The sequence below is a fragment of the Tachyglossus aculeatus genome, chromosome 22, assembly GCF_015852505.1.
Source record: "Tachyglossus aculeatus isolate mTacAcu1 chromosome 22, mTacAcu1.pri, whole genome shotgun sequence".
Lineage (NCBI taxonomy): Eukaryota > Metazoa > Chordata > Mammalia > Monotremata > Tachyglossidae > Tachyglossus > Tachyglossus aculeatus.
This window is the reverse complement of record NC_052087.1, coordinates 30,917,284-30,989,372: the sequence shown is the minus strand read 5'-3', so window position 1 is coordinate 30,989,372 and position 72,089 is coordinate 30,917,284. Positions and strand designations below refer to the sequence as shown.

Below are 72,089 nucleotides of genomic sequence, written 5' to 3'. Positions count from 1 at the left end.
CAGGTGAGAAAGAATGATGTGGAAAGACAATATTACAGCATGTGGTGATGGTGATACAAATGAGCAGTTTCCCCTGACAAATCCAGGTTGAGACGTGACAAATAATGATTTTGGTAGCTTCAGAAATCAGGAAAATCCCCGAAGGTTGGACTCAGTTCCATGGCTGACAACTTCTTCAGAAGAGCAAGAGTGGGAAGAGGAGGACGATTTTAGCACATAAGCAAACAGATTGGGTTTTGAGAATGGTAAGCACATTTAGAAGAACTAACATGTCAAAAAGATGATGGACATTTTAAGCCCTACTTAAAAATTCTGGGTTCTTTTCAACACTGCTTATGAGGAGTCAGGACTTGTCAGAGACCCAAGTTGGGGGAACCTGAAAGTCCAGCCCCAAAGAGTTGTGCAGCTGGATAATACCACAGCTGAAAATCCACCAGTCCCCTTCCCTTCCCTCAGTACCTATGTTCAAGGTCATGAATGGAAATGATAATTTTTATTTTAAAACCAACAAACAATTTTTCATGAACAAACCACAAAAGTGGCATTTGTCGCATTCTAGATTAATGACCCCATCCTATCTGATAGTAACTTCCACCAGGAATCAACCCCACCATCGCAGAATCATAAAGGTCTACAGGCAGAAGAAATACTGGAGAAGAATTGTAGAAGAACAACCTGGAGAAGCAGCGTGGCTCAGTGGAAAGAGCACGGGCTTTGGAGTCAGAGGTCATGGGTTCAAATCTCAGCTCCGCCAATTTTCAGCTGTGTAACTTTGGGCAAGTCACTTCACTTCTCTGGGCCTCAGTGACCTCATCTGGAAAATGGGGATTAAGACTGCAAGCCCCTCTGGGACAATCTGATCACCTGGCAACCTCCGCAGCACTTAGAACAGTGCTTTGCACATAGTAAGTGCTTAATAAATGCAATTATTATTATTACCAAAAATTATTTCACATCCATCTCAACCCACATCCAACAGATGCCCAAAGTGAAAGGTAGTTTTACCTGGAAAACATCGGCCCCATTTCCCACCTACACAGGTTAGTCCAGATAAGCCTAGCGATCTCACAAACTGTCCCTTTGAAGATGTCCCAGGAGGTCATTCCTGGGTCAAAACATTTGGAGAAAGAATTGGAGCATAGAACCCACATGACAGGTAACACTTCTTTCCATGGCATATTCATTCCAAATCCACTCAAACATTGGCAAAAGTTAAGTCAAACCAGTTTCACTTGGAACCATCAGTTTCATTTGGATTCACCATTCTATGCAAAGGTTTCTAAGTCATGGTCTTTCTACCACTTCAGGAAACCATTATTTATGTTTAATTTTGAATCTGTTCGATGACATTTTTTAATGATAAAGTTACTGGTGGAAACATACATGCAGGAGCACCAAAAGGGCCCCTTCTCTAACCCCTTCTTCAATCTGTTCCCTTCCTGAAGCTCCCTCCCCCTTTCAAACACACCAAGGCACACCTCTTCCCATCTTCAAAATCTTCCTAATAACTCCCCAGGAATCAATTTTCGGCTCCATAACTTTCCCATCTCAGTTTTCACCTCTGCAGTCCTCAGAGTGTAGATCAAAGAGTTTAACAAGGAAGTAACGATCGTATAAAAGACTAACACATATTTATCCACAGAGAAGGTGGTCTGGGGCTGGGTGTATATGAATATACAGGGACCAAAGCATAAGGTGGCCACAAGAATGTGGGAGCTGCAGGTGGAGAGGGCTTTATGTCTTCCTTCAACCCCCTTAGACCTCAGAGAGTACAAGATGACCACATAGGATGCCATAAGCACTACAAAACACGAGGTACAGATGACCGCACTGTTGGAAATGAACAGCAGGTTCACCAAGTGAGTGTCAGAGCAGGCGAGTTTCATCAAGTGTTGCACATCACAGAAATAATGATTGATCACATTGGGACCACAGAATGATAGGATCAGGGTAAGGAAAAGCTGGGAGGAAGAATGCAAGAAAGCCCCTACCCAGACTAAGTCCACCAGAATGCCACACAGATGCTGATTCATGATGGTGGTGTAGAGGAGGGGCTTGCAGATGGCCATGTACCAGTCATAGGCCATCAGAATGAGGAACAGGATTCCCATGCAGCCAAAGAAATAAACTGCAAAGAGTTGTGTTATGCAGCCCCCAAAAGTGATGGCCTTCTTGTCTGAAAGAGAGTCTACAATCAGTTTGGGGGCCATGCTAGAGAATAGACAGGCATCTGAAAATGACAAATAGGTCAGGAAATAATACATAGGGGATTCAAGAGTCGGGCTAGTCTTGATGGTCACCACAATGAGGAAGTTTCCAAACAGGGTAGCCAAGTAAAATATCAAGAAAACAGCAAAGATGACCTTCTGCTTCTCTGGATCCTGGGTCGGTCCCAATAGAACAAATTCTGTAACATTGTTTGGGATAGCCATGAGGTCAGTGTCCACGGAGCACTCCTGGTGAAAACTGGTGTTCCTACAAAAAGTAAGAAACAAATTCTCATGAGCTCTACCTTGTGGCTGAGGCAGGATTTTATTCCAGCAAACAGGGACTGGTTCTCCACTATCCCGGAGAGATGGTGAACCTGAAGAGAACAGCATGGTCATGACTTTGAAAAGTGAAAGTGTTTCCTTGAGAATGTTTTTATTTTCATTCCAATCTGACTTTTCCACTGGAGAGTGTTTGGAGATAATAATAATAATGATAATGTTGGTATCTGTTAAGCACTCATTATGGGCCAAGCACTGTTCTAAGTGCTGGGGTGGATACAAGGTAATCAGGTATGTCATCATCATCATCATCAATTGTATTTATTCAGTGCTTACTGTGTGCAGAGCACTGTACTAAGCGCTTGGGAAGTACAAGTTGACAACATATAGAGACAGTCCCTACCCAACAGTGGGCTCACAGTCTAAAAGGGGGAGACAGAGAACAAAACCAAACATACTAACAAAATAAAATTAATGTCCCACCTAGGGATCACAGTCTTCATCCCCATTTTACAGATGAGGTAACCCAGGGAAGTGAAGTGACTAGCCCAAGCTCACACAGCTAACAAGGGGTGGAGCTGGGATCAGAACCCATGATCTCCGACTCCCAAGTCTGGGCTCTTTCCACTGAGCCAAGACTTACCTGAGACATAAATCTAGTTATAGACATGACTAAATCCGCAGGCCACGGGTACAATCTCTTCTACACCTGCAGATCTGTTCCTTGGCAAATTGATTCATGTTCTTCTCTCAGTTCACACCATTCTTGAGACTTTATTCATGCCTCCCCCCCCCCCCATTTCAATTTATGACTAATGAGCATGGCTTAATGGTTAGAGCTTGGGCCTGGGCATTAGAAGGACCTAGGCGTTAATCCCAGTTCTGCCAAGTATCTGCTGTGTGACCTTGGTCAAGTCATTCAACTTCTCTGTGTCTCAGTTACCTCATCTATAAACTGGGGATGAAGACTGTGAGCCCCATATGGGACATGGACTGTGTCCAACCTAATTAGCTTGTATCTACCCCAGCACTTACTATAGTGCCTGGCATTCCGTAAGCACTTAAATATCATTTGAAAAAAACAGTAAGAAGGGTCTAACCCTGGCTTCACCACATACCTGCTGTATGACCTTGGGCAAGTCATTTAACTTCTCTTTGCCTCAGTTCCCTTATCTGCAAAATGAGGACTTAATACCTGTTCTCTCTCCTATTTAGACTCTGAGCCTCATGTGGGACCTGATTAGCTTATATCTACCTCAGCACTTAGTACAGTACTTAGCACACAGTAAGCATTTAACAAATACCACAGTTGTTATTATCATTATTATTGTTACTATCATCATTATTTTTAAGGCCACCTGTCTACTTGCTTTGTTTTATTGTTTGTCTCCCCCTTCTAGACTGTGAGCCCGTTGTTGGGTAGGGACCGTCTCTTTATGTTGCCAACTTGTACTACCCAAGCGCTTAGTGCAGTGCTCTGCACACAGTAAGTGCTCAATAAATATGATCGAATTAATGAATGAAGGCAGAAGAATGGATGAGATGAATGACCTGCAGAGATTTTTCATATTTTGATTCTATAACTCTACAACTTATTCTTCAGTAGTATAGCTACTGAACACATTTTGATCATTCATTCATTCATTCATTCAATTGTATTTATTGAGCACTTACTGTGTGCAGAGTGCTGCACTAAGCTCTTGAGAAGTACAGGTTGGCAACATATAGAGACGGTCCCTCCCCAATAGTGGGCTCACAGTCTAGAAGGGGGAGACAGACAACAAAATTAAACATATTAACAAGATAAAATAAACAGAATAAATATGTACAAATAAAATAAATGAACAGACTAATAAATACATACAAACACATATACATATATACAGGTGCTGTGGGGAGGGGAAGGAGGTAAGTCAGGGGGATGGGGAGTGGGAGGAGGGGGAGAGGAAGGACAGGGCTCAGTCTGGGAAGGCCTCCTGCAGGAGGTGAGCTCTCAGTAGGGCTTTGAGCTCTCAGTAGGGCTTTGAGCTCTCAGTAGGGCTTTGATCAATTTGCATTTGTATAATTATATCATTATCTGAATTGGTATTTCCCCACCCATTCTGCTTGGGAACTTCTCTTAATTTCCCAGATTGCCATTCATCACCCAAACTGTTTACAGTACCTGTACTGAAAGAGCCCAAAAAGAACCGAAGGAGAAGAGCTTATCAAAACTGAGTTCAGAAAGAGTTTCAAATGTGCTCTACTTATAAAATGAAAAGAAACAAAAAAATAGACAACCTGGAAAACTGACTTAGGGAAGTAAGATCAGATCAGCAATATCCCTAATGTAGAATTCTGTTTCCATTATTAACACCAAAGGAGGCTTAGAAATATAGTGTTAAGATTGCCTTCCTTGGCATCCATCCTTACGGTTACATTTCCCTCTAATGAAAACATATCATGGATCCATTAATGATTGTTCTAATCAATCAATAGAACTTTATTTAGTGAGTACTTACTTTGTAGAGAGTCTGTACTGAGCACTTGGGAGAGTGCAATCGAGTTAGTAGACACAATCTCTGCCCTCAAGGAGTTTGCAATCTATTGGGGGAGACTGACACTAAAATAAATTACAAGTGGGGGAAGCAAACCTCTCAGGGTCACACCTTGAGAGTTTCCAGTACTCTACCTGTCTCGACCATGGGAGCGAGAGTCCAGCAGAGGTACATCCATTCCATTTCTAGTCTAGACAGTGGCTAGCGATTGGAAGGCAAACTGCTACAAGTCAAAACTCACCTGTGCTGGGCAGCAGTGACATGGGAGACAGTCGAGGGTGGAGACCCAGGTTTAAAGCGAGGAAGGAGGCAATGGTAAACTGCTTCCATATTTTTACCAAGAAAACTTTATGGATACACTATCAGAATGATGGCAGATGGAGGTGGGGTGTTCTGGGAGAGATGTGTCCATGGCGTTGCTATGGGTCAGACATGAATCGGCAGCATAAGACAGCAACAACAGGGGGAAGCCACACAGCTTGAAGACATGCATGTGATTGGTCAGATACACAAGAAGGAATATCCAAGTGCTTGGGTAAATGTGGAAGTGCTGAAGTGGCTGTTGGTGGAGAAGTAGGTTGAGGAGGTGAGAGATTCATCAGGGAAGGCCTCCTGGAGGAGAGATTTCAGATCTTTGAAGATGGGAAGAGCAGTGACATGCAGTATACGAAAGGGGAGTGAGTTCTAGCCAAAAGGGAGATCATTAGCAAAATATCAGCAGTGAGAAGCATGCACAATCTTAATCCTTCTTGAGCTTTCAAATACTCTGACTTTCCCTCTAATAATAATGATGGCATTTGTTAAGTGCTTGTTAACTGTTCTAAGTGCTGGAGAAGATAGAAGTTGATCAGATCAAATACAGTCCCTGTCCCACATGGAGCTCACAGTCTAAGTATGTGGGAGGAAAGGTTTGACTCCTCAAATTACAGATAAGGAAACTGAGGCACAGAAAAGTTAAGTGAGTTGACCGAGGTCAAACAGCAGAGCTGAGATTAGAACCCAGGTCCTCTGTCTCCCAGGACTGTGCTCTTTCCACTAGGTCACGTTGCTCCTCTGCTTCTCTAATAACGAGTAAACTCCTATCACCCATCATTTTTCTGGAACTTTCTGATTGCTTTTGGTACTTTCTGCCTGCACAACATTCCTTTAGTAACAAATTCCATATCCTTACAGCTGTTCTGTGCAGTTTCTCTTTTAAGAGCAATGGATCATGCCTAAAATATTCTTCCACTGTTTCAATTCCACCATGCTCTCTACAGTTTAAAACCTCTGAATGATACAAAATGGGATTATAGATAAGAGTTCCAAATCTTACCTTAGACTCTGTCCTCGCCAGTCTCCATGCACAAGAAACCCATGCAAGAAATATTCAGCAGTCAGACAAATAAAAATTCAGGATGGTTTCCCAATTCTTGGTGTGAAATAATAGAGAGAAGAAAAGAAAATTTCTGCTCTGAGAAGCAGCATGGCCTAGAGGAAAGAGCTCCAGGCCTGAGAGCCAAAAGGGTCCTGGGTTTAATTTTGATTCCACCAGTTGTCTGCTCTGTGACTTTGGGCAAGTCACACAACTCCTCTGTACCTCAGTTTCAATCAATCAACTCTATTCATTTGTTCATTGTATTCAATTGCATTTATTGAGCACTTACTGTGTGCACAGCACTGTACTAAGAACTTGGAAAATATAAATGAGCAATGAAGTACAGTATAGCAAGCACTGTATTAAACACTTGGGAGAGTACAATACAACAGAATTAACAGACATGTTCCCTAACCATAACAAGCTCATCTATTAAATGGGGATTCAATACCTGTGCTCTCTCCTACATAAACTATCTGAGCCTCATGTGGGATTGGTACTGTGTCATTGGTACTGTGTCTGATTTGATTCTCTTCTATCTCTTCTAGTGCTTAATACAATGTTTGGCACATAGAAAGTACTTAACAAATACCACCGGTATTATTGTTATTCTTATTGGTGGTGGTGGCAAAAAGCCCTCTCAGTAACTAGTCCTTTGCCACCTTGGAGAGGCTTGTAGATGGTGACATAGCGATCATAACCCATGGCCACCAGGATGAATATCTCGGCACTGCCGAAGAAGTGAGCACCAAAGAGCTGGACCATGCAGGAGTTGTAGGAGATAGTTTTTCTTTCTACCAATAGGTCCGCTATCATCTTAGGAGCAATTGTGGAGGTGAAGCAGAGGTCCATGATGGACAAGGAACTGAGGAAAACATACATAGGCTGCTGACTGAGATGGTTACTTCTAATGGTGATAAGGATAAGAAGATTGCCCAACAAGATGGCTAGGTAACAGAGTAAGAACAGCACAAAACAAGTTACCTTCCCCTCTTGGCATGGGAACAGAACCCTGAAGACAAACTCAGTGATGTTGTTTGAATTCTCCATCAGGACGACCAAGGTGATGAGTATAGAGCAGATGGATTTTTACCTGAATCAACCAAATTGAGAAATATCAAGTATTACTAATTTTGAAGCACTAGCTCAGAACACAGGTACTCGCTCTGAACAGAAATGGAGGGACTTATGTACTATTAAGAATTCATTAAAATATAATGATAATGATGATCATGATGATTGTGAAGGTAGTGAGGAAGGCACTGGGAAGTTTCCAGTGCTATTCTAAACATTAGCATAGACACGAGGTAATCAAATCAGACACAGCCCAGATTTGTACTAAGCACTTAGTACAGTGCTCTGTACACAGTAAGGGCTCAATAAATATGATTGAATGAATGAATGAATTTGGGCAAGTCCCTTAGCTTCTCGGTGCCTCAATTTCTTCAATTGCACAATGGGGATAGAATACCTATACCCACTTCCTCTTAGACCGTAAGCCTCCAGGGGATACAGGTATTTTATCCCCATTGTACAGATGAAGAAACTGAGGCACTGAGAAGTTAGGAAACTTGCCCAGGGTCTCACAGCCAGCAAATGGCAGAAATAGGACTAAAAGCCAGAGTCCTGGACTCCTTCTACTAATTAATACCTCATCCCTTAATATGTGCTGAGATCATTTCTCTAAGTGTAAACATCCTGGAAAAGCCATTGGATCCCCCACAATTCATGAAGTACAAACACTCATTGCTTAGAACCTTCAAATTTACTATAAATATTTCAAGATATAAATTGGAGTTTATAACATTTCTCATCCCCACTATCACTAAGTATTTTCAGGATGCATTTTTTCACCAGGTAATTATACTGTAGAGGCAAGTTAAACTGTTCTTGGTAGTTATACAGAGTTTCTCCTAGGATTTTCACATATGAGGAGATCTGAGAGGCAGGTTGGATGCCAGGGCCAAAAATTAAAAAGAGAGATGCATAAGCAGTCATAAAGACAGAAAAATACAGAGACAGAGATAAAGGAGGCATGACAGGAGAGAGTTGACCTGATAAACTTAAGTTCATCCTCAAAAGAGTCCAATTAGTAAGACTCTTCAAGTTGAGCCTCACATTAATACAAAAAAAAAAAACTTCTTCAACAAGTGAAGAGCTATGGGTAGAACATTCCAAGATGATCTGGGAAACAGAGTAAAGTATGGACTGGAGGAAAGAGAGAATGGAGCCTGGGAGATCCATGAGGAAGCTGGTACAGTAGCTATGTCAGCAGAAGACAAGTGCCTAGACCAGTGCAGTGGCCATTTGGGTGAAGAGGAAGAGGCCGGATCTGGGAATGCTGTAATAGTAAAACCAAAGCATTTGGCAGCAGCCTGAATATTGGGGTTGAAAGAGAGGGAGGAGTTGAAGATATTACTTGTGTTGCATTATTCCCACATAGAGAATTCATCCAAAAACATGATTTCAGCTACTACCTGGTAGCTCCAAACTATCTCTGTACCCCTGACCTCCCATACACTAGCCAATACCCCATCTCCTCCTGCCTCCACATCATATTCATTTGTCCAAGTCTAAAATTGAATTTCTCAGCTTCCCTTCTAATCCTCTTCTCTTCCAAACTGCCCATCTACAATCAATCAATCAATCAGAGGTATTTACTGAAACTTAGTGTGGGTGAAAAAACTGTACTAAACATTTAGGAAAATACAACAGAGTTGGTGAGCAGGATACTTGACCTCGAGGAGTTAACAGTACAGTACGGGAAACAGACATTCAAATAAACTACAGGTAGGGGGTGCAACAGAATATAAGGATATGTGCAATAAGTGTGGGGGTGAAGATTGGATGAGGATCAAAGTGCTTAAACCTCCATTGACAACATGACTCTCCTCCCTGGATCTAAAAGTAACGCTTGGTGCCTTCTTCAGTTTCAGCCCTTATACCATGTTGTTTCCCAGGTTGTCTTCCTCTTTACTGTAAGCTCACTGTAGACAGGGAACATGTCTTCCAACTCTCTTACATTTTATACACCCAAAAACAGGAAGTGGCCAATAAATACCATTGATTGATTGATTGATTGAGCTTTCTAAAGCAGAGCACTTTTCCCCTCTCCTCAAAACCCTCCAATGTTTGCCCACTTCTCCTTGCATCAGACAATAAACTCCTACCATTGGTGATCTCCATTTTACACATTGGCCCTTGTAACTTGTTACACTACAGAGTTTTTTGTTTCATTTTCTTATTTATGGTATTTGTTAAGTACTTAACATATGCCATGCACTGTAATAAGCACTGGGGGAGATACAAGTTAATTCATTCATTCATTCAATCGCATTTATTGAGCACTTACTGTGTGCAGAGCACTGTACTAAGTGCTTGGGAAGTACAATTTGGCAACATATAGAGATGGTCCCTAGCCAACAGTGGGCTTACAGTCTAGAAGGGGGAGACAGTGAACAAAACAAAACATATTAACAGAATAAAATATATAGAATAAATGTGTACAAGTAAAATAAATAAATAGAGTAATAAAGACGTATAAACATATATACATACATACAGGAAGGGAAGGAGGTAATGCGGGTGGGTTGGAGAGGGGGAGGAGGGGGAGAGGAAGGGGGGCTCAGTTTGGAAAGGCCTCCTGGAGGAGGTGAACTCTCAGTAGAGCCTTGAAGGGAGGAAGAGAGTTAGCATGGCGGATGTGGGGAGGGAGGGCATTACAGGCCAGAGGGATGACGTGAGCCGGGGGTCGACGGCAGGACAGGCGAGAACAAGGCACGGTGTGGAGATTAGTAGCAGAGGAGCGGAGGGTGCGGGCTGGGTTTAGAAGTACAGAAGAGAGGTGAGGTAGGAGGGGGCGAGGTGATGGAGAGCCTTGAAGCCGAGGGTGAGGAGTTTCTGCCTGATGCATAGGTTGATTGGTAGCCACTGGAGATTTTTGAGGAGGGGAGTAACATGCCCAGAGCGTTTCTGGACAAAGACAATCCAGGTAGCGGCATGAAGTATGGATTGAAGTGGGGAGAGACAGGAGGATGGGAAATCGGAGAGGAGGCTGATACAGGAAACCAGACGGGATAGGATGAGAGCTTGAATGTGCAGGGTAGTGGTTAATCAGGTTGGACACAGTCCATGTCCCACATGGGGCTCACAGTCTTAATTCACATTTTACAGAAGAGATAACTGAGACAAAGGGAAGTGAAGTGATTTACCCAAGGTCACAAAGCAGACAAGTGGTGGAGCTAGGATTAGAAGCCAGGTTCTCTCACTTCCAGGTCCGCACTCTAACAAAGCTAGCTGCTAGTCAATTGGTACTCTTTGCTCATCTAGAATCCTCACCCTTCTCTAGTTTATCAATCAGTAGTGTTTATTGAAAACCCCTAACTCTTGCTGTCCCTGTCCCCATAGCTTGAAACTTCTATCCTCCACAAATCCTTCAGTACTCCACAATCTGCATGTTAATAGCCTGCCTAAAATCCCACCTTCTCCAAAACATAAACCTCACAGCCAACTCTAACACTTTTGCATTTATTTCTAAACCATTCTCAGCATGATAGAAATCTTCTAACCCATCTTCAGCATTTTAATGTGATATTCAAACATTTTGCTTTGATTCCGTAGTTTGTAAATATCATTATGCCTGTTTCCCTTAGAGGGGTGGCAGTTCCTGTGGACAAGGAATGTGTCTTCTGCTCCTGTCATACTTAAAGTGCTTAGCACTGTACATTGTTCTCAGCAGGGTCTCAGTAAACACCATTACTACTACAACTACTATCGCTACTACTACTACTCCTGAGACACAGATATTTCAGAAAACTTACAGTTTTTGAATCTGCCAACTCTAACTCATTTACTTGGTTTCCCCAACTCTGTCCTGAAGGCAGGTTAAATCTTCTATTTCAGCATGAAAAACAGCACCAGAAAAAATGTCTGGACATTATATCCATATTCATCACAGACAAATGTTTGTCATGCACTTACCTCTTCACTCCCAAAGCAGCAATAGCTACTAAGAACAGCAGTCGGTAGGCCTCAGAACCCACAGACTTTGGAATTTCTGAGAAAGCCTGCACTAAATGGATAGAGAGGAATATTTAAGTATTCCTTTAAGGGATCTTGGGAGTTATGTCCGAGGGTATTTCACACCTGTTTCTTCAGAAAAGTTGGATAAAGCATTGTACCACGTATCACTTGGATATTGTATGGAACTAATCTTTGATTCACTGGGGATCTTAACTCAGCTTTTCAGCTTTCCTTACTCATTCTTCCTGTCTACTTCACATGCAAATTAGTGATAATAGTATTTAAGTTCTCACTGTGTACTGAACTACTGTACAGTACTGAACTAAGTGCTGGGAGAGGTAGTAATTAGACCAGGTTCCTGTCCCTTTTGGGGCTCATAAAGCACCAATTGTATGCATCATGTTGTTTCATTAAACTTTCATAGACATTCCTTGATAAAAACATTAATATAACATTAATAATAATACCTGTGAGGTGTGTTTAAACACTTACCATGTGCCAGGTACTGTGGTAAGCACTTGCGTAGATTCAAGGTAATCATTCTCCTGAGGTATTTTCAACTTTAATACTAATCTCAGTAAGTATAATTTGGAATGCAATGACATATATTGATGATTATTAATTTGGAAATTACAAGTAATTTTTTAAGGTAAAAGTCTCTTAGAAAGAATCTTTCTAGCCAGTCTTCCCATTTCAAAGATGAGAAAATGGAATTACAGAGAAGTTGAATGACATACAAAGGGTAAAACAGTGGAGGTCTGTTCAATTTGGAATTAAAATGCAGGTTTCTGGCCCCAGAGACCATGTTGTCACTATGCTCAGTACCTGTTCTCCAAAAAAAGTGGTTTGCTAATCTTGAGCCTCACTTCACTTCAGTGGGTGGCCCCTCATTCTAATATTCAGTCACTGGTATTTTGTGAGTGCTCCCTCTGTGAAGAATACTGTCTTAAGCTCTTGGAAGAATACAATAGAGAAGCAGCATGGCTTAGTGGAAAGAGCACGGGCTTGGGAGACATAGGTCATGGGCTCCAATCCTGCCTCCTCTGCCTGTTAGCTGTGTGACTTTGGAAAGTCACTTCACTTCACTATGTCTCAGTTACCTGATCTATAAAATGGGATTTAAGATTGGGAGCTGCACATGGGACTACCTAATTACCTTGAATCTACTCCAGTGTTTAGAACAGTGCTTGGCACATAGTAAGCACTTAACAAATGCCACTACCATTACTACTAGTAGTAGTAGTAGTAGTAGTAGTAGCACTCAGAACAGTGCTTTGCACATAGTAAGTGCTTAATAAATGCCATTATTATTATTATTATTATTATTATTATTATTATTATTATTATAGTATTAGGTATGAACCCTGCCCTCAAATTGCTGACATTCTACTGGAGGAGACTAAAATAAATCACGGTAGGGGGAAATAATGTAGTGTGTTGGGATTTTTTACTGTTCAAGCCTGTCATGATATGGGTGGAGCATCAGGCCTCACCAGTGATGATTCAATGACAGCATTTCATGCTAACTTTCATGGGGTTGGGCATGATTCAAAAAAAATCTAAAACATCAGCCCTTTACTTATGCTGCTGCTTGCTTTGTGTATAGTTACTTTAAACTGAGCAAACCATCCCTGACATTACATATCAAAATAATTGACGGACAGTTTCTCAGCTGTGCCCCACTGCACCACACTGGTCAATCAATAGCATGTGCTGAGCCCCTGTGTGACCTGTGTTTCCTGTTGTTTCATCTTTCTCCCAACTTTCCAGTCTAATGAATTGGAAACCTCAGGAAGATTGCAGGACTAAGCTATCCCACCGAGAGTCCTCCAGACCACTGGGACCAACGGTGGACCAACTGGTTCTCAACGGTGGACCAACTGGTTCTCTTGACATGACCCTGGGTTACCGTTCTGGCAACTCCAGAAATGATTCAGCCTCAAGACAAGACAGCAGGTGCCCTAAGAGAGCCCTTGTTTAACTGAGGGGCTACAAGCTGTGATGGGAAGATCTCCTTTTGGTACAGTGCCATATCATCTTAGGGAACCCTGCAATTGTCCTCGCAGGGACAATAGAGCAGCAGTTAAAACCATTAAAATTCCTTCAGAAACAAAAAGCATGTGACCTACAGATTGTAGAGAGTGGACAGGTTTGGTTTTTTTAGTGCTTATGTGTGCCAGAGACTGTATTAAGCATTTGCATATAAACAATATAATCTGGATGGACACACTCTGTGTCCCTCATGGGGCTCACAATCTGCATCCCCATTTTACAGAAGAGGTAACTGAGGCCGAGAGAAATTAAGTGATTTGCCCAAGGTCCCACAGCAGACAAGTGGTGGATTCAGAATTAGGACCCAGGTCCTACTGACTTAAAGGCTGGTGCTCTAGCCATTAGGCCATGCTGCTTTGGTGTGACCAAACAGATTAGGGATGCTGAAGGATATTCTAGCCTGTGAGCCCACTGTGGGCAGGGACTGTCTCTGTTGCTGAATTGTACTTGCCAAGTGCTTAATACAGTGCTCTGCACACAGTAAGCACTCAATAAACAGGATTGAATGAGGGAGCGTGCAATAGGAATCAGAAGCAAGAAAACATTTATTTCCCTCCAGAAATCACCCTCCTGCTCCACACCATTCTGATGGCACTTTTCATCTCTGTATTTCTCAACATGCAAATGAGAGGGTTGAACATGGGGACCATTATGGTGTAAAACACAGCAAGCACTTTGTCCTCCATGAAGGTGGTGGCTGGATGTACATATGGGAACTGCAGGTGGACTGGGCCTTGCACCAACTGTGAGGGGAGCATGTTCTTAGGGAAACTAGTATGACTATGTAAGGAATAAGCAACACCACAAAGGTGAGCATGGCGATCATTCCTGTGTTAACCACCACCAAGAGGCCTACAACATAGGTGTCAATGCAGGTGAGATTTAGCAGGGGGTTCACATCACAAAAATAGTGATTGATCTGATTGGGCCTACAGAAGGGCAACTGGAGGGTGAGGAGTAACTGAGCCATCGAATGCATGAATGCCACGACACAGGCAAGAAGCAGCATGACATTACTCACCTGTGAGTGTATAATTACTTTAAACTGAGCAAACCATGAGGTTTTTGAGGAGCGAGATGTGTGCAGTACAACATTTGACAAAAATGATCTGAGCAGCAGAGTGAATAGTGAACTCGAGAGGGGAGACATTGGAGAGTGATCAGCAAGGAGGCTGATGCATCAATGCAGGGGGCTATGACAAGTGCCAGGACTAACATGGAGATCATTTCAACGGAGAGAATGGGCTGGATCTTGGAAATATTGTAGATGGAAAAATACAATAGGAGTTGATGACAGACTGAATATCAAGGTTGAAAGGGAGGAGTCAAAGGTGGAATAATGATCATCCATAAATATTTAGTAGAGTAGTTTACTAATAGAACAGTAATAGAAACCACAATTTTAAATTCACATATTTCTGTACATTTTATGAGTTGCCGATTGTCAGCTGTGTGACTTTGGGCAAGTCACTTAACTTCTCTGTGCCTCAGTTACCTCATCTGTAAAATGGGGATCAAGACTGTGAGCCCCCCAAGGGACAACCTGATTGCCTTGTAACCTACCCAGTGCTTAGAACAGTGCTTGGCACATAGTAAGCGCTTAATAAATGCCATTATTATTATTATTATTATTATTATTATCTAGGAATTATAGGAATGTTGCAATGATTCCAGAACCGCAGAAACAGAGAACAGAAAAGATAAAAGAAGCTAAATAATTCATTTAAGAAGCAGGATTCAGATCAAGTGACCTACATAGCAAAAGTGAATGCTCTAACCAAGGCCACACTGCTTCTTACATCAATTGTCACCCCTTTTCTTTGTTACGAATATTTGAAAGATGCTCTCTTCCAAAGAAGTTCTCTTTCATATTCTAATCCCATCATCGAAGGTTCAGGGGACAGCATGTGAACTCTCTCTAGATGTTTTTTTGCACTGAACAATGGCAGGGTGCTCTATCTGAATGCTTGTAAAAGTGTAAGTGAAATTCCAGCATTGGGTTAGTTTGTCATTTTTATATTCCCCTTAGGAATAATAAAAATAATACTAGTGGCATTTGTTAAGCACTTGCTATGTGCAAAGAACTGTTCTAAGTGCTGGGGTGTTACAAGGTAATCAGGTTGTCCCACGGGGGGCTCACAGTCTTCATCCCCATTTTACAGATGAGGTAACTGAGGCATAGAGAAGTGAAGTGACTTGCCCGAAGTCACACAGCTGACAAGTGGTGGAGCCACGATTAGAACCCATAACCTCTGACCCCCAAGCCCGGGCTCTTTGCACTGAACCACACTGCTTCTCCAACTCTCACAATGCTATGGATGCTTTCATAGTCATGCATGTAACTTAAGTTGGTATCTATAAACAGTATTATTCTGCATCCATAGTAATAGCTGCTTACAATAGCCAGTTGGAAAGATAATATACATAACCTAAATACTATATACCATTTAACTCTATATGGGAATGATAGTGTTTGTCTTTGTTTGTCATAAGAAAATGGCCTAGTTGAAAGAGCATGGGCTTAAGAGTCACAGAGCCTGGATACTTATCTCAGTTCCACCCTTGTCTGCTGTTTGGTCTTGGGCACATCACTTATCTTCTCTGTGCCTTAGTTCTTTTATTTGCAAAATGGGGACACAGCAAGTTCACCCAGCAGAGTCACACACTACTGGTGGGTGGGCTATCCAGAATACATATTTTTGCTTGTTGAGTTTTTGCAGCTGATTGAATCATGACTGGGACATGTTCACTTGTTCTTTAGAGGAGACAGCATGGTATCACCAAGATCACCTAGTGGAAAGGGCATGGGGTGGAGAATCAGGAGTTCTGGGTTCTAGTTCTGTTACTGTCCTGATGTGTGTCCTTGAGTAAATCACCTAATCTCTCTGTGTCTCAGATTCCTCATCTATAAATTAACTGCCTTTCAGACTGTTAGACCCATCAGAGACAGTCTGTTCACTTTGTAATGAATTAGGTGCTCAACACATAAAATGTAATTAATTCATACCTTATTTAATCAATGTCATAAATCAGGTCACTTCATTTTCTTTATTTTCCATTTTTCCTTCCACTTGTCATTCTCCTCATATCACTGTTGTCTTGCACAGCACTGTGTGCTCTTTGTTGGTTAGAACACTAGAGGTCCCTTGGCCTAAAATGATTTTAAGGCCAAATAATGAGAACCAAATGGAGAAAATAAAAAGAAATTGAATACCTATTGTGGTCCCTTTGCATCCCCTTTGAATATGCTGTTACATGACGCTGTGGTAGTGGGGCAGTTCTGAGGATGTTTGCTGCATTTATTCTCTTTGTGCTTTTACCTTAGGGGTATGGGGAGTGCTAGAAGATGGTGAGGATGGAAAGAGGGAGGAAGAGGGGTATTGCTAGAGAAGCAGTGTGATGTAGTGGATAGAGTACAGACCTTAGAGTCAGAAGAACTTGGGTTCTCATCCCAGTCCCCCTAAATTCTGCTGTGTGAGCTTGGGTAGCTCAACTCACTTCTTTGTGCCTGTTTCCTCATCTGTAAATGGGGATTAAGACTGTGAGCACCATGTGGGACAGAGACTGTGTCCAACCCAATCTCCTCATATCCACCCCAGCACTTAGTACAGTACCTGGCACATAGTAAGTGAGGAACAAATAACACAGTTATCACTATTGCTAAGGATGGGCAGGACTTTGTAAGCTGAATTGAACTCTAGGCACCTTACAGATCACTGAAGCCCAATTAGACCTTCAGAATGCAAACATGTGGCTTAGTATTTCATTTTTGCAAAACCAGTTTCCTACTCCACAACTTCTTCATGGCATTCTTCACCACTGCATTCCTCAGAGTGTAGATCAGAGGGTTTAACATGGGGGTGATGATGGTATAAAATATGGCAACCATTTTATCTCCTGAAAAAGTGGTGTCCGGTCTCATGTACATAAAAGTACAGGGACCAAAGAAGATGATGACCACAGCCATGTGAGAACCGCAGGTAGAGAGAGCTTTTCGCCGTCCTTCTTTGCTCTGATGTCTCAGGGACCACAATATGACAGCATAAGAGAAGAGCAAGATAAGAAAGCTCCCCAGAGTTATTGTCCCACTATTGGCTGTGTCTACAACACCAGCGACGTAGGCGTTGGCACAGGCGAGTTTCAGCATGGGATGGACATCACAAAAATAGTGATCGATCACATTGGGTCCACAGAAGGGCAGTGGGACAACCAGGGACAACTGAACTATGGAGTGGATGAGGCCCGCGACCCATGTGCCCACAAGCATTTTATTGCACACAGACCGGTTCATGATGTTCAGGTAATGGAGGGGTTTGCAGATGGCCACGTAACGGTCATAGGCCATCACTGTAAGGAGGAAGATCTCGGTGGAACCAAAGAAATGGACACCAAAAAGTTGCATCAAACACCCCTCATAGGAGATGGTTTTCCTCTCTGAGATCAGGTCTCTGATCATCTTGGGGGCCGTGACGGAGGAGTAGCAAAGATCTATCAGAGACAGATAGGTGAGGAAGAAGTACATGGGTGACCGGTAGAGTTTTCCGAAACAGATGGTCAGCATGATGAGGATGTTTCCCAGAAGGATGATGGTATAGAAGAGGAAAAATATCACAAAACATGCCTTCTGCACTTCTACGTTCTGTGAAAATCCCAAGAGCTCAAATTCTGTGACATTGTTTATCTTTCCCATGGATTTATTAAATGGCAAAGTGCATAGGAGGCGATTAATTTCCCTAGAATGGTACAATAGAAATGACATCATTGATTGCATTGTAGATGGACTCACCGTTCCTGAGGGAAAAAAACCACAGTTGTCAAGGGGATGGTATCCTGAATCTTTTTAGTACATATTTTTCAGTTTCATTTACTAAAGAGTTACCATGATCAAAAGTTGCCTCCTGTTTAGAAAGGTCATCTTTGTACCTCTTCCATACTGTCAGGGAATCTGAGCCAAAGCCTCGGGCAGGAAAACTAGGAGAGGTAGTCAGAAGGACCTGGCTTCTAATCCTGGCTCTTTCACTTGTCTGCTGTGACCTTGGGGAAATCACTTTGCTTTTCTGGGCCTCAATTACCTCGTTTGTAAAATGGGGATTAAGTATCTGTTTTCCCCCCTATTTAGACTGTGAACCCCATATGGGATAGGGATTGTGTCTAATCTGATCTTGCCCATCATTTAGTGCAGAGCTTGGTACATAGTAAGTGCTTAACAAATACCAAATTATTATTAAAAGTTATAATTGATTATATACTAAAATATCAATCAATGTTACAACAGTATATATTTTGTATAATACAAATATTAGTAGTACATCAATGCATCAACATGGTATATTATAATGTTATGATGTTAATTAAGAAAAAATACTTTTTTAATTGCCATTAACAATTATTATTACTGTTATTTTTCCTTGAGCCAGGTCACATAGTTGGCAAGGGGCAGAACCTGGATTCAAACCCAGGCCATTTCTAGTAGGCCAACCTACTCAAATTCATTTTTTTGTGCCCTTGTTTCCTCAACTGTAAATGAGGGATTCCTCTTCCCCCTCTAAGCCTGAAAGCCCCATAAGGGACAAGAACTGTGTCTGATCTGATCATCTTGCATCTACCTCAGCACCTCAACTAGTCTTTGGCACATAGTAAGCACTTAATATATCCCACAATTATTATTATTAATATTATTATTAGAGGGGTGAACCTAATCCCTCTGTGCAAGAGCAGCTGTGTATGTGCCTGATGCTTTCCTGTGTCAATGGGGCCCACAGTTGTTCAGAGAACCCAGAGCCTTCTTCCTCGGAACACGAAGCGAACAGAGCCCAACAGTAAGCAGGGTGGGTTCAGGACTGCAGCCTGATCCTCTGGCAGTATTAAGAGAGAAAAAAGAAGGTTTTTCTACTTAATGCATACAGGAGAGAATGAGCTCTTTTAAACACAAAGGACCAAATAGCCCTTCTGCATCATTTGATAGAATTGTTGTTTTGATAGAAAAACATTAATGGTCATGTTGATCAAGAAAATGAAGATATTTGAAATTGAATATTCATTTATTCAATTGCATTTATTGAGCACTTACTGTGTGCAGAGCACTGTACTAAGAGATTGGGAAATACAAGTTGGCAACATATAGAGACAGTCCCTACCCAACAATGGGCTCACAGTCTACCAAGATAAATTAATTTTTCTATTGTACAACTGTACTCTTTCTATACTGTACTCTCCCAAGTGCTTAGTACAGTGTTTTGCATGTAGTAAGAACTAAATAAATTCGATTGAATGAATACAATGGGATATTATTATTATATTATTGTGTCAGTTAAAATCCATTCTAAGCATTGGGATAGATATGAGTTAATCAGATTAGATTCAGTCCCTGCCCCACATGGGGCTCACAGTCTAAGTACAAGAGAAAACAGCTGTTGAATCCCCATTTAACATGTGAGGATACAGAGGCACCGAGAATTTAAGTGACTTGCCCATTGTCAAACAACAGGCTATTGATGGAACCGGGATTAGAGCACAGGTCCCCTGGCTCCCAGGAACATGCCCTTTCCGCTAAGCCATGCTGTTTTCCCATCCAATGCTGATGCCACTGAAAATGGGAGAGCATTTAATCCCATATTGTCTCATAATCAGGAAACCTGGAGAAAATCACTACTGCTGCACTGTCTTGTTATAATTCTAGGATAAAGGAATGTAAATTATATCTCAAGTGAGTCAGGTACTCATGGCTTGAAGATATTAGCAAAAAAAGTTCCCTATATAGAATATTAACAAAAGAATCATAGTTTAGAAAGGTTAAAATCATGGTTCAGATTGTAAATCCCTAAACAAATACCATCAAAGCCAAACCCTTTTGATAAATTAGCTGTAGGATATTCACCACTATTAATTTTCCAAGTGGAGGTCACTTCTTTTCCTCTCATTTAAACTCTGCAGTGGCTACTTTAACCCTTTCTTTCTCATTTGATAGTGAGGGTAAATTTCCCTGAAAATAACTAGAAAAGAAAATGGAATTTAACCTCTTTTCAATCTACTTTGACCTCATCAATCTAGACTTTTGACTGAATTAGATTCCTGTTTTTGTTGTTATTTGGTGCTTCCAATGATGATTTCTAAGCTGGTGAATAGAAACTCCTGGGTCTATTGATTCTTCAAAGTTGTCTTTCCCTTGAGAGATTCAAACAATGGTGGTGAATCCACAAGAGGTAAGACCCTGAGACCTCTCAATAGCCTGTAATAACCTCCTCAGAAGCCTGCTGCTCAGTCTGATGGCAATGAATCCATTGAAAATGAACCTTCTTGCAAATGTAGCCTTGGATTCTGCCTCATAATCAACCCATCAGCGCTATTTCAGACTTGCTTTGACTGGCTTTATGGTCAGAAATTACTCATTCATTCATTCATTCATTCATTCAGTTGTATTTATTGAGCACCTACTATGTGCAGAGCACTGTACTAAGTGCTTGGAAAATACAAATCTGCAACATATAGAGATGATCCCTACCCAAAATTGGGCTCACAGTCTAGAAGGGGGAGACAGACAACAAAACAAAACAAGTAGACAGGTGTCAATACCATCAGAATAGATAAATAGAATTATAGCTATACACACATCATTAATAAAATAAATAGAGAAATAAATATGTACAAATATACACAAGTGCTGTGTGGAGGGGAACGGTGTAGGGCAGAGGGAGGGAGTGGGAGTGATGGGGCGGGGAGGAGGAGTAGAGGAAAAGGGAGGGCTCAGTCTGGGAAAAGGGTCCCGTCGCCCTCTCTCCAATTCAAATGTTTTAAAAAATCATTTGTGAAGCTGCAAAGAGTCAGGCAGCTGGGTCAGGATAGGCTTTCCCAAGGTTAGATGACCCTGGAAAAGCAGAAGAGCTCCTAGCATATCCCTGAGGGAGAGGCCAGTGTACCAGGAATGCCCTCTCCTTTAATCTCCGAGGCATAGAGAGATAAAACATCATGTTAGAACTCAATACATTTTTTTCCACGGTATTTAGAAAGTGATTATTCTGTGTCAGGCACTTTTCTAAGTGCTGGGGATAGATACAATGTAATCAGGTTTGACACAGTCCATGTCCCTCAATAGTGCTCACAGTCTTAATCCCCATTTACAGATGAGGTAACTGAGGCACAGAGAAGTGAAGTGACTTGCCCACCCAGCAGATAAGTGGTGGAGCTGGGTCTAGAACCCAGCTCCTTCTGACTCCTGGGGCCCATTCCCCATCCTCTAGCCCAAGCTGCTTCTCGACAAAGAGGCCTTCCTTGTTTATATTCAGAAATGCACTTTGCAGCTTTGCGAGTTCTGGCATTCAGTAAGAGAGACTCCCGGGCTTATTTTAAAGCTTCAGACAGACCCCTATCTTCAACATCTGCTTTTCTTGGGTTTTGTTTCCACAAGCGTGCATGCATTTCACTAAATTCACACACTTCAGGGAACTGCAACAGTGGAAATCCAGGTTCACAGCAGGGGGCAGTTAATTAACAGTGCAGAGGACAGAGCCGAGAGTGCTGGAACTGAGACTCCTCTGGGAACAGCACATGGACCAGGCTAATATTCGGGGAAAACCCACCCCCTTTAATACAACCAATCCTTTCAGGACAGACCAAAAAATTCCATTTGGCAAAAGACGGAATTAAAACCCTTGTCAGGCTAGAAAGGGCCAGATATCAGGCTCTGTTCTGAGCAAGGTATGAAGAGCCCAGATTTATTTCCAGTGCTTGGGTCAAGCTTCACTCAGCTTTCTAATGGACCATTCTCAGAGAGAATCTTAAAGAGCAGAGGAGGTCCTCTGGAAGATGGTAATCAGTACAACAGGAAATTCACCTCTTCTGTGGTCTGGAGGACAGAGCAGAGCGGTTGGGAAACTGCAGATCTATTAAATGGATGACATCTGTGATGCTGAGCCCTGGGTTCTAATCCTTACTTTGTGACCGGATTGGGTGCAGTATGAGCATTTTGCAATGGCAAAAAATCAGTGATTTGGAAGCAAGTGGGAACTCCCTTCCTAAGACTGTCTAGGCATAAATGAAAGTGCTTTGTAAAGTGTTATGTGTTCATGCTATCTGCACAGCAGGGTGGGCTGCCAGGATCATTCTCCATAGAAAGTCAGAGTAGTTCGTGAGTCGCATCTCAAATTACCCCAGCTATGACTTTGTCAGATCAGATCAAGCTGAGTTCTGACCACCACAGAAGACCATGCTAATCTATCAGGATTCAGGCTGAAGGTAGTTGAGCAAAGCTCACACTTATAAATGACAGACTCCTAGGTTAGGCAGACAACAAATTCTGATAACTTTAAGAAGCAAGTAACTCAGTTCCTGCCACACTGCAGACTAACCTAACTTTGGACATGTTCCCTAGCCTCCCCCATTATGATAGTTGAGGTGTTTATTAAGCCTTACTAAGTGGCAAGCACTGTGCTAAGCTCTGGGGTAGAGACAGGATCACTGGATCAGACACAGACCCTGTCCAACCGCTGGGCTCAAAATCTACTCTTCTGGCTACTAAAACTGGGAAAAGACAGCTTTCTGATGTTGAGAAGATTCATTTGATAATGTCTGTAAAGTGCTTTGAGCTCCTTGGAGAAAACTGCTATATAAGTGGCTATTATTGCATCCTGCTGAGGCTGCAGGGTTGCAGTGTAAAGGAAGGAGAACAATATTGCTTCATGGGTTCTTATTAAGAATTTAAATAACCCTTTTAAAGCCATGAAATACCTCACAACCATTCTAACTAGCAGCTTGTGAAGCAGGTCTTATTAGCCTCATAACTTGGATGAGGAAACTGAGGCAGAGATGTTGAGGGTAGTGGAGGGCAGAGAACTCAATTAAACTCAAGGAGATGTTCTTTCTCTTGAAAGAAGAGGAGTTCAGGGGATAAAATCCTGAGACTCCCTTAGCCCCGCAAGGTGTTCTGCAGGGCGCTCTGGTGTGCGGACTCTTCAACTGAGAATTTAGATGCGTGAAAGAGACAGACAATTGGAAAGAAAGGTAAAATCTCAATTCAAGCTTCTGTTGCCTTTTCTGGCTTTGAAAAATATTGGGCAATTCCCTAGCCCTCCCCCAGATTGAGTAACTTCCAAATCTGGCTAGATCTATCCCTGTGCCATCAGTAAGCACTGAAAGCCAAGAGGTGTGGGAGAAAGGTGTCAATATAAAATTCTCCAATGAAACCCCCATCCTTAGAAGATAGCTAACCTTAATGGGGTTCTGTTCTTGAGTTTCCTATAATGCAGAAGAAAAGTGAGGAAACTGGTTTTTATCAAGAATGGGCCAGGTAAAAGCAGAGACAGGTTAAAAGTAACAGCAGGATGATAGAGTAAACTTGGCTTCTAATCCGGTTCCGAAGCACTGGTGATCTTCTGAGACTCGGAAGACAACCCGTTCTTACAATCCCTCATCTGTAATAATAACAATAGCAAATTGGCATGGGAGTCAGAGGGTCATGGGTTCTAATTCAGGCTCTGCCACTTCATTCAATCATATTTATTGAGCACTCACTGTGTTCAGAGCACTGTACTAAGCACCACTTGTCTGCTGTGTGACCTTGGGCAGGTCACTTAACTTCTCTGGGTCTTGGTTCCTTCATCTGTAAAAGTGGGGATTATGACTGTGAGCCCTACGTGGGACGGGACTGTGTCCAGTCCCGTTTATCTTGTATCTACCCCAGTGCTTGGAACAGTGTTAGGCACATAGTGAGTGCTTAACAAATACCATAGTTATTATTATTTTCCTTCAGAGAAGTAGGAAAGGAAGGAAGAAAAAGCCAAGTGGTAGAAGGTGGGTATGGGAGCAGCCTAAAAGCCTGGGAAAGACTTACTCCTTGGGCCTGGATCTCTAGTTGATCCATTAGGCATCTCTGACCACTCTTATTGTGACTCACTCCATGCTTTCCACCCTCCATCATTTTTTGAGGAATGTAGTCTAGTATGCTTGTATGACTCATTATTTTTTATAAAATGAAAATCATATTTGTTCAGATTCACTCAAGTTTTGAGGCACAAACTTGTGGTGACCCAAAACCATAACTAGGAGTTAGTATTTATAGCCCTGACATTTTAAGCAATTTTCTACTCCATTCTGAGCCTTACAGTCTCTTTTTAAATGGTCTGAAAGGAACCAGAGCAGAATGAAATATGGGCTGCCACTCTTTAGAGACACTGGGTGCCCCGCTCTAACCATCCACCAAGGAATCAACGTGGGGAAGCAGAACTGCTTTACTCTAATGTAGAAATATGAGGGAAGCATTTTTGCTAGTGACTATTATCTTAAGATGGCAAATTTTAGTAATATCAATAAAAATAACAACTGTGATGAATGATACAAAGTACTTATTATGAGCCAGGTGCTGGAGCTGATACTAGATAATCAGATTGGCCCTAGTCCCAGCCCTAACTGGGGAATCCCAGTCTAAGAGGGAAGGAGAACAAAAATTTAATCCTCATTTGACTAATGACAAACTTGGAGCACCAACAAGTCAAGTGACTTGCCGAGCTGCGTCTTGAACCAAAGCCTCGAGTCCCAGGCTCATGCACTGCCTAGCAGCCCATGCTGCTTCTAGGTCACAGTGCTCTTTTGAGGGTCACAGTGCAATTCATAGGCAAGAGAAGTGACCCGCCTTCATTGCCCATGATCTCGACTATGGTTCAGGGTCTTCCGAAACCTGGACACAGTTCAAAGCTTGGATTTCTAAAATGAGAAATCCAGAATGCAGCATGATGCCAATGTGTCAAAGAGCCTGCCACACAGGATATTTTCAGATGTAGCATTCTGGTGTCATGTATGGGATGAATATGAACAATGTGTGTGCTTTGGAGAAAACAACCAAATAAAAGTCTTAGTTAACGGTTGCCATGGTTAGCCCCATGTCCTTCATCACCTTCTCATTCTGCACATTGGTTGCTTATTCCAAATTCTTCCCCCAGATTTCCAGTCTTTCTGTCTGCTTCCTTTACATCTTCATTGATAAGGATTATACCATCCATTTGAGTCATTTTAATTCTTAAAATGAATCCTAAATTAAAGCAATTTTCCCACAGCTCCACTGTTCATTATCGTGCCATGATTCTCTGGCAAAGCAACTTGAAGTGCATTTTAGGCATCTATATAGATTCAAACAATTCTCCCTTTTTGTATTGCTACCTGTGGCTGGTGCAAATCATGCCTCGTTAAAACGGCAATAATAATAATAACAACAACCATGGTACTTGTTAAGCACTTACTATGTACCAAGCACTGTTCTAAAAACTGGAGTAGCCAGAAGTTAATCAGGTTGGACACGGTCCCCGTCCTATACAGGGTTTCCAGTCTACGTAGGAGGGAGAACAGGTCATTTTATTCCCATTTTACAGTTGAGGAACCTGAGGCACAGACAAATAAAGTGGCTTGCCTAAAGTCACACAGAAGCTAGTGGCCCAAGCAGAATTAGAACACAGGACCTCTGACTCCCAGGACTAAGCTCTTTCCCCTAGCCCATGCTACTGTGAGTTTAGTCCCATATTACTTTCTGCTCAGTTTGCAGTCTGCTAAACAATTTAAGACAGTGTTGATCCCAGTTAAAAAGTAAATCAATGCACTGAAAGTTAGAAGGGAGCAAAGTGGGTTTGTGTAGTATTACATTATAGTCCATCAGCTAAACCCAAAGAAACATATTGCTATAGACCCCTGCTTTGTAAGATGGTAATTCAATTCACTACACACCACAACAAAGCAGGCCTTTTTCAATGTTTGGTGTATCTCTCATAAGAGTATCTCTGTTTTATGAAAATGGTGTAAAAATGAATAGTAGAGTTAAAATATATTCTATTGTACCTAAAATGTCCTCATGAATTTCTAGGTGTGGTGGAAGGGATGGAGGTTGGAGTAGTTACTGAAAACAGTGTCAGAGGCAACCATCAGCTTCTCCAGGACTCATGATTCCAGTATCAAAAGATTCTGAGTCAGTGACCCCATGATTTGACACCCAAATCTACAGCTCTGCCCCTGCTCTCTCTTCCTCCCTCCAGGCTGCTATCTCCTCCTGCCTTCAGGACATCTGTTTCTGGATGTCTGCCCTCCATCTAAAATTCAATATGTCCAACAATGAACTCCTTATCTTCCCTCCCAAACCCTGCCTGCTCCCTGACTTTTCTGTCACTGTAGATGGCACTACCATCATTCCCATCTCACAAGCCCTCAACCTTGGTGTCACCCTCGACTCTGCTGTCTCGTTCACCCCACACGTCCAATCCATCACCACAACCTGCCGGTCTCACCTCCACAACATTGCCAAGATCCACCCTTTCCTGTCCACCCAAACCACTTCCTTGCTGGTTTTTGTCTCTCACCCTATCTCGACTGGATTATTGCATCAGCCTCCTCTCTGATCTCCCACCCTCCTGTGTCTCCCCACTTTAGTCTACACTTCACTCTGCTGCCCAGCTTATCTCTGTGCAGAAATGGTCTGGGCATCTTACTCCCCTCCTCAAAAATCTCCAGTGGCTGCCTCTCAACCCACGCATCAGGCAAAAACTCCTCACTCTCGGCTTCAAGGCTCTCCACCACCTCACTCCCTTCTACCTCACCTCCCTTCTCTCCTTCTACAGCCCAGCCCACATCCTCTGCTCCTCTGCCACTAACCTCCTCACTGTACCTTGTTCTTGCCCGTCCTGCCGTCGACCCCCAGCCCATGTCCTTCCCCTGGCCTGGAATGCCCTCCCTCCACACAACCACCAAGCAACTCTCTTCCTCACTTCAAAGCCATACTGAGAACTCACCTCCTCCAGGAGGCCTTCACAGACTGAGCTCCCTTTTTCCTCTCCTCCTCCCCGTCCCCCTGGCCCTACATCCTTCCCTTCCCCACAGCACTTGTATATATTAGTACAGATTTATTACTCTATTTATTTTACTTGTACATATATGCTATTCTATTTATTTTGTTACTGATGTGCATATGCTTTAATTCTATTTGTTCTGACGATTTTGGCACATGTCTACATGTTTTTCTTGGTTGTCTGTTTCCCCCTTCTAGATTGTGAGCCCATTGTTGGGTAGGGACCGTCTCTATATGTTGCTGTCTTGTACTTCCCAAGTGCTTAGTACAGTGCTCCGCACACAGTAACCGCTGAATAAATAGGATTAAATGAATGAATGAATGAATGTAAGCCGGCAGAAAATCAAGCCCGGATTTGATTGCTTCAATTTTTCCCCTTCTTGTAAACTTCTGGGCTGTAAGTGGAGAATGTATTTCTAGGACCTCAACAGCCATTTTCATTATTTCAAACATAAATCAACAGACCTTGTGCTGAACCACATTCAACTGCAAAGAAATGAGCAGGGAGTGTGTCCACTATTCTGTTGTACTGTACTCTCCCCAGCATTTAGTACAGTGCTCTGCACATAGTAAGTACTCAGTAAAAAGTATTGATTGATTTATTGATTGATTGTGTCTTTGGTTCTTGTATTCTCGGCCTCCCTCTAGGGCCTCATACTAAACTACAAGAGACCATTTTCAAAACTTATAAATGCATTTTTTTAAAGTCCCCATTTTAGCATAGTTAGTTCTTTGAAAATCTCACCTGTAAACCTTGTTTCAAGGAATGGGTTTTCAGCTTTTCCACTGCTCCTTTCTGAGATTATTCGGGGCTCTTTGGAAAGCTGGAAAAGAAAGTTCTCTCAGCAAATGCAAGTGATATTCTGAGATCCTTTTCCCCCTGATCTCACAAAGAAGCAATCAATATAGTTATATACTTGCCCCTCACTCCTAAAATCTAAGCTATAACAGCATCTTTGGGGAAAACATCCCCTCTGTTATCCCCAAACACCACAGACATATTTAAAGTGAATGATGTAAAGTGTTAAGAAGCTGGGGAATTTTGTCCCAAAAGAATCCCAATCCCAGAGTTAGAAATGTTTCCCAAACAAGTCAATAATCCTGGTTTAGGTTGAAATAAATATTAAAGCCTGAAATTTTCAGGAAATGAAAAAGTAGGCCTATTCCCTGCTAACCTCACAAGTCTAAAATGCATGATTAAGTGGATACAAAATAATTGTTTTCTTCTTCCCTAATAAATACCCTTCAATTTATATGACTCAGATTTTGTTTTAGTGTTCATGAATACAGGAGTTTTAAGCAAGTAAAGTGATTGTTTGTCATATTCTGGAATAAAGACCCTATCGTATCAGATTGTAACTTCCCAATTCAGACTTCCACCAGGAATTAATGCTTTCATCATAAAATCATAAAGGTCTACAGGCAGAAGTGCAACCTAATATGATTTCACATCCATCTCGACCCACATCCAATCTTACAGATGCCCAAAGCCTCATTAAAATGGCAATAATTATAAAAGTAATAAAAACAACAATGGTATATGTTAAGCTCTTACTACGTGCCAAGCTCTGTTCTAAACACTGGAGTAGACAGAACTTAATCAGGTTAGACATGGTCCCCATCCTATACAGGGCTTCCAGTCTAAGTAGGAGGGAGAACAGGTATTTCATTCCCATTTTACAGTTGAGGAACCTGAGCCACAGACAAATTAAGTGACTTTTATTAAAATAGTATTTATTAAGTGCTTACTATTTGCAAAGCACTGTTCTAAGTGCTGGGGAGGTTACAAGGTGATCAGGTTGTCCCACAAGGGGCTCACAGTCTTAAACCCCATTTTACAGATGAGGTAACTGAGGCATAGAGAAGTTAAGTGACTTGCCCAAAGTCACAAAGCTGACACTTGGCAGAGTTGGGATTTGAACCCATGACCTCTGACTTGAAAGCCTAGGCTCTTTCCATTAAGGCCACACTGCAGTCACACAGAAGCAAGTGCCCCAAGCATAATTAGAACCCAGGACCTCTGACTCCCAGGCCCAAGCTCTTTCCCCTAGCCCATGCTACTGTGAGTTTAGTCCCATATTACTTTCTTCTGAGTTTACAGTCTCCTAAACAATCTAAGACAGTGTTGATCCCTGTTAAAAAGTAAATCAATGCACTGAGAGTTAGAAGAGAGCAAAGTGGCTTTGTGTAGTACTACATTACAATCTGTCAGCTAAACCCAAAGAAACATACTGCTTATAGACCCCTGCTTGGTAAGAAATTAATTCACTTCACTACACACCACAACAAACAGGCCTTATTTCAATGTTTGGTGTATCTCACACAAAAGTATCTCTGTTTTACAAAAATGGTGTAAAAATGAATAGCACAGTTAAAATGTATTCTTTTGTACTGAAAATGTTCTAATGACTTTCTAGGTGTGGTGGAAGGGATGGAGGTTGGAGTAGTTACTGGAAACAGTGGCAGAGGCAACCATCAGCTTCTCCAGGACTCATGATTCCAGTTTCAAAAGATTCTGAGTCTGTGACCTTATGTAACCAAGCAGAAAATCAAGTCTGGATTTGATTGCTCCAATTCTTCCCCTTGTTGTAAACTTTCAGGTTGTAAATGGAGAACGTATTTCTAGGACCTCAACAGCCATTTTCGTTATTTCAAATACATCAAAAGACCTTGTGCTAAACCGCATGCAACTTCAAAGAAATGAGCAGGAAGTGTGTCCACTATTCTGTTGTACTGTACTCTCCCCAGCATTTAGTACAGTGCTCTGAACATAGTAAGTGCTCAGTAAAAACTATTGATTGATTGACTGTGTTTTTGGTTCTTGTAATCTTTGCCTCCCTCTAGGGCCTCATACTAAACTACAAAGAGACCATTTTCAAAACCTATAAATGTATTTTATTGAAGTCCCCATTTTAGCAAAGTTAGTTCTTTGAAAAGCTCACCTGCAAACCTTGTTCTAAGGAATGGGTTTTCAGCTTTTCCACTGCTCCTTTCTGCGATCATTCGGGGCTCTTTGGAAAGCTGGAAAAGAAAATTCTCTCAGCAAATGCAAGTGATATTCTGAGATCCTTTTCCCCCTGATCTCAGAAAGAAGCAAACACTGTAGTTATATACTTGCCCTCACACCTAAAAGTTAAGCTATGACAGCATCTTTGGGGAAAACATCCACTTTGTTATCCCCAATCACCACAGACATATTTAAAGTAAATGATGTAAAGTGTTATGAACCTGGGGAATTTTGTCCCAAAAGAATCACAATACCACAGTGATAAATGTTTCCCAAACAAGCCAATAGTCTTGGCTTCAGTTGAAATAAATGTTAAAGCCTGAAATTTTCAGGAAATGAAAAATTAGGCCCATTCCCTACCAAACTCACTAGACTAAAATGCACGATTATATGGATGGAAAATAATTGTTTTCTTCTACCCTAATGAATACCCTTCAATTTATATCACTCCCATCTTGTTGTAGTGTTTGGGAACACAGGTGTTTTAAGCGAGGATAGATATTTTGTAGTTTCCTACATATTTTTCAAAATGAAGAAGAGTTTTGGGCTGCAAACTGTCACAAAGCAAAAAAAAACCTGACTGAGCATCAGCATGCCTGATTGCCCGACATAGAGTCACCAGCTAGCCAAGCAGTAACAAACCTAAATCAATCAATCAATCAATCATTCGCATGTATTGAGTGCTTACTGTGTGCAGAGCACTGTACTAAGCACTTGGGAAGTACAAGTTGGCAACATATAGAGACAGTCCCTACCCAACAGTGGGCTCACAGTCTAAAAGGGGGAGACAGAGAACAAAACCAAACATAATAACAAACATACTAACATACTATCATACTAACAAACTAACATACTAACACAACACTGCCAAAGAAGTGAGAAGCAAAAAGTTGGGTAATAAACTTGGGGAAGGATATAGTTCTCCTCTCCACCATCAAGTCAGCAATGAGTTTAGGGGAGATGGTGGAGGTGTAGCAGAGACCCACAAGGGACAGGTAACTGAGGAAGAAATACATCAGCTGACCGATTAGGTGGCTGAACCAGATGGTGAGGAGAATGAGCAGATTCCCCATCACGACGTCAGTGTAAAGGAGCAGAAACAGCCTGAAACAGATAACCTGCACCATAGGATGTGGGGAGAGTCCCAAGAGAATAAATTCTGAAATATTGTTCAGGTTTTCCATGAAGTCAGCAAAGCTTCTTCCTGGAAGTGGTGATTTTGCCTGTAATGATAAAATATTGAAACATAACAATAAGACCAAACATCCATATCTTCACTGTAGCTCTCCGGAGTTCTCTCACATGAACCAAACCTGATCATGCTTTTTGACTCTTGAAGTCTGCCCTTTTATTTGTGATTTTTTAATCAGTCTTGAAGACATTATCAGGCATGGTTTTCTTCAGTCAGGCAAGCAATTTAGGAAGGAGTTTGAAGTAGAAATAAACGAACAGAACTTCCAAGTTAAGCAGGATTGTTTCACCTGTTCACTGAAGACACTGATTAGAAGAAACAGCTGATGTCTCTAGGCTCAGTACTCCAGGTTTGAGTCCCATACGACTAGTGCTTAATACAGTGCCTATCACTCAGTAAGTGCTCAATAAATGCCATTGAATGAAACAGAAGACTCCAGACAGACATTCAGCCACAGATGGGGAAATGGGCTGCTCCAAAATCACATTTTGCCAGGCTACCTAGACTAAATGAAAGAGGTTCCTTAAATTCTTCCCTAAATTCAAAGCCAAATGCCCAGTTATTTTGTCAAAACCAGGAGTTCACAAAATGAAAATCAAGGGGAACAGTTAAACATTCAGGGACTCACTACCTTTTCTTACAGTGTGAACACTGGGCAGATTGAAAAATAATTGTTCTTGGGAAAGTATTTTGTACCCAGTTATCGAATGTGCGTTAACCAAACTCAGCCCCCTTTGACAAGATATTAGACTCTTTGCATACATAGCAATAGGTGGAGTTTCAGGACGTCAGTAACCAGAGCCTGTAGAATCTAGACTGTAAGCTCTGTAGGAAGAGCTTGGGAAAGTAAAATACAATAGAAAAAACAGAAGGCCTGTACTCCATTTGACTTCCTGGGTTTAGGGTGGAATTTAAAACTGCTTCAATTGAGATGTCAAAGGGAACAATACCATTTTATAAGACTGTGGGGAGATGCACCCCCAGTCACCTGGGGTTGCTGACGAGAGGGCAGCTCTGAGTTCTTTAGATTGGGCGACGACAAGCCAGTGAGGAGACACCGAGCCAGAGCGATCAGTTCTGCCTTTTTACTGGGTGTACTCATAAAGTGGTTGTGCAGAAAGCAAGCGAAGGAGAGAGGCCAAGTCCTAATCAGCAAGGAAAGCTCTGCAGGGATCGGTCTAATAGCTTACAACTAATAATAGCAGTTATATACAAGCCCCCTCATACCGGTTAGCCCTCCCAGGATGTCTATCTGAAAGACACAGTTCCCATTCTGCAACCTTGTCATGTAGCTGTTCCCTTTCCTTGTTGTGGGTTGCTCAGGTAGAGGGAGAGGGTGAATTCACAGATAGGGCACTCTTCCCACAAACATCATTTTCTTTATTCATTCAATCGTATTTATTGAGCGCTTACTGTGTGCAGAGCACTGTACTGACTGCCTACCAAGTGCAGAATATTGTACAAAGCACTTGATAGAGTACGATAGAGTTTATCCACATGACCCTGCCCTGAAGGGGTTCATAATTTAATAAATAATTATGGTACATGTTAAGTGCTTACTCTGTTACAAGCACTTTTCTAAGCACTGGGGTACATACAAGTTAATCAGGTTGGACAAAGTCCCTGTCCCGCATTGGGATCACACTCTTAATCCCCAATTTTTACAGATGAGGTAAAGGAGGCACAGAGAAATTCAGTGACTTGCCCAGGGTCACACAGCAGACATGTGGCAGAGCTGGTATTAGAACCCAGGTCCTTCTGATTCCCAAGCCTATGCTCTATCCTCTCTGCCACACTGCTTCTTAATCTAGTAGGGTTAGATAGACTCTAAAATAATTTACAAATGAAGTACAGGCAGTAGGAAGAAGGAAAAGGAGATTTGTGTATGAGTTCATAATTAATTAAATAGGGTATGTAACCCATGTATATAAGTGGAGAGGCAATGTGGCCTTGTAGAAAGAGCACTGGCCTAGGATTCAGAGGACTTGGGTTCTAATCCCTCCTTGGATACTTTTCTGTTGTCTGGCCTTCGTCAAGTCATTTTACTTCTCTGTGTCTCAGTTCCCTCATTTCAGTTCCCCTCCTAGCCCCCATGTTGGACCTGATGATCTTCTATCTACCCCAGCACTTAGTCTAGTGCTTATCTCATAGTAAGTGCTCAACAAATACCACAATTATGATTTTATTACTATCATTATTACATACTTCAGACAGTTGTGAAAAACCAATGTTCAGGCAATGCAGAATTTTAAATTATTTATTCATATTAGTATCTGTCTCCCCCTTTATAATGCAAGCTTGTTATGGACAGGGAATGTGTCTGTTAATTCTTTTGTACTGTTCTCTCCCAAGAACTCAGTATAGTGCTCTGCACAAAGTAAGTGCTCAATAAATAAATGATTGATTGATTGATTGCAGAAGTATTGACATAGCAGTAAAGGAGGCTATAATCTGGAGATATTAGAAATAAATTGACAAAGCTTCTTGTGAGAAGTGTGACTTCGAAAGTGCTTTTGGAGTGGGGAGAGCCGCATTCTGCTAAATTTGAAGAAGGAGGGAGTTCCAGGCAAGAGGAAGAGCATGATCAACAGGTCAGAGGTGGGATGATAATGAGACACAATGAGTAGTTTAATTTGAGAGGAATGAAGAGTGTGAGCTGGAGGGTAGAGGGAGAAGAGAGTGGATCAGTTGGTAGGAGACTGCTGACAGAATCCCTTAAAACCAGTGGTCAAGAGTTTCTCCTTGATGCAGGGAGTAATGGGAAACCTTTGGAGGTTTCTGAGGGGCAAGATGTGTGTAGTACAGCATTTGAGAAAAACGATCCGCGCAGCAGAGTGACAAGTGAACTCGAGAGGGGAGACATTGGAGGGTGATCAGCAAGGAGGCTGATGCTTCAATGCAGGGGGATATGAAATGCGCCAGGACTAACATGAAGATCATTTCAATGGAGAGAATGGGCTGGATCTTGGAAATATTGCAGATGGAAAATGCAGTAGGATTTGATGACAGACTGAATATCAAGGGTTAAAGGGAGGGAGGAGTCAAAGGTGGAACAGTGATCTTTCATAAATATTTAGTAGAGTAGTAAACTAATAGAATGGCAATAGACAACCACAATTTTAAATATACATATTTCTACATATTTTGAGAGATCTAGGATGTAGGAAAGGAATGTTGCAACGATTCCAGAACCACGGAAACATAGACCAAAAAAGATAAAAGAAGCTAAATAATAATTCATTTCAAAAGTAGAATCCAGATCAAGTGACCTACATAGACAAGTGAATGAAGAGTATGTTTGGGGCTGAAGTTGCAACTAGAAGACAAAGACTTCTTTATGTGATAAAAATCCAAAGTAAAAGTGTTGCTAAAGGAAAAAGATGTCTTCAAACTTCCTTTCAGAGACAATGAGCATGTAAAATCCTAGCAAGTTATGGAACGGTTTTGAGAATAAAATGGCATACGGTAGCTTCAACTAAGATAATAGGATGAAAATAATTAAAGGAAAATATAGGTAAAACAGAGGAGAAATTTCCTTATCAAGATGAAAATCCTTCATGAAGAGGGGTGTGGTTGTCATCTCGTGGCTTATTTCCAAGCAGGTCAAATCATGAAACAGGAGGAATATGATGGGAAGAAATCCTGGCCCATGCTGGAGAAAAACAGACTGTGAAGAGCCAGGGTTGAAAAGTTACATCTGTCCAATCTGCTGAAACCAATTTGTGGATCTTGTTTATTGTTCTTCACATCAGCACCCTTCTGAATGGCAAAAATGCATGAAAGCTGAAAGGGCAGTTTCAGGCCAGTATTCATTTACATATAGGTGCCCAGAATCACACACCTTACCTTGCAGCCAAAGGTCAGATAGACTTTACTCTCACAGACTGTGGATCATTCAGTTTTTTTCTTTTAGAAAGAAGTGAATTTGATAATTGAACACAAATTTAATAGTATTGAAAACACCTGGCCCTGCAATTTCGAAGAATTCCGTCCAGTCCACATCTATTTCAAACCCAAGAAACAACAAAAGTCATTTCTTAGTTCTGGCTCAAAGTCTACTCCAAGTGATTCTTCTTGTTCACAGTTGACTGTATGACTATGCGAACTAATAATTAAGTTGCCACAGGACAATTTAAAGACCATTAAATGAGCCAGGGGCTTATCCCCTAGAGGGACTTCCTATCAGCTTCAGAGGATCTCAGAGACAAGAAAGGAAGCCACAAAACTAGTTGAGGTCAATTATAAAACAAAATAAGGAACTTGATCACTAATAATAATGCTGGTATTTATTAAAGACTTACTACATGCCAAGTGTCCGGGAAGATAAAGGATAATCAGACTGGACAAAATCTCTCTTCCCCTTGAGACTCACATCCAAAGGAACTGGAAAACAAATATTTAGTCCCCATTTTACAGATGAGGAAACTAAAGCATAGAGAAGCTAAGTGACTAGCCCAAGGTCACACAGCACATACGTGGCACATCTGGGATTAGAACCCAGTTCTCTGACTCCCAGGCCAAAGCTCTTTCCATTAGGCTATGCTGCTTCTCTGCATAGTGGATAGAGCACTGGCCTGGGAATCAGAAGGTCATGGGTTCTAATTCTGACTCCACCACTTGTCTGCAGTGGACCTTGGACATGTAATTTCACTTCTCTGTGCCTCAATTACCTCACCTGTAAAATGGGGATTAAGACTGTTAGGCCCATGTGGAACAGGGACTGTGTCCAACCCAATTTTGTTGTATCCACCCCAGCACTTGGTACAGTGCCTGGCACAAAGTAAGTGTTTAACAAATACCACAAATATTATTTATTAGTATTATTATAATAATTATGATCATTTTCTGCCATTGATTTCTCATGACATACAAACTGCTGATGGGATTTAAAAATTGAGAACATTTTAAAAAACATTTAGGTTCTCTGCAATGACAAAAGAATCTCTATTCCTTATTTGATCTTAGTTGGGGTCTGCTGTTCCTTGCTCTGATGGTCAGCCTGCTGTCCCAACTCTAGCCAAAGTTAAAATTAAGCCTGCTAGTAGAGCTCAATGTCTTCTCATGGAAGCACTGGGAGACAGGAAATGCAATGTGACCATAGTCTTGCATGATGCCCTGCTGACACTTATGATCCCTAGAGGTTGCAGTCCCACTGGGAGGACCACTTCCTGAGAGGACAATGATCTCCCCCGCACTCCCTGACCACCATCTTCAGCCATTCACTTTCCAATGACTCATCCCCCACTGCTTTCAAATATGTTCATGTCTCTCCTATCCTAAAAAACACCCTTGACCTCATGGTTCCCTCCAGTTAGCACTCTATCTCCCTTCCACCATTCCTTTCCAAACCAAGATCCTTGGGTGAGTTGTGTAGATCCTCTGCCTCCACTTCCTCTCCTCCAATTACCCCCTCGACTCCATCCAATCTGGCTTCTACCTATTTCACTGATACTGACACAGTCTTTGTCCCAATGAGGCTCACAGTTTAAAGGGGAAGGAGAACAGGTACTGAATCCCCATTTTACAGATGAAGAAACTTAGGCCCAGAGAAAATAAGGGACCTGTCCGCAGTCAAACAGATGAATGGCAGAGGATTAGAAACCAGGTGTCCTGACTTTTCACTCTAATTCAGGGGTCAGAATAAATGACTGAACCTCTCTCAGCTCTTCCCTGTGCTTGAATTGCCTCCCAGTTATTTCACTCATATTTGCTGAGCCCTTACTGTGTGCAAAGTACTGCATTAAGCACTTGAAAATGATTGTGGGTTTTGTTAAGCACTTACTGTGTTCCAGACACTGTACTAAGCACTAGGGTGGATACAAGGAAATTGGGTTGGACAAAGTCCCTGTCCCACATGGGCTCCCAATCATAATCCCCATTTTGTGGATGAGGTAACCGAGGCACAGAGAAGTGAAGTGATTTGCTCAAGGTTACACAGCAGACAAGTGGTGGAGGAGGATTAGAACCCAGGTCCGGCTGACTCTCCGGTTCATGCTAGGAGGGAGAATAGGTAGTGAATCCCCATTTTGTATGTAAGGTAACCGAGGCACAAACAAGATGAGTGATTTCACCAAGATCACACAGCAGATGAGTGGTGGACCTGGGATTAGAATCCACTCTCTATGACCTCCAAGCCCATGCTGTATCCATCAGGCCACACTGTTTCTAATAGGATTATCACACCTTTTCTGTGTTTCGATTATTTGAAAGATGCTCTCTTCCAAAGAAGTTCTCCTTCTTATTCTGATCTCATCATCGAAAGTTCATGTGAAGCCATGTGAACTCTCTATAGATGTTATTCTGCACTGAACAATGGCAGAGTGCTCTATCTGAATGCTTATAAAAGTGGAAGTGAAATTCCAGCATTGGGTTGGTTTGTCAATTTTATATTCTCCTTGTGAATCTCAAAACTCTATGGATGCTTATACAGTCATGCATGTAACTTAAGTTGGTATGTATAAACAGTATTATTCTGCATCCATAGTAATAGCCATTTATAATAGCCAGTTGGAAAGATTACATACATAACCTCAATACTGCATACCATTTAACTCTATATAGAAATGATAGTGTTTGTCTTTGTCATAAGAAAATGGCCAAGTGGAAAGTGCATGGGGCTTAGGAGTCTCAGAGCCTGGATACTTATCAAAGCTCCACCCTTGTCTGCTGTATGGTCTTGGGCACATCACTTATCTTCTCTGTGCCTTAGTTCTTTTATTTGCAAAATGGGGACACAGCAAGGTCACCCAGCAGAGTCACACACTACTGGTGGGTGGGCTACCCAGAATGCTTATTTTTGCTCACTGAGTTTCTGCAGCTGATTGAATCATGACTGAGACATGTTCACTTGTTCTTTAGAGGAGACAGCATGGGATCACCAGGATCACCTAGTGGAAAGGGCATAGGGTGGAGAATCAGGAGTTCTGGGTTCTAGTTCTGTTACTGTCCTGCTGTGTGTCCTTGGGTAAATCACCTAATCCCTCTGTGCCTCAGTTTTCTCATCTATAAATTTACTGTTTTTCAGACTGTTAGACCCATCAGGGACAGTCCGTTCACTTTGTATTGAATTAGGTGCTCAGCACGTAGAATGTGATTAATTAATACCTTATTTAATCAATGCCATAAAGCAGGTCACTTCATTTTCTTTATTTTCCATTTTTCCTTCCACTTGTCATTCTCCCCATATCACTGTTGTCTTGCCAGCACTGTGTGCTCTTGGCTGGATAGAACACTAGCGGTCCCATGGCCTAAAATGATTTTAAGACCAAATAATAAGAACCAAATGCAGAAACTAAAAAGAAATTGAATACCCATTGTGGTCCCTTTGCATCCCCTTTGAATTTCCTGTTAAGTGAAGCTGTGGTAGTGGGGCAGTTCTGATGATGTTGCTACATATATTCTCTTTGTGCTTTTACTTTAGGGGTATGCGGAGTGCTAGAAAATGGTGAGGATGGAAAGAAGGAAGAAGAGGGGTATTGATAGAGAAGCACTGTAATGTAGTGGATAGAGTACAGACCTTAGAGTCAGAAGGACTTGGGTTCTCATCCCAGTCCCCCTAAATTCTGCTGTGTGAACTTGGGTAACTCACCTCACTTCTTTGTGCCTCAGTTTTCTCATCTGTAAATGGAGATTAATACTGAAAGCACCATGTGGGATAGGGACTGTGTCCAACCCAATCTCCTCATATCCACCCCAGCACTTAGTACAGTACCTGGCACACAGGAAGTGCAGAATATGTATCACAGTTATCACTATTGCTAAATATGGGAAAGACTTTGTAAGGTGAATTGAACTCTAGGCACCTAACAGATGCTTGAAGCCCAATTAGACCTTCAAAATGCAAACATGTGATTTAGTACTTCATTTTTGCAAAACCACTTTCCTACTCCACAACTTCTTCATGGCATTCTTCACCACTGAATTCCTCAGAGTGTAGATCAGAGGGTTTAACATGGGGGTGATATTCGTATAAAATATGGCAACCATTTTATCTCCTGAAAAGGTGATGTCTGGTCGCATGTATATAAAAATAGAAGGACCAAAGAAGATGATGACCACAACGATGTGAGAAACACAGGTAGAGAGAGCTTTTCGCCGTCCTTCTTTGCTCTGATGTCTCAGGGACCACAATATGATGGTATAAGAGAAGAGCAAGACAAGAAAGCACCCCACAGTGATCGTCCCAGTATTGGCTGTGTCTACAACACCGGCGACATACGCATTGGCACAGGCGAGTTTCAGCATGGGATGGACGTCGCAAAAATAGTGATCGATCACATTGGGGCCACAGAAGGGCAGCCGGACAACCAGGGACAACTGAATCATGGAGTGGATGATGCCCCCAACCCATGTGCTCACAAGCATTTTATTGCATACAGACCAGTTCATGATCTTCACATAATGGAGGGGTTTGCAGATGGCCACGTAACGGTCATAGGCCATCACTGTAAGGAGGAAGATCTCAGTGGAACCAAAGAAATGAACACCAAAAAGTTGCATCACACATCCCTCATAGGAGATGGTTTTCCTCTCCGAGATCAGGTCTCTGATCATCTTGGGGGCCGTGACGGAGGAGTAGCAAAGATCTATCAGAGACAGATAGGTGAGGAAGAAGTACATGGGTGACCGGTAGAGTTTCCCAAAACAGATGGTCAGCATGATGAGGCTGTTTCCCACAAGGTTGATGGCATAGAAGAGGAAAAATATCACAAAACATGCCTTCTGCACTTCTACGTTCTGTGAAAATCCCAAGAGCTCAAATTCTGTGACATTGTTTATCTTTTCCATGGATTTATTAAATTGCAAAGTGCATAGGAGGCGATTAATTTCCCTAGAATGGTACAATAGAAATGACATCAGTGATTGTAATGTAGATGGACTCACCGTTCCTGAGAGAAAAAAACCACAGTTGTCAAGGCGACGGAATCCTGAATCTTTTTAGTATGTATGTTTGAGTTTCATTTACTAAAGGGATACCATAATTAAAAGTGGCCTCCTGTTTAGAAAGGTCATCTTTGTACCTCTTCCATACTGTCAGGGCATCTGAGCCAAAGCCTCGGGCAGGAAAAGTAGGAGAGATCGTCAAAAGGACCTGGCTTCTAACCCTGGCTCTTTCTCTTGTATGCTGTGACCTTGGGGAAATCACTTCACTTCTCTGGGCCTCAATTACCTCGTCTGTAAAATGGGGATTAAGTATCCGTTTTCCCCCCTATTTTGACTGTGAACCCCATATGGGATAGGGATTGTGTCTAATCTGACCTTGCCCATCATTTATTACAGTGCTTGATCCATAGTAAGTGCTTAACAAATACCTAATTATTATGAATAATTAGAATCAATTATATACTAAAATATCAATCAATATTATAACTATGTATTTTGTATAATACAAATCTTAGTTGTACATAAATGCATCAATCCATTAGTAACATGGCATATTATAATGTTATGCTGTAAATTAAATTAATAAAAATGATTAGTTAATTGCTATTAGTAATTACTATTACTATTATTTTTCCTAGCTCCAGGTCACATAGTTGGCAAGGGGCAGAACCTGGATTCAAACCCAGGCTATTTCTAGTAGGCCAACCTACTCAAATTAACTTTTCTGTGCCTCAGTTTCCTCAACTGTAAATTAGGGATTCCTCTTCTCACTCTAAGACCGAAAGGCCCATGAGGGACAAGAACTGTGTCTGACCTGATCATCTTGACCTCTCAGCTGCCTTCGACACTGTGGACCACCCCCTTCTCCTCAACACACTATCTGACCTTGGCTTCACAGACTCCGTCCTCTCCTGGTTCTCCTCTTATCTCTCCGGTCGTTCATTCCCAGTCTCTTTTGCAGGCTCCTCCTCCCCCGCCCCTCCCTTTACTGTGGGGGTTCCCCAAGGTTCAGTGCTTGGTCCCCTTCTGTTATCGATCTACACGCACTCCCTTGGTGACCTCATTCGCTCCCATGGCTTCAACTATCATCTCTACGCTGATGACACCCAGATCTACATCTCTGCCCCTGTTCTCTCCCCCTCTCTCCAGGCTCGCATCTCCTCCTGCCTTCAGGACATCGCCATCTGGATGTCTGCCCGCCACCTCAAACTCAACATGTCCAAGACTGAACTCCTTGTCTTCCCTCCCAAACCCTGCCCTCTCCCTGACTTTCCCATCTCTGTTGACGGCACTACCATCCTTCCCGTCTCACAAGCCCGCAACCTTGGTGTCATCCTCAACTCCGCTCTCTCGTTCACCCCTCACATCCAAGCCGTCACCAAAACCTGCCGATCTCAGCTCGGCAACATCGCCAAGATCCGCCCTTTTCTCTCCATCCACACCGCTACCCTTCTCGTTCAAGCTCTCATCCTATCCCGTCTGGACTACTGCATCAGCCTTCTCTCTGATCTCCCATCCTTGTGTCACTCCCCACTTCAATCCATACTTCATGCTGCTGCCCGGATTGTCTTTGTCCAGAAATGCTCTGGGCATGTTACTCCCCTCCTCAAAAATCTCCAGTGGCTACCAATCAATCCGCACATCAGGCAGAAACTCCTCACCCTGGGCTTCAAGGCTGTCCAACACCTCTCCCCCTCCTACCTCACCTCCCTTCTCTCCTTCTACAGCCCACCCCACACCCTCCGCTCCTCTGCCGCTAATCTCCTCACTGTACCTCGTTCTCACCTGTCTTGCCATCGATCCCCGGCCCACGTCAGCCCCCGGGCCTGGAATGCCCTACCTCTGCCCATCTGCCAAGCTAGCTCTCTTCCTCCCTTCAAGGCCCTACTGAGAGCTCACCTCCTCCAGGAGGCCTTCCCAGACTGAGCCCCTTCCTTCCTCTCCCCATCGTCCCCCTCTCCATCCCCCCATCTTATCTCCTTCCCTTCCCCACAGCACCTGTATATATGTATATATGTTTGTACATATTTGTTACTCTATTTATCTTGTACATATCTATTCTATTTATTTTACTTTGTTGGTATGCTTGGTTTTGCTCTCTGTCTCCCCCTTTTAGACTGTGAGCCCACTGTTGGGTAGGGACTGTCTCTATAGGTTGCCAGCTTGTACTTCCCAAGCGCTTAGTCCAGTGCTCTGAGCACAGTAAGCACTCAATAAATACGATTGATGATGATGATGATGATCTTGTATCTACCTCAGAGCCTCAAATATTCTTTGGAACATAGTACGCACTCAACATATCCCACAATTATTATTATTCATATTATTATTAGAGGGATAAACCTAATTCCTCTGTGCAAGAGCAGCTTTGTACGTGCCTGCTGCTCTCCTGGGTCAGTGGGGCCCACAGTTCTTCAGAGAATGCATCAGGAAGCTCCATCGCTAGAGCATGCCTGTGTGGAGGGAAACCAGGAATGCCTCCCTGAGAGCCTTCTGCCTCATGAACACGAAGGGAGCAGAGCCCAGTAGTACACAGGGCAGGTTCAGGACTGCAGCCTGATCCTCTGGGGAATTAAGAGAGAAAAAGGAAGGTTTTTCTTCTTAGTGCATACAGGAGAGAATGAGCTCTTTTAGACAAACAGGGCCAAATAACTCTTCTGCATCACCTGATAGAATCGTTGTTTTGATGGAAAAAAAAATTAACGGTCATGTTGATCAAGAAAATGAAGATACTTGAATTTGAATACGAAGATAAATTAATCTTTCTATTGTACAATTGTACTCTTTCTATACTGTACTCTCCCAAGCGCTTAGTACAGTGCCTTGCATGTAGTAAGCACTAAATCAATTCGATTGGATGAATACAATGGTATATTATTATTATCATTTTTATTATATTATTATTATATTGTTAAGTGTCAGTTAAAGACCATTCTAAGCACTGGGATAGATATGAGTTAATCAGATTAGATTCAGTCCCTGCCCCACATGGGGCTCACAGTCTAAGTAAGAGGGAGAACAGCTGTTGAAACCCCATTTAACAGATGAGGATACTGAGGCACAGAGAATTTAAGTGACTTGCCCATGGTCAAACAACAGGCTATTGATGAAACCAGGATTAAAGCCCAAGTCCCCTGGCTCCCAGGAACAGGCCCTTTCCGCTAAGCCATGCTATTTTCCCATCCAATGTTGATGCCACTGAAAGTGGGAGAACATTTAATCCCATATAGTCTCATAATCAAGAAACCTGGAGAAAATCACTACTGCTGCACTGTCTCGAAACAATTCTAAGATAAAGGAATGTAAATTATATCTCAAGTGAGTCAGGTACTCATGGCCTGAAGATATTAGCACACAATATTCCCTGTATAGAATATTAACAAAAAAATACTAGTTTAGAAAGGCTAAAATCATGGTTCAGATTGTAAATCCCTAATCAAATACCATCAAAGCCAAACCCCTTTGATAAATTAGCTGCAGAATATTCATCACTATTAATTTTCCAAATGGAGGTCACTTATTTTCCTCTCTTTTAAAATCTGCAGTGGCTACTTTAACCCTTTTTTCTCATTTGATAGTGAGGGTAAGTTTCTCTGAAAATAAGCAGAAAAGAAAATGGAATTTAACCTCTCTTCAATCTACTTTGACCTCATCAATCTAAACTTTTGACTGAATTAGATTCCAGTTTGTATTGTTATTTGGTGCTTCCCATGACTATTTCTATACTGGTGAATAGAAACTCCTGGGTCTATTGATTCTTCAATGTTGTCTTTCCCCTGTGAGACTGGTGGTGATGAACAATGGTGGTGAATCCAAAATAGATGAATCAATCAATCAATCAATCATATTTATTGAGTGCTTACTGTGTGCAAAGCACTGTACTAAGCGCTTGGGAAGTACAAGTTGGCAACATATAGAGACAGTCCCTACCCAATATTGGGCTCACAATAAGACCCTGGGACCTCTCAATAGCCTGGCAGCTAAGGGAGGGGAATATGTCAACCAATTATGTTGCATTGTACCCTCTCAAGCACTTAGTACACATAATAAACAATAAACACCAATAAATTACTTTGACTGAGCATTCACACTTTGTGATACTAATCTTCAGAGATTTATGGTGAAGAGACATACCTAATATACCTCCTCAGACACCTGCCGCTCAGCCTGATGACAATGAATCCATTGAAGATGAACCTTCTCCCAAATGTAGCCCCAGATTCTGCCTCATAATCAACCCATTTGCACAATTTCAGACTTGCTGTGACTGGTTTTCTGGCCAGAAATTATTCATTCATTCATTCATTTGTATTTATTGAATGCTTACTCTGTACAGAGCACTGTACTAAGCATTTGGAAAGTACAAATCAGCAACATATAGAGACGGTCCCTACCCAACAACAGGCTCACAGTCTAGAAAAGGGAGACAGAAAACAAAACAAAAGAAGTAGACAGGTGTCAATACCATCAGAATAGTTAAAGAAAATTATAGCTATATACACATCATTAATAAAATAGAGTAATAAATATGCATGAATATACACAAATGCTGTGTGGTGGGAAATGGTGTAGGGCAAAGGGAGGGAGTGGGGGTGATGGGGTGGGGAGGAGGAGTAGAGGAAAAGGGAGGGCTCAGTCTGGGAAAAGGGTCCAGTCACCCTCTCTCCATCCAAATATTTTAAAAAATCATTTGTGAAACTGTGAAGAGTCAAGCAGCTGGGTCACGATAGGCCTTCTCAAGGATAAATTACCCTGGAAAAGCAGCAAAGCCCCTAACATACCCTAAGGCCAGTGTACCAGGAATACCCTCTCTGTTACTTTCCAATGAATAGAGAGATAAAAACATCATATTAGAACTCAATACATTTTTTTCACAGTATTTATAAAGCTCTTATTCTTTGTCAAGCACTGTTCTAAGTGCTGGGGGTAGATACAAGGTAATAAGGTTGCACACAGTCCATGTACCACAGTGGTGCTCACAGTCTTAATCCCCATATACAGATGAGGTAACTGAGGCACAGAGAAGTGAAGTGACTTGCCCACCCAGCAGACAAGTGGTGGAGCCGGGCCTAGAACCCAGTTCCTCCTGACTCCCGGGGCCCATTCCCCATCCTCTAGCCCAAGCTGCTTCTCGACAAAGAGGCCTTCCTGATTTATCTTCAGAAATGGACTTCCCAGCTTTGTGAGTTCTGGCATTCAGCAAGAGAAACTCCGGGCTTATTTTAAAGCTTCAGGCAGACCCCTAACTTCAGCTTCTGCTTTTCCTGGGCTTTATTTCCACAAGTGTACATGCTCTTTGGTTTGTGCACTTCACTCAATTCACACACTTCAGTGAACAGTGAATGGCAACAGTGGAAATCCAGGTCCACAGCGGGGGAGGGGACTGGGGGGTGATAATTAACTGTACAGAGGACAGAGCTGAGAGTGATGGAACCGAGCCTCTTCTGGGAGCAGCACATGGACAAGGCTAATATTCGGGGAAAACCTACCCCCATGAATACAACCAATTCCCCCTAGGACGACCCCCAAAAAAATCCATTTCACAAAAGACGGAATTAAAATCCTTGTCAGGTGGGAATGGGCCGGATATCAGGCTCCATTCTGAGCAAGGTGTGAGGAACCTGAATTTAATTTATTTTGCAGTGCTTGGGTCAAGCTTCACTCAGCTTTCTAGTGGACCATTCTCAGAGAGAATCTTAAAGAGCAGAGGAGGTCCTCTGGAAGACGGTAATCACTACAATAGGAAATTCACTTCCTCTGTGGTCTGGAGGACAGAGTAGAGTGGTTGGGAAATTGTAGATCAATTAATTGGATGACATCAGTGATGCTGAGACCTGGGTTCTAATTCTCACTTTGTGACCGGGCTGGATGCAGTACCAGCATTTCGCAATGGTGAAAAATCAGTGATTTGGAAGCAAGTGGGAACTCCCTTCCTAAGACTGTCTAGGCATAAATGAAATTGCTTTGTAAAGTGTTATGTGTTCATGCTATCTGCACAGCAGGGTGGGCTGCCAGGATCATTCTCCACAGGAAGTCAGAGTAGTTCGTGAGTCGCATCCCAAGTTACCCCAGCTATGACTTTGTCACTCAGATCGAGCTGAGTTCTGACCGCCACAGAAAACCATGCTAATCTATCAGGATTCAGGCTGAAGGTAGCCAAGCAAAGCTCACACATATAAATGACAGACTCCTAGGTTTGGCAGACAACAAAGTCTGATAACTTTAAGCAGCAAGTAACTCATTTCCTGGCACCCTGTAGACTAACCTAACTTTGGACACGTTCCCTAGCCTCCCTCATTGTGATAGTTGAGGTGTTTATTAAGCCTTGCTAAGTGGCAAGCACTGTGCTAAGCTCTGGGGTAGAGACAGGATCACTGGATCAGACACAGACCCTGTCCAGCCGCTGGGCTCATATCTACTCTTCTGGCTACTAAAACTGGGAAAAGACAGCTTTCTGATGTTGGGAAGATTCATTTGATAGTCTGTAAAGTGCTTTGAGCTCCTTGGAGAAAACTGCTGTATAATTGGCTATAATTACATCCTGCTGAGGCTGCAGGATTGCAGTGTAAAGGAAGGAGAACAATATTGCTTGATGGATTCTTATTAAGAATTTAAATAACCCTTTTAAAACCATGAAATACTTCACAACCCTTCTAACTAGCAGCTTGTGAGGCAGGTCTTATTAGCATCATAACATAGCTGAGGAAACTGAGACAGAGAAGTTGAGTGTAATGGAGGGCAGAGAACTCAACTCAACTCAAGGAGAAGTTCTTTCTCTTGAAAGAGGAGTTCAGGCGATAAAAGGCTGAGAATCCCTCAGCCCCCCTAGGTGTTCTACAGGGTGGTCTGGTGTGTGGACTCTTCAATGGAGAATTTAGATGCGTGAAAGACACAGACAACTGGAAAGAAAAACACAATCCCAATTCAAGCTGCTGTTTCCTTTTATGGCTTTGAAAAGTATTGGGCAATTCCCCAGCCCTGACCCAGATTGAGCAACTTCCAAATCTGGCTAGATCTATCCCTGTGCAATCACTAGGCCCTGAAAGCCAAGAGGTGTGGGAGAAAAGTGCCAATATAAAATTCTCCAACAAAACCCCAGTCCTTATATTATAGCTAACCTTAGTGGGGTTCTGTTCTTGAGTTTCCTATAATGCAGAAGAAAAGAGAGGAAACTGTTTTTTATCAAGAATGGGCCAGGTAAAAGCAGAGACAGATTAAAAGTAAAAGTAGGATGATAAAGTAAATTCGGCTTCTAATCCGGTTCCAAAGCACTGGTAATCTTCTGAGCCTCAGGAGACAACCCGTGCTTCCATTCCCTCATCTGTAACAATAATAATAGCACATTGGCATGGGAGTCAGAGGGCCATGGGTTCTAATTCAGGCTCCACCACTTCATTCAGTCATATTTATCAAGGGCTCCCTGTGTTCAGAGCACTGTACTGAGCACCACTTGTCTGCTTTGTGATCTTGGGCAGGTCACTTAACTTCTCGGCCTTGGTTCCTTTATCTGTAAAAGTGGGGATTATCACTGTGAGCCCTATGCGGGACAGGGACTATGTCTAGTCCTGTTTATCTTGTATCTACCTCAGTGCTTGGAACAGTGCCAGGTACATAGTGAGTACTTAACAAATACCATAGTTATCATTATTTTCCTTCAGAGAAGTGGCAAAAGAAAGAAGAAAAAGCCAAGAGGTAGAAGGTGGGTATGGGAGCAGCCTGAAGGCCTGGGAAAGAATTACTCCTTGGGCCTGGGTCTCTAGTTGATCCATTAGGTGCCTTTGACCACTTTTACTGTGGCTCGCTCCATGCTTTCCACCCTCCGTCATTTGTTGAGGCCTGTAGGCTAGGATGCTTGTATGACACTTTCTATTTTTTATAAAATGAAAATCCTATTTGTTCAGATTCACAAAAGTTTTGAGGCAAAGAATTGTGACCCAAGTCTCTACACCAAGTCAAAACCAGAACTAGGAGTTAGTATTTATAGACCCTAACATTTTAAGCATTTTCTTACTCCATTCTGAGCCTTACGGTCTCTTATTAAAATGGTCTGAAAGGAAACAGAACAGAAGAAAATGTGGGCTGTAACTCTTCAGAGACATTGGGTGCCCCGCTCTACCCATCCACCAAGGAATCTACGTGGGGAAGCAGAGCTGCTTTTCTGTAATGTAGAAATATGAGGGAAGTGTTTTTGCTAGTGACTTTTAGCTTAAGATGGCAAATTTTAGTAATATTAATAAAAAGAACAACAGCGGTTTCAGTTTCCAGCTTTCCCCTAATTAATCAATCAATTAATGGTATTTATTGAGGGCTAGGCACTGTATAATGCACTTGGGAGAATTACAACAGTAACAGCGATGAATGATACAAAGTGCTTGATCTGAGCCCGGTGCTGGGGTTGATACTAGATAATCAGATTGACCCTAGCCCTGGCCCTACCTGGGGAATCCCAATCTAAGAGGGAAAGAGAACAAAAATTTAATCCTCAATTAACTGATTAGGAACATTGAGCCACCAACAAGTGAAATGACTTGCCAAGCTGTGTCTCGAACCAAAGTCTCTTGAGTCCCAGGCCCATGCACTGCCTATTAGCCCATGCTGCTTCTAGGTCACAATGCTGTTTTGAGGGTCACAGTGCAATTCATAGGCAAGAGAAGAAGACCCAACATTTAAGCATTTTCTTACTCCATTCTGAGACTTACGGTCTTATTAAAATGGTCTGAAAGGAAACAGAACAGAAGAAAATGTGGGCTGTAACTCTTCAGATACATTGGATGCCCCGCTCCACTCATCCACCAAGGAATCTACGTGGGGAAGCAGAACTGCTTTTCTGCAATGTAGAAATATGAGGGAAATGTTTTTGCTAGTGATTTTTAACTTAAGATTCAAATCTGAAGGTTCAAATCCTGGCTCCACCACTTATCAGCTGTGTGACTTTGGGGAAGTCACTCAACTTCTCTGGGCCTCAGTTTCCTCACCTGTAAAATGGGGATGAAGACTGTGAACCCCCGGGGGACAACCTAATCACCTTGTTAACCTCCTCAGAGCTTAGGACAGTGCTTTGCACATTGTAAGTGCTTAATAAATGCTATCATTATTATTATTATTAAGATGGCAAATTTTAGTAATATTAATAAAAAGAGCAACAGTGATGAATGATACAAAGTGCTTGTTCTGAGCCAGGTGCTGGGGTTGATACTAGATAATCAGATTGACCCTAGCCCTGGCCCTACCTGGGGAATCCCATTCTGAGGGAAGGAGAACAAAAATTTAATCCTCAATTAACTGAATAGGAACTTTGAGCCACCAACAAGTGAAGTGACTTGCCAAGCTGTGTCTTGAACCAAAGTCTCTTGAGTGCCAGGCCCATGCACTGCCTAGCAGCCCATGCTCCTTCTAGGTCACAATGCTGTTTTGAGGGTCACAGTTCAATTCACAGGCAAGAGAAGTGACCCGCCTGCGTTGCCCATGATCTCAACAATCATTCAGGGTCTTACGAAACCAGGGCACAGTTCAAAGCTTGGATTGCTAAAATGAGAAATCCAGAATGCAGCGTGATGCCAGTGTGTCAAAGAGCCTGCCATACAGGATATATTCAGATGTAGCATTCTGGTGCCATGTATAGGATTGATATGGACAATGCATATGCTCTGGAGAAAACAACCAAATAAAGGTCTTAGTTAACTGTTGCCATGGTTAGCCCCATGTCCTTCACCACCTTCTCATTCTGCACATCGGTTCTTTGTTCCAAATTCTTCCCCCAGATTTCCAGCCCTTCTGTCTGCTTCCTTTTCATCTTCATTGAAGATTGCGTCATTTTAATTCCTAAAATGAATCCTAAATTATTACAATTTTCCCACAGCTACACTGTTCATTATTGTGCCATGATTCTCCGGCAAAGCAACTTGACGTGCATCTTAGACATCTATATAGATTCAAACAGATCTCCTTTTTTGTATTGCTAGTTGTGGCTGGTGCAAATCATTACTCATTAAAATGGCAATAATAATAATAATAACAACAACAATGGTACTTGTTAAGAACTTACTACGTGCCAAGCACTGTTCTAAAAACTGGAGTAGACAGAAATTAATCAGATTGGACATGGTCCCTGTCCTATATGGGGTTTCCAGGCTAAGTAGGAGGGAAAGCAGGTTATTTCATTCCCATTTTACAGTTGAGGAACCTGAGGCACAGACAAATTAAGGGACTTGCTTAAAGTCACACAGAAGTAAGTGGACCAACCGGAATTAGAACCCAGGACCTCTGACTCGCAGGCCCCAGCTCTTTCCCCTAGGCAGTGCTACTGTGAGTTTAGTCTCATATTACTTTCCACTCAGTTTGCAGTCTCCTAAACAATTTAAGACAGTGTTGATCCCAGTTAAAAAGTAAATCAAAGCACTGAGAGTTAGAAGGGAGCAAAGTGGGGGTTTTTAGTACTACATTATAGTCCGTCAGCTAAACCCAAAGAAACGTATTGCTTATAGACCCTTGCTTGATAAAAGAATAATTCAGTTCACTACACACCACAACAAAGCAGGCCTTATTTCAATGCTTGGTGTATCTCACATAAAAGTATCTCTGTTTTACAAAAATGGTGTAAAAATGAATAGTAGAGTTAAAACATATTCTATTGTACCTAAAATGTCCTACTGACTTTCTAGGTGTGGTGGAAGGGATGGAGGTTGGAGTAGTTACTGGAAACAGTGGCAGAGGCAACCATCAGCTTTTCCAGGACTCGTGATTCCAGTATCGAAAGATTCTGAGTCAGTGACCCCGTGATTCACCAAAATCTACAGCTCTGCCCCTGCTCTCCCGCCCTCCAGGCTCATATCTCCTCCTGCCATCAGGACATCTCCTTCTGGATGTCTGTCCTCCATCTAAAACTCAATATGTCCAACACTGAACTCCTTATCTTCCCTCCCAAACCCTGCCCTCTCCCTGACTTTCCCATCACTGTAGACGGCACTACCATCATTCCCATATCACCAGCCCTCAACCTTGGTGTCATCCTCGACTCCACTCTCTTGTTCACCCCACACACCCAATCCATCACCACAACCTGCCAGTCTCACCTCCACAACATTGCCAAGATCCACCCTTTCCTGTCCATCCAAACCACTTCCTTGCTGGTTTTTGTCTCTCAACGTATCCCGACCGGATTACTGCATCAGCCTCCTCTCTGATCTCCCACTCTCCTGTCTCTCCCCACTTTAGTCTACACTTCACTCTGCTGCCCAGATTACCTCTGTGCAGAAATGTTCTGGGCATCTTACTCTCCTCCTCAAAAATCTCCAGTGGCTGCCTGTCAACCTACAAATCAAGCAAAAACTCCTCACTCTCAGCTTCAAGGCTCTCCACCACCTCGCTCCCTTCCACCTCACCTCCCTTCTCTCCTTCTACAGCCCAGCCCACACCCTCTGCTCCTCTGCCACTAACCTCTTCACTGTACCTCGTTCTCGCCTGTCCCACCATCGACCCCCAGCCCACGTCCTTCCCCTGGCCTGGAATGCCCTCCTTCCACACACCCTCTAAGCAACTCTCTTCCTCACTTCAAAGCCATACTGAGAGCTCACCTCCTCCAGGAGGCCTTCACAGACTGAGCTCCCGTTTTCCTCTCCTCTTCCCCATCCCTCCGGCCCTACCTCCTTCCTTTCCACACAGCACTTGTATATATTAGTGCAGATTTATTACTCTATTTATTTTACTTGTACATATATACTACTCTATTTATTTTGTTAATGATGTGCATATGCTTTAATTCTATTTGTTCTGACGATTTTGGCACATCTACATGTTTTTCTTGGTTGTGCCTCTCCTCCTTCTAAACTTTGAGCCCGTTGTTGGGTAGGGACCATCTCTATATGTTGCCATCTTGTACTTTACAAGTGCTCAGTACATTGCTCCGCACACAGTAACCCCCCAAAAAATACAATTAAATGAATGAATGAATGAATGTAACCCGACAGAAAATCAAGCCTGGATTTGATGGCTCCAATTTTTCCCCTTGTTTTAAACTTTTGGGTTGTGACTATAGAATGTATTTCTAGGACCTCAACAGCCATTTTCATTATTTCAAACATACATCAACAGACCTTGTGCTGAACCACATTCAACTGCAAAGAAATGAATGTAGTAAGTGGTAAGCATAGTAAGTGTTCAGTAAAAAAATATTGACTGGTTGATCGATTGTGTCTTTGGTTCTTGTAAACTTTGCCTCCCTCTAGGGCCTCATACTAAACTACTACTAAACTAAACTACATTTTCAAAACCTATTAATGCATTTTTTTAAAGTCCCCATTTTAGCAAAGTTAGTTCTTCAAAAATCTCACCTGCAAACCTTGCTTCAAAGAATGGGTTTTCAGCATTTCCTCTGCTCCTTTCTGAGATTATTCGGGGCTCTTTGGAAAGCTGGAAAAGAAAGTTCTCTCAGCATATGCAAGTGATAATCTGATATCCTTTTCCCCCTAATCTCAGAAAGAAGCCAACACTATAGTTATATACTTGCCCCTCACTCCTAAAATCTAAGCTATAACAGCATCTTTGGGGAATAGTACAGTTCCCCAACAGCCAGTTTTGTTATTTCAAACATACATCAACAGACCTTGTGCTGAACTGCTTTCAACTGCAAGGAAATGAGCAGGGAGTGTGTCCACTTTTCTGTTGATCTGTACTCTTCCCCAGCATTTAGTACAGTGATCTGAACATAGTAAGTGCTCAGTAACAACTATTGATTGATTGATTCATTGATTGTGTCTTTGGTTCTTGTATTCTCTGCCTCCCTCTAGGGCCTCATACTAAACTACAAGAGACCATTTTCAAAACCTATAAATGCATTTTTTTAAAGTCCCTATTTTAGCAAAGTTAGTTCTTTGAAAATCTCACCTGCAACCCTAGTTCCAAGGAATAGGTTTTCAGCTTTTCCACTGCTCCTTTCTGAGATTATTCAGGGCTCTTTGGAAAGCTGGAAAAGAAAGTTCTCTCAGTAAATGCAAGTGGTAATCTGAGATCCTTTCCCCCTTGATCTCAGAAAGAAGCAAACACTGTAGTTATATACTTGCCCCTCACTCCTAAAAGTTAAGCTATGATGGTATCTTTGGGGAAAACATCTCCTCTGTTATACCCAATCACTATAGACATATTTAAAGTGGATGATGTAAAGTGTTATGAACCTGGGGAATTTTGTCCCAAAAGAATCCCAATCCCAGATTTAGAAATGTTTCCCAAACAAGTCAATAATCTTGGTTTAGGTTGAAATAAATGTTAAAGCCTGAAATTTTCAGGAAATGAAAAATTAGGCCTATTCCCTGCCAACTTCACAAGCCTAAAATGCATGATTAAATGGATGCAAAATAATTGTTTTCTTCTTCCCTAATGAATACCCTTCAATTTATATCACTCCCATCTTGTTGTAGTGTTCAGGAACACAGGAGGTTTAAGCGAGGAAAAATATTCTGCAGTTTCCTACATATTTTTCAAAATGAAGAAGAGACTTAGACTGTGCCCCTCACTGGGACCTGATTAGCTTATATCTTCATCGGAACTTAGTACAGAACATAGCACGCATAAGAATTTACCATAACTGCTATTGTTATTATTATTATCATTATTATTATTATCATTATTATCATTATTATTTAGACAGAAGAATGGGTGAGGTGAATGACCTGCAGAGATTTTTCATATTTTAATTCTATAACTCCACAACTTAGTCTTCAGTTAGTCTAACTACTGCACACATCTTGATCAATTTGCTTTTGCATAATTATATCATCATCTGATATGGGTATTTCCCCACCCATTCTACTTGGGAACTTCTCTTAATTTCCCAGATTGCCATTCATCACCCAAACAACTGGCTACAGTACCTGTACTGAAAGAATCCAAAAAAGAACCGAAGGAAGAAAGCTTATCAAAACTGAGTTCAGAAAGAGTTTCAAATGTGCTCTACCGATAAAATGAAAAGAAACAAAAAATAGACATCCTGGAAAACTGATTTAAGAAAGTAAGATCAGATCAGCCATATGACTAATGTAGAATTCTGTTTCCATTACTAACATGAAAGGATGCTTAGAAAAATAGTCTTAAGATTGTCTTCCTTGGCAACCACACTTATGGTAAAATTTCCCTCTAATGGAAATGTATCATGGATCTATTCCTCAAAGCCAACTCTCTCCTTGACCCCCTCCAAACTGGCTTCCATCCCCTACACTCCACAGAAACTGCCCTCTCAAAGGTCACCAGTGACCTCCTTCTTGCCAAATCCAATGGCTCCTAATCTATCCTAATCCTCCTCGACCTCTCAGCTGCCTTCAACACTGTGGATCACCCCCTTCTCCTCAACACGCTGTCCAACATTGGCTTCACAGACTCCATCCTCTCCTAGTTCTCCTCTTATCTCTCCGGCCATTCGTTCTCAGTCTCTTTTGCGGGTTCCTCCTCCCCCTCCCATCCCCTTACTGTAGGAGTTCCTTAAGGAACTTTTTCCCCTTCTGCTCTCTATCTACACCCACTCCCTTGGTGAACTCATTCACTCCAAGACTTCAACTATCATCTCTATGCTGATGACACCCAAATCTAGATCTCTGCCCCTGCTCTCTCTTCCTCCCTCCAGGTTTGTATCTCCTCCTGCCTTCAAGACATCTCCATCTGGATGTCTGCCTGACATCTAAAACTCAACATGTCCAAGACTGAACTCCTTATCTTCCCTCCCAAACCCTGCCCTCTCCCTGACTTTCCCATCACTGCAGATGGCACTACCATTCTTCCCGTCTCACAAGCCTGCAACCTTGATGTCATCCTCGACTCCGCTCTCTCCTTCACCCCACACATCCAATCTGTTACCAAACCTACTGGTCTCACCTCCATAACATCCCCAAGATCCGCCCTTTCTTCTCCATCCAAACTGCTATCTTGCTGGTTTAATCTCTCAACTATCCCGACTGGATTACTGCATCAGCCTCCTTTCTAATCTCCCATCCTCCTGTCTCTCCCTGCTTCAATCTATACTTCACTCTGCTGCCCGGATTATCTCTGTACAGAAACGCTGTGGACATGTCACTCCCCTCCTCAAATATTTCCAGTGGTTGCCTGTCAACCTACGAATCAAGAAAAAACTCCTCACCCTCGGTTTCAAGGCTGTCCATCACCTCGCCTGCTCCTACCTCACCTCCTTTCTCTCCTTCTACAGCCCAGCCCACACCCTCCACTCCTCTGCTGCTAACCTCCTCACCATGCCTCGTTCTCGCCTGTCCTTCCAACGACCTCTGGCCCACATCCTTCCCCTGGCCTGGAATGTTCTCCCTCCACACATCCGCCAACCTAGCTCTCTTCCTCCTTTCAAAGCCCTACTGAAAGCTCACCTTGTCCAGGAAGCCTTCCCAGACTGAGCCCCCTTTTACCTCTCCTCTTCCCCATCCCCCCCACCCTACCTCCTTCCCCTCCGCACAGCGCTTGTATATATTTATACAGATTTATAACTCTATTTATTTTACCTGTACATATTTACTATTCTATTAATTTTGTTAAGGATGTGCATATAGCTATAATTCTATTTATTCTGGCGGTTTTGACACCTGTTTACATGTTTTGCTTTGTTGTCTGTCTCCCCCTTCTAGACTGTGAGCCTATTGTTGGGTAGGGACTGTCTCTATATGTTGCTGACTTGTATTTCCCAAGTGCTTAGTACAGTGCTCTGCACACAGTAAGCGCTCAATAAATACAATTGAATAAATGAATTAGGTGGAGTTTCAGGACTTCATTAACCAGAAGTTATAGAATCTAAACTGTAAGCCCTGTACAAAGAGCTTGGGAGACTACAGTACAACAGAAAACATGGAAGGCCTGTATTTCATTGGATTTTCATGGCTTTGGGGGTGGAATTTAAAAGTGCCTTTATCTTGATGTCACAGGGAAAAATATCATTTTGTAATCGATCAGGAATATTTATTGACTGCCTACCTCATGCAGAACATAGTACTATGCACTTCATAGAGTAAGATAAAGTTCAGTCACATGACCCTTCCCTCAAGGAGTTTAAAGTCTAATAAATAATTATTGCACAGATTAAGTGCTTACTCTGTACCAAGCACTATTCTAAGCACTGGGGTAGATACAAGTTAATCAGGTTGGACCCAATCCTTGTCCCAGCATTGGGATCACACTCTTAGTCCCCATTTTTTACAGATGAGGTAAAGGAGACACAGAGAAATTAAGTTACTTGCTCAAGGCCACACAGCAGACATGTGGTAGAGCTGGGATTACAACCTAAATCCTTCTGACTCCCAAGGCCATGCTCTATCCTCTCTGCCACACTGCTTCTTAATCTAGAAAGGTTCAACAGACACTAAAATAATTTATAAATCAAGTACAGGCAGTAGGAAGAAGGAAAAGGAGATTTATGCATGAGTTCATAATTAATTATATGGGGTATATAACCTATGACTGTAAGTGGAGAAACAGTATGACCTTGTAGAAAGAGCACTTGCCTGAGAGTCAGAGGACCTGGGTTCTAATCCCCCCCTTGGCCCCTTTTCTGATATCTGGATTTGGGCAAGTCATTTTTCTTCTCTATGCCTCAGTTCCATCATCTCACTTCCCCCTCTTACTTTGATTGTGACCCCCATGTTGGACATGATGATCATGTATCTATCCCAGCATTTAGTTCAGTGCTTGGCTCACGGTAAGTGCTTAACAAATCCCACAAATATTATTTTATTGTTATTATATGCTTCAGGCAGTTGTGAAAACACCAATGTTTAGGTAATGCAGAATTTTAAATTATTTATTCATATTAGTATCTGTCTCCTCCCTTATACTGCAAGCTTGTTATGGACAGGGAATGTGTCTGTTAATTCTGTTGTACTGTTCTCTCCCAAGCACTTAGTACAGTGCTCTGCACATAGTAAGTGCTCAATAAATAAGTGATTGATTGATTGATTGCAGAAGTGTTGAAGTGGCAGTAGAGGAGGCTACAATCTGGAGTGATTAGAAATGAAGTGACAAAGCCTCTTGTAAGAGGTGTGAATGCAGAAGAGCTTTGGGGGTGGGGAGAGCTGCATTCTGTTGAATTTGAAGAAGGAGAGAGTTCCAGGCAAGGGGAAGAGCATGATCAAGATGTCTGAGGTGGGATGATAATGAGACACAATGAGTAGTTTACTTTGAGAGGAATGAAGAGTGTGAGCTGGAGTGTAGAGGAAGAAGAGAGTAGAACAGTTGGTAGGAGACTGCTGACAGAATGCATTAAAAACCAGTGGTCAGGAGTTTCTCCTTGATGCAGGGAGTAATGGGCAACCTTTGGAGGTTTTTGAGGAGCGAGATGTGTGCCGTACAACAGTCAAAGAGAGACGGAAGAAGGGAGAGAGGGAGAAAGAGAAAATGTATTGGTTCAAAGGCAGCACTCTCACCTATTAGACTGTGAGCCCGTTGTTGGGTAGGGACTGTCTCCATGTGTTGCCAAATTGTACTTTCCAAGTGCTTAGTTCAGTGCTCTATAAATACAATTGAATGAATGAATGAATGTTATACTGTACTTTCCCAAGCTCTTAGTACAGTGCTCTGCATATAGTAAAGGGCTCAGTAAATATGATTCTTTGATTTCTGGGGTCAGAAAATATATGACTACATATATTTATGGTAGGGAAATAGTACAGAATAAATTATCTGCTTCCAATAATCTGCTTCTCTATCAGCCTGAGAGATTAATATGGTCTCCTTTTCTTAGTAATGGAAATTGGATATTAACAATAATAATAATAATCATCATCATCATCATTCAGTGCTTAGTAGGTGTCCAATACTTTGCTAAGTGCAGGGGTAGAGTTAAGATAATCAGATGGACATAGTCCCTATTCTAGGCAAGGATCACAATCTAAGGGTTTTGTAACTAGGTTTCTGATTCTTCTTTTCAGATGAGGAAACTGAGACAAAGAGCAGCTAAGTGACTTGTGGAAAGTCACACAGGTTTGTGATGATGCTGGGATTTGAACTTGGGTCTCCTAACTCTGAGTCCCACGTTTCTTCCCGTTTGGCTACACAGTTAGATTAATGGGTAACAGTCTTGATATCTTCCAGGTAATGCCTACTTCCTTTCATCCAGTGAGGGGGAAAAAAATCACCCAGTCTTAAGAATATTAAAGGCAAAATAGAGACAGAAAGCAAGCAATGGTCCTCTAACAATTTCCTTCAAAATTAGTTTTCATATGAATTCATGTTGGGATTTTCAGGCTTTAGCATATTAATAATAATAATTAATTATGGTATTTGTTAGGCACTTACTCTGTGCCAAGCACCGCACTAGGCTTCAGATACTACTCTCTTAACTTTATGGAGTCAGTGTCAGAGGTGTGAGGGAGGAATTATGGTAAATGCAGCCAATGCAAAAAAGGCAGAGCAAATGAAATTTTCAGTCTGAATATTTTTAAAACTTATTTGCAAAGGTAAATTATTGTCTCACTGAGAGAAACCATGATGCCACGGGCACATTAAAACTAATCACACGAACACCAAGTTGTATTTTTTTATTACAAAATGATGACTGTTCCAGTAGCCATTCCACAAGCAAATGACTATCTTTCAAAATTGTTCTCAAGAAGGACATGAAAAGTTATGTGATCTTGAAGATTTTGGAAGAGGGGTAGCCTTGGCAGAAGCCCACCACAGAACAGTTGATAGCTGTGTGATGTTGATCCTGCCACAGAAAGACCGGACGTGCTGATGATCATTTTATCTACATGATATCAATCAATCAATCGTATTTATTGAGCGCTTACTATGTGCAGAGCACTGTACTAAGCGCTTAGCACTGTACTAAGCGCTTAGTACATATCAAGGATCATGTCTACCAACTCTGTGGTTTTGTACTATCCTTAGCATTTAGTGCAGTGCTCTGCACACTGTAAGCACTCAATAAATACCACTGATTGATTGGTACTAGAAGGTAACTGGAAATACAACCTGTGGTATGCTAATGTGGACTAAGGTGTGCAGAAAACACATGCTAATGCTAATGCATTATGCTCTGCTAAAGTGTACAGAAAACATGAGATGTGGAAGTCGATTTTATGCATTTATTTTCTCTCTGATGACACTTTTCTACACCATACCTTTCTCATGGCAGTTTTCATCTCGGTGTTTCTCAGCGTGTAAATGAGGGGGTTGAACATGGGGGCGATGATGGTGTAAAAGATGGCAAGGACTTTATCCTCGCTGACAGAATTGGCTGTGGGAATCAATTAATCAATCAATCAATCGTATTTATTGAGCGCTTACTATGTGCAGAGCACTGTACTAAGCGCTTGGGAAGTACAAATTGGCAACACATAGAGACAGTCCCTACCCAACAGTGGGCTCACAGTCTAAAAGGGGGAGACAGAGAACAGAACCAAACATACCAACAAAATAAAATAAATAGGATAGAAATGTACAAGTAAAATAAATAAATAAATAAATAAATAGAGTAATAAATATGTACAACCATATATACATATATACAGGTGTTGTGGGGAAGGGAAGGAGGTAAGATGGGGGGATGGAGAGGGGGACGAGGGGGAGAGGAAGGAAGGGGCTCAGTCTGGGAAGGCCTCCTGGAGGAGGTGAGCTCTCAGCAGGGCCTTGAAGGGAGGAAGAGAGCTAGCTTGGCGGAGGGGCAGAGGGAGGGCATTCCAGGCCCGGGGGAGGACGTGGGCCGGGGGTCGACGGCGGGACAGGCGAGAACGAGGTACGGTGAGGAGATTAGCGGTGGAGGAGCGGAGGTTGCGGGCTGGGCAGTAGAAGGAGAGAAGGGAGGTGAGGTAGGAGGTGGCGAGGTGATGGACAGCCTTGAAGCCCAGGGTGAGGAGTTTCTGCCTGATGCGCAGATTGATTGGTAGCCACTGGAGATTTTTGAGGAGGGGAGTGATATGCCCAGAGCGTTTCTGGACAAAGATAATCCGGGCAGCAGCATGAAGTATGGATTGAAGTGGAGAGAGACACGAGGATGGGAGATCAGAGAGAAGGCTGGTGCAGTAGTCCAGACGGGATAGGATGAGAGCTTGAATGAGCAGGGTAGCGGTTTGGATGGAGAGGAAAGGGCGGATCTTGGCAATGTTGCGGAGCTGAGACCGGCAGGTTTTGGTGATGGCTTGGATGTGAGGGGTGAATGAGAGCGCGGAGTCGAGGATGACACCAAGGTTGCGGGCTTGTGAGACGGGAAGGATGGTAGTGCCGTCAACAGAGATGGGAAAGTCAGGGAGAGGACAAGGTTTGGGAGGGAAGACAAGGAGCTCAGTCTTCGACATGTTGAGCTTTAGGTGGCGGGCGGACATCCAGATGGAGATGTCCTGAAGGCAGGAGGAGATGCGAGCCTGGAGGGAGGGGGAGAGAGCAGGGGCAGAGATGTAGATCTGGGTGTCATCAGCGTAGAGATGATAGTTGAAGCCGTGGGAGCGAATGAGGTCACCAAGGGAGTGCGTGTAGATTGAGAACAGAAGGGGACCAAGCACGGAACCTTGGGGAACCCCCACAGTAAGGGGATGGGAGGGGAAGGAGGAGCCTGCAAAAGAGACTGAGAAAGAACGACTGGAGAGATAAGAGGAGAACCAGGAGAGGACGGAGTCTGTGAAGCCAAGGTCAGATAGCGTGTTGAGGAGAAGGGGGTGGTCCACAGTGTCAAAGGCAGCTGAGAGGTCGAGGAGGATTAGGACAGAATATGAGGCGTTGGATTTGGCAAGCAGGAGGTCATTGGTGACCTTTGAGAGGGCAGTTTCCGTGGAATGAAGGGGACGGAAGCCAGACTGGAGGGGGTCGAGGAGAGAGTTGTCGTTGAGGAATTCTAGGCAGCGCGTGTAGACAATATAAGTAGCGTGTAGGAATATAAGTAAAGATGAGGGGCAAGAAAAACATGAGTACCACAGTGATGTGTGAACCACAGGTAGAGAGAGCTTTGTGCCGACCCTCTGTGGAATGTTTCTCAGGGCAATTAAAATGATGACATAAGAAACAATCAAGGCAAAAAAGGTGAGTAGAGAAAGAACACCAGTGCTGGCAATGATTAAGATGCTGACAAAATAGGTCTCGGTACAGACGAGCTCCAGCAGAGGAAACACATCACAGAAATAGTGGTCAATCTGATTGGGGCCACAGAAAGGTAGTCGCACCATGATGAAAATCTGCATGATGGAATGCAGAAAAGCCCCTACAAAAGAGGCCAAGATCAACGTGTGGCAAGCCTGCCGGTTCATAAGGAGCAGGTAGTGGAGAGGCTTCCAGATGGCAACATAGCGATCATAACCCATGGCCACAAGGATGAATATCTTGGCACCACCGAAGAAGTGAGCCCCAAAGAGCTGGACCATGCAGGAGTTGTAGGAGATGGTTTTTCTTTCCACCAATAGGTCTGCGATCATCTTAGGAGCAACTGTAGAAGTGAAGCAGAGGTCCATGATAGGTAAGGAACAGAGGAAAACGTACATAGGCTGCTGACTGAGATGGCTGTTTCTGATGGTGATGAGGATAAGAAGATTGCTCAACAAGATGGCTAAGTAACAGAGTAACAACGGCACAAAACAAGTTACTTTCCCCTCTTGGTTTGGGAACAGACCCCTGAAGACAAACTCAGTGATGTTGTTTGAATTCTCCATCAGGTCAGCCAAGGTGATGAGTGTACAGCAGATGGACATTTACCTGAATCAGCCAAATTGAGAAATATCAAGTATTACTAATTTTGAAGCACTAGCTCAAAACACAGGTCCTCCCTCTGAACAGAAATGGAGGAAATTCTGTACTATTAAGAATTCATTAAAATATAATGATAATGATGATCATGATGATTATAAAGGTAATGCTATACTAAACATTAATGTAGACACGAGGTAATCAAATCAGACACAGCCCAGATTTGGGCGAGTTCCTTAGCTTCTTGGTGCCTCAATTTCTTCATCTGCACAATGGGGATAGAATACCTGTACCCCCTTCCTCTTAGACTGTAAGCCTCCAGGGGATACAGGTATTTTGTCACTATTGTGCAGATGAAGAAACTGAGTCACTGAGAAATTAAGGTTCTTGCCCAAGGTCCCACAGCAGGCAAATGGCAGAATTAGGAGTCCTGGACTCCTTCTACTAATTAATATGTCATCCTTTAATATGTGCTGAGATCATTTCTCTAAGTGTAAACATCCTGGAAAAGCCATTGGATCCCCCACAATTCATGAAGTTCAAACTCTCATTGCTTAGAACCTTCAAATTTACTGTAAACATTTCAAGATACAAACAGAAGTCTATAACATTTCTCATTCCTACTATCACTAAGTATTTTCCAGATGCATTTTTTCACCAGGTTATGATATTGTGGAGGCAAGTTAAACAATACTTGGTAGTTATACGGAGTTTCTCCTAGGATTTTCACATATGAGGAGATCTGAGGTGCAGGTTGGATGCTAGTATTGAAAAGAGAGTTAAAGAAAGATACATAAGGAGTCATAAAGACAGAAAAATAAAGAGATGGAGAAAAAGGAGGCAGGACAGGAAGAGAGCTGTCTGATAAACTTAGGTTCATTCTCAGATGAGTCCTACTAGCAACCTCCTCAAGTAGAGCCTTACATTAATATATTAAAAAAAAAACTTCTTTGACAACTGAAGAGCTGTGGGTAGAAAATTCCAGAGATGTGATCTGGGAAACAGAGTGAAGTATGGACTGGAGGAAAGATAAAATGGAGGCTGGGAAATCAGTGAGAAGGCTGGCACAGTAGTTATGTCAGGAGAAGACAAGTGCTTAGACGAATGTGGTGGCCATTTGGGTGATGATAAAGAGGCCAGTTCTGGGAATGCTTTAATAGTAAAACCAAAACATTTGGCAACAACCTGAATATTGGGGTTGAAAGAGAGGGAGGAGTTGAAGATATTGCTTCTGTTGCATTATTCTCACATAGAGAATTCATCCAAAAACACGATTTCGGCTACTCCCTGATAGCCCCAAACTATCTCTGTAGCCCTGACCTCCCATACACTAGCTAATCCCCCATCTCCTCCCGCCTCCATGTCATGTCCGTTTGTCCAAGTCTAAAATTGAATTTCTCAGCTTCCCTTCTAATTCCCTTCTCTTCCAAACTGCCCATCTACAATCAATCAATCAATCAGAGTTATTTACTGAACACTTACTGTGAGAGAAAAAACTACTAAACGTTTAGGAGAATACAACAGGATCTTTGCTCTCAAAGAGTTACCACTACAGTCAGGGAAACAGACATTAAAATAAAAGTACAGGGAGGGGATGCAATGGAATATGAGGATATGTGCAATAAGTTCGGGGGTGAGGGTTAGATGAGGATCAAAGTGCTTAAATCTCAGTTGACAACATCACCCTCCTCCCTGGATCTGAAAGTAACATCCTTGATGCCTTCTTTGGTTTCAGCTCTTATGCCACGTTGTTTCCCAGATCATCTTCCTCTTTACTGTAAGATCACTGTGGACAGGGAACATGTCTACCAACTCTCTTATACTGTATACTCCCAAAAACTTAGTACAGTGCTCTGTACACAGTAAGTAGCCAATCAATCAATCAATCAATCATATTTATTGAGCGCTTACTTTGTGCAGAGTACTGTACTAAGCGCTTGGGAAGTACAAATTGGCAACACATAGAGACAGTCCCTACCCAACAGTGGGCTCACAGTCTAAAAGGGGGAGACAGAGAACAGAACCAAACATACTAACAAAATAAAATAAATAGGATAGAAATGTACAAGTAAAATAAATAAATAAATAAATAAATAGAGTAATAAATATGTACAACCATATATACATATATACAGGTGCTGTGGGGAAGGGAAGGAGGTAAGATGGGGGGATGGAGGGGGGACGAGGGGGAGAGGAAGGAAGGGGCTCAGTCTGGGAAGGCCTCCTGGAGAAGGTGAGCTCTCAGCAGGGCCTTGAAGGGAGGAAGAGAGCTAGCTTGGCGGAGGGGCAGAGGGAGGGCATTCCAGGCCCGGGGGATGACGTGGGCCAGGGGTCGATGGTCGATAAATACCATTGATTAATTGACTGATCTTCCTGAATCTGAGCACTTTTCCCCTCTCCTCAAAACCCTACAATATTTGCCCACTACTCCCTGCATCAGACAATAAACTCTTACCATTGGTGTTCTCCATTTTACATATTGGCCCTTTTAACTTGCTACATTACATTTTTTTTTTGTTTCATTTTGTTTTTTATGGTATTTGTTAAGTACATACTATATGCCATGCACTGTACCTAAACACTGGGGAGATACAAATTAACCGGGTTGGACACAGTCCATGTCCCACATGGGGCTCACAGTCTTAATCCACTTTTTATAGAAGAAGTAACTGAGACAGAGGGAAGTGAAGTGACTTACCCAAGATCACAAAGCAGACAAGTGGTGGAGCTAGGATTAGAAGCCAGATTCTCTCCCTCCAAGGTCCATACTCTATGCACAAAGCTATGCTGCTTATCAGTTCATACTCTTCGCTTATCTAGAATCCTCACCCTTCCCCAGTCTATCGCATTTATTGAAAAATCCCATCTCTCCCTGTCCCTATCCCCACAGCTTGAAATTTCTTTCCTCCACAAATCCATCAACAATCTGCATGTTAATAGCCTTCCTAAAATCCCACCTTCACCAAAAAAACTTCTCCAATTTTTTTTTTACCAACACCGAGTGGCATAAACATCACAGCCAACTCTAATACTTTTTTATTTATTTTTAAACCATCCTCAGCATGATATAAATCTTCTAACCCATCTTCAGCATTTTAATGTGATATTCAAATATTTTGTTTTGATTCCCCAGTTTGTAAATATCATTATGCCTGTTTCCCTTAGAGGGGTGGCAGTTCCTGTGGACAAGGAATGTGTCTTCCACTCCTGTCATACTTAAAGTGCTTAGCAGTGTATATTGTTCTCAGTAGGATCTCATAAAAACCATTTATTACTATAACTACTACTGCTACTACCACGACTCCTAAATGAAACACAGATATTTCAGAAAACTTACAGTTTTTGAATCTGAAGGCAGGTTAACTCTTCTATTTCAGCATGAAAAACAGCACCAGAAAAAATGTTTGGACATTACAGCCATAATCACCACAGACAAACATTTACGTTGCTTGATCTCAACAACTGTTCCTTTAATTCAGACAGTCAATCAATAAGTATTTATTGGGCACCTACTGTATGCACAGCACTGTACTAATCTCTTGGGATAGTACAAAAATTGTCTCTTGCATTTCATTTCCAGGCATCCCCGGCTGAGAGGCAGATTTTAGAGGGGAACAAAGGTTTGAGCCTTTTGAGCTAATGTTTGTCATGCACTTATCTCTTCACTCCCAAAGCAGCAGTGGCTATTCTTAACAGCAGTCGGTATGCCTCAGAACCCTCAGACTTTGGAGTTTCTGAGAAAGCCTGCTCTAAATGGTTAGAGAGAAATATTTAAATATTCCTTTAAGGGATCTAGAGAATTATGCCCCAGAGTATTTCACACCTGTTTCTTCAGAAATGTTGGGTAAAGCATTGCACCATGTATCAGTTAGATACTGTATGGAATTAATCTTTGATTCACTGGGGATCTTAACTCAGCTTTTCAGCTTTCCTTACTCATTCTTCCAGTCCACTTCACATGCACAGTAGTGATAATAGTATTTAAGTTCTTACCGTGTACTGAACTACTGTACAGTACTGAACTAAGTGCTGGGAGAGGTAGGAATTGGACAAGGTTCCTGTCCTTTTGGGGGCTCATAAAGCACCAAATGTATACATCATGCTGTTTCATTAAACTGTCATAGACATTCCTTGGTAAAAATACAAATATAACAATAATGATAATAACTGTGAGATGTTTAAACACTTATTATGTGCCAAGCACTGTGATAAGCACTTGGGCAGAATCAAAATACTCATTCTCCTGAGGTGTTTTCAACTTCAATACTAATTTCAATAAGGATAGTTTGGAATGCAATGAGATATATTGGTGATTATTAATTTTAAAATTACAAATAATCTTTTAAGGTAAAAGTCTCAGATACATTGGTGATTTTTAATTTTAAAATTACAAATAATAGTAATGGCAATATTCCCATTTCAAAGATGAGAAAAAGGAATTACAGAGAAGTTTAATGTCTTACTCAAGGTGAAACAATGGAGGTCTGTTCAATTTGGAATTAGAATGCAGGTTTCTGGCCCCAAAGACCATGTTGTCACTATGCTCTGTACCTGTTCTCCAAAAAAAAGTGGCTTGCTAATCTTGAACCTCACTTCAGTGGGTGCCTCCTCATTCTAGTATTCAATCACTGGTATTTTGTGAGTTCTCCCTCTGTGAAGAATACTGTCCTAAGCTCTTGGAAGAATACAATAGAGAAGCTGCATGGCTTACTGAAAAGAACACGGGCTTGGGAGACAGAGGTCGTGGGTTCTAATCACAGTTGCACCACTTGTCAGCTGTATGACTTTGGGCAAGTCACTTGGCTTCTCTGTTCCTCAGTTACCTCATCTGTAAAATGGGGATTAAGACTGTGAGCCCCAAGTGGGACAACCTTTATTACCTTGTATCTACTCTGGCTCTTAGAACAGTGCTTGGCACATAGTAAGCACTTAACAAATGCCATTACTATTATTATCATTATTATATTATTATTATTGGGCATGATCCCTGCCCTTAAATAACCAACATTCTAGTGGAGGAGATTAAAATAAATCACAGTAGGGGGAAGCAATGTAGTGTGTTGGGATTTTTTACTGTTCAAACTTGTCATGAAATGGGTGGAGCACCCAGGCCTCACCAGTGATGATTCAATGATAGCACTGCATGCTAACATTTCACGGGGTAGGCACGATTAAAAAAAAATCTAAACCATCAGCCCTTGACTGGTGTTGCTGCTTGCTTTGTCTATAATTACTTTAAACTGAGCCAGCCATATCTGACTGCTACATATCATCATCATCATCAATCATATTTATTGAGCGCTTACTATGTGCAGAGCACTGTACTAAGCGCTTGGGTAGTACAAATTGGCAACATATAGAGACAGTCCCTACCCAACACTGGGCTCACAGTCTAAAAGGGGGAGACAGAGAACAAAACCAAACATACTAACAAAATAAAATAAATAGAATAGATATGTACAAGTAAAATAAATGAATAAATAAATAGAGTAATAAATATGTACAAACATATATACATATATACAGGTGCTGTGGGGAAGGGAAGGAGGTAAGATGGGGGGAGAGAGAGGGGGACGAGGGGGAGAGGAAGGAAGGGGCTCAGTGTGGGAAGGCCTCCTGGAGGAGGTGAGCTCTCAGTAGGGCCTTGAAGGGAGGAAGAGAGCTAGCTTGGCGGATGGGCAGAGGGAGGGCATTCCAGGCCCGGGGGATGACGTGGGCTGGAGGTCGAAGGCGGGACAGGCGAGAACGAGGTACATATCAAAATAATTGACTGACAGTTTCTCAGCTGTACACCACTGCACCACATTGGTCAATCAATAGCATGTACTGAGCCCCTGTGTGCAGAGAACTGTACCAAGTGCCTGGGAGAATACAACAGAACTAGAGTACATGATGAATTATGGGTAGGACAAATCTACAGAAATCCATCACCAAAACCTACCAGTCTCACCTTCACAATATCACCAAGATCCACCCTTTCTTCTCCATCCAAACCACTTCCTTGTTGGTTCAATCTCCCATCCTATCTCAAGTGGATTACTGCATCAGCCTCCTTTCTGGTCTCCCATCCTGCTGTCTCTCCCGACTTCAGTTTATCCCGGATAATCCCTGCTGCCGGGATTATCTTTCTACAGAAACGCTCTGGGCATGTCACTCCCCTTCTCAAAAATCTCCACTGGTTGCCTATCAATCTTCGCACTCCTCACTATTGGCTTCAAAGCTCTCCATCACCTTGCCCGTTCCTACCTCACCTCCCTTCTCTCCTTCTACAGCCCAGCCCACGCACTCCGCTCCTCTGCTGCTAACCTCCTCACTGTGCCTCGTTCTCTCCTGTCCCGATGTCAGCCCTTGGTCCACGTCCTACCCCTGACCTGGAGTGCCCTCCCTCCACACATCTGCTAAGCTAGCTCTCTTCCTCCCTTCAAAGACCTACTGAGAGCTCACCTCTTCCAGGAGGCCTTCCCAGACTGAGCCCCCCCTTCACCTCTGCTCCTCCTCCCCTCCCCATTGCACCCACTGCCTCCCTCTGCCCTACTCCCTTCCCCTCCTCACAGCACTTGCATATATTTGTACACATTTATTACTCTTTTATTAATGCTGTATATATATATATATCAATAATTCTATTTATTCTGATGGTATTGAAACCTGTCTACTTGTTTTGTTGTCTGTCTCCCCCTTCTAGACTGTGAGCCCGTTGTTGGGTAGGGACTGTCTCTGTTGCTGAATTCTACTTTCCAAGTGCTCAGTACAGTGCTCTGCACAAAGTAAGCGCTTAATAAATACGATTGAATGAATGAATGAATTAATGAATGAATGCTGTCAGAAGCCTGGGAACCCGAGAATTTCCTGAACCTGCTCAGGGACAAAGTTTCTCTGCTCTACTTTGCTTCAGAAATAGACACATGCAGTCTAGACACTTTTTAAAATTCATATTCTGAGACACTCAACAATAATATCAAGTGTCGTCAGCAGTGAGAATCAGAAAGAGCAAGTGAAGAGAAGGAAAGGCAAATAAAAAAGGCTGCTGATGAGGAAGAGGAAAAATAAGGTGACCTGTGTTTCCTGTTGTTTCATCTTTCTCCCAACCTTCTAGTCTAATGAATTGGAAACCTCAGGAAGATTACAGGACTAAACTAGTCCCCCGAGAGTCATCCGGACCACTGGGGCCAACTGTGGACTAGTTCTCTTAGCATGACCCTGGGTTACCATTCTGGCAACTCCAGAAATGATTTAGTTTCTAGACAAGAGAGTAGATTCCCTAAGAGACTCATTGTTTATCTGAGTGGCTACAAGCTGCAATGTGAAGATCTCCTTTTGGCACAGTGCCATATCAGATTAGGGAACCCTGCATTGGCCCTTGCAGGGACAATAGAGCAGTAGTTAAAACCATTAAAATTCCTTCAAAACAAAAAACAGGTGAGCTGCAGACTGTAGGGAGTGGACAGGGTTGGTTTTTTCAGTGTTTATCTGTGCTAGGGACTGTATTAAGCACTGGCATATAAACAAGATAATCTGGTTGGGCACAGTCCAAGTCCCTCATGGGGCTCACAATCTTAATCCCCATTTTACAGAAGAGGTAACTGAGGCCCAGAGAAGTTAAGTGACTTGCCCAAGGTCCCACAGCAAACAAGTGGTGGATTCAGAATTAGAACCCAGGTCCTCCTAACTTAAAGGCTGGTGCTCTAGCCATTGGGCCATGCTACTTTGGTGTGACCAAAGAGATTATGGGATGCTGAAGGACATTCTAGCCTGTGAGCCCGTTGTGGGCAGGGACTGTCTCTCTTTGTTGCTGAATTGTACTTGCCAAGTGCTTAATACAGTGCTCTGCACACAGTAAGCACTCAATAAACAAGACTGAATGAGGGAACGTGCAATGGGAATCAGAAGCAAGAAAACGTTTATTTCCCCCCAGAAATCACCCTCCTGCACCACACCTTCCTGATGGCACTTTTCATCTCTGTATTTCTAAGTGTGTAAATGAGAGGGTTGAACATGGGGACAATTATGGTGTAAAACACCGCAAGTACTTTGTCCACCATGAAGGTGGTGGCTGGACGTACGTAGATGAAGATGCAGGGCCCAAAAAATAAGATGACCACGGTGATATGGGAACTGCAGGTGGACAGGGCTTTGCGCCGACTGTGAGGGGAGCATGTTCTTAGGGAAACTAATATGACTATGTAAGAAATAAGTAATACAACAAAGGTGAGCATGGCAATCATTCCTGTGTTGGCAAACACCAAGAGGCCTACCACATAGGTGTCAGTGCAAGCGAGTTTCAGCAGGGGATTCACATCACAAAAATAGTGATCGATCTGATTGGGTCCACAGAAGGGCAACTGGAGGGTGAGGAGTAACTGAGCCATCGAATGCACGAATGCCACGACACAGGCGAGGAGCAGCATGCTGTTACACGCCCGCCGGTTCATGATAACCGTATAGTGCAGTGGCTTGCAGATGGCCACGAAACGATCATAAGCCATCCACACCAAGATGAAGATCTCAACACCGCCAAAGAAGTGAGAAGCAAAAAGCTGGGTCCTACAGTTGGGGAAGGAAATCGTTCTCTTCTCCACCATTAAGTCAGCAATGAGTTTAGGGGAGATGGTGGAGGTGTAGCAGAGATCCACAAGGGACAGGTAACTGAGGAAGAAATACATCGGCTGATTGATTAGGTGGCTGAACCGGATGGTGAGGAGAATGAGCAGATTTCCTATCACGACACCAATGTAAAGGAGCAGAAACAGCCCAAAACAGATAACCTGCACCATAGGATTTGGGGAAAGTCCCAGGAGAATAAATTCTGAAATATTGTTCTGGTTTTCCATGAAGTCAGCAAAGGCTCTTCCTGGAAGTGGTGATTTTGCCTGTAATGATAAAATATTGAAACATAATCAGTAAGACCAAACATCCATATCTTCACTGTAGCTCTCCGGAGTTCTCTCACATGAACCAAACCTGATCATACTTTTTGACTCTTGAAGTCTGCCCTTTTATTTGTGATTTTTTAATCGGTCTCGAAGACACTGATAGGCACGGTTTTCTTCAGTCAGGCAAGCAACTTAGGAAGGAGTTTGAAGTAGAAATAAAGGAACAGAACTTCCAAGTTAAGCAGGATTGCTTCACCTGTTCACTGAAGACACTGATAAGAACAAACAACTGATGTCTCTAGGCTCAGGACCCCAGGTTCGAATCCCCTATGACTAGTGCTTAATACAGTGCCTAGCACTTAGTAAGTGTTCAATAAATGTCACTGAATGAAACAGAAGACTCCAGACAGATATCCAGCCACAGATGGGAAAATGGACTGCTCCAAAATTACATTTTGCCAGGCTACCTAGGCTAAATGAAACAGGTTCCCTAAATTATTCCCTATATTGTAAGCCAAAAGCCCAGTTCTTTTGTCAAAAATAGGACTTCACAAAATGAAAATCAAGGGGAACAGTTAAACATTCAGGGACTGTCTACCTTTTCTTACAGTGTGACCATTGGGCAGATTGAAAAATAATTGTCCTTTGGAAAGTATTTTGTACCCAGTTATCGAATGTGTATTTGCCAAACTCAGCCCCCTTTGACAAGGTATTAGTCTCTTGGCATACATATCATTAGGTGGAGTTTCAGGACTTCATTAACCAGAGGCTGTAGAATCTTGACTGTAAGCCCTGTATGAAGAGCTTAGGAGAGTACAACAGAAAACATGGAAGGCCTGTACTCCATTTGATTTTCATGAGTTTGGGGTAGAATTTAAAAGTGTTTTAATCGAGATGTCAAAGGGAACAATACCACTTTATAATACAGTGGGGAGATGCCCTCAAGTCAGCTGGGGTTGCCAACCAGAAGGCGGCTCTGTGTTCTTTAGATTGGGCGACGATGAGCCAAAGAGCGGACACTGAGCCAGAGCAATCAGTTCTGCCTCTTTAGTGGGTGTACTCACAAAGCTGTAGGGCATCAAGCAAGCAAAGGTGGGGGGCCGAGTCCTAATCAGCAAGGCAATGTCTGCTGGGGTCGGTCTAATAGCCTACAACTAATAATAGCAGCAATGTCTTTTATATACGAAGTCCCCTCGTACCTGTCAGCCCTCCC

The 72,089-nt window shown here is 42.4% G+C and overlaps 4 protein-coding genes and 1 pseudogene across 4 annotated transcripts; all 5 read right to left on the bottom strand.

The window, feature by feature from the left end:
• Positions 1-1,490: 1,490 nt before the first annotated feature.
• Positions 1,491-2,453, bottom strand: LOC119943930 (olfactory receptor 4C11-like). Its single transcript, XM_038765139.1, has one exon. The coding sequence runs from the start codon at positions 2,430-2,432 to the stop codon at positions 1,491-1,493; it is 942 nt and encodes a 313-aa protein (XP_038621067.1). The 5' UTR covers positions 2,433-2,453.
• A 14,767-nt stretch (positions 2,454-17,220) lies between these two features.
• Positions 17,221-18,147, bottom strand: LOC119944002 (olfactory receptor 4S2-like). The gene has a single exon (XM_038765230.1). The coding sequence runs from the start codon at positions 18,145-18,147 to the stop codon at positions 17,221-17,223; it is 927 nt and encodes a 308-aa protein (XP_038621158.1).
• A 21,185-nt stretch (positions 18,148-39,332) lies between these two features.
• On the bottom strand, positions 39,333-40,259 carry LOC119944001 (olfactory receptor 4S2-like). Its single transcript, XM_038765229.1, has one exon. It carries the CDS (start codon positions 40,257-40,259, stop codon positions 39,333-39,335), a length of 927 nt encoding a protein of 308 aa, XP_038621157.1.
• A 43-nt stretch (positions 40,260-40,302) lies between these two features.
• On the bottom strand, positions 40,303-62,008 carry LOC119944000 (annotated as a pseudogene).
• Positions 62,009-69,904: 7,896 nt separating this feature from the next.
• On the bottom strand, positions 69,905-70,834 carry LOC119943728 (olfactory receptor 4P4-like). The gene has a single exon (XM_038764868.1). The coding sequence runs from the start codon at positions 70,832-70,834 to the stop codon at positions 69,905-69,907; it is 930 nt and encodes a 309-aa protein (XP_038620796.1).
• Between the last annotated feature and the right edge of the window lie 1,255 nt (positions 70,835-72,089).

Bases quoted from the DNA above. Each gene is read 5' to 3' on its own strand.
- LOC119943728 (XM_038764868.1), bottom strand. From the start codon at position 70,834: ATGGAAAACCAGAACAATATTTCAGAATTTATTCTCCTGGGACTTTCC.
- LOC119944001 (XM_038765229.1), bottom strand. From the start codon at position 40,259: ATGGAAAAGATAAACAATGTCACAGAATTTGAGCTCTTGGGATTTTCA.
- LOC119944002 (XM_038765230.1), bottom strand. From the start codon at position 18,147: ATGGGAAAGATAAACAATGTCACAGAATTTGAGCTCTTGGGATTTTCA.
- LOC119943930 (XM_038765139.1), bottom strand. From the start codon at position 2,432: ATGGCTATCCCAAACAATGTTACAGAATTTGTTCTATTGGGACCGACC.